This window comes from Hylobates moloch, unplaced genomic scaffold (genome assembly GCF_009828535.3).
Source record: "Hylobates moloch isolate HMO894 unplaced genomic scaffold, HMol_V3 SCAFFOLD_7, whole genome shotgun sequence".
Taxonomy (NCBI): Eukaryota; Metazoa; Chordata; class Mammalia; order Primates; family Hylobatidae; genus Hylobates; species Hylobates moloch.
This window is the reverse complement of record NW_026652282.1, coordinates 37950923-38020325: the sequence shown is the minus strand read 5'-3', so window position 1 is coordinate 38020325 and position 69403 is coordinate 37950923. Positions and strand designations below refer to the sequence as shown.

The 69403-nt window shown below is 39.4% G+C and overlaps 1 pseudogene; it reads right to left on the bottom strand.

Moving 5' to 3' along the window:
* Positions 1-30753: 30753 nt before the first annotated feature.
* Positions 30754-38559, bottom strand: LOC116811040 (ribosomal biogenesis factor-like; annotated as a pseudogene).
* Between the last annotated feature and the right edge of the window lie 30844 nt (positions 38560-69403).

The following is a 69403-nucleotide window of genomic DNA, read 5'->3' as shown; positions in this document are numbered from 1 at the left end:
AAAAAAAAAAAAAAAAAAAGGTCAGGAAACAACAGATGCTGGAGAGGATGTGGAGAAATAGGAATGCTTTTACACTGTTGGAGGGACTGTAAATTAGTTCAACCATTGTGGAAGACAGTGTGACGATTCCTCAAGGATCTAGAACCAGAAATACCATTTGACTCAGCAATCCCATTACTGGGTATATACCCAAAGGATTATAAATCATTCTACTATAAAGACACATGTGCACGTATATTTATTGCAGCAAAATTCACAATAGCAAAGACTTGGAACCAACCCAAATGCCCATCAATGTTAGACTGGATAAAGAAAATGTGGCACATATACTCCATGGAATACTATGCAGCCATAAAAAAGAATGAGTTCATGTCCTTTGCAGGGACATGGGTGAAGCTGGAAACCATCCTTCTCAGCAAACTAATGCAGGAACAAAAAACCAAACACCGCATGTTCTCACTCATAAGTGGGAGTTTAACAGTGCGAACACATGGGCACAGGGAGGGGAATATCACACACCAGGGCCTGTTGGGGGATGGGGGAGGGGAAGGATAGCTTTAGGAGAAATAGCTAATGTAGATGACGGGCTGATGGGTACAGCAAATCACCATGGCACGTGTATACTTATGCAACAAACCTATACGTTCTGCACATGTATCCCAGCATTTAAGTATAATTTTAAAAAAAGGTCTTAAAAGATTTTTTTTAAAAAGGTGCTAATGGATTATTTTTGAATTCCTGACCTCAGGTGATCCGTCCCCCTCAGCCTCCCAAAGTGCTGGGACTACAGGCATGAGCCACCGTGCCTGGTCTCAAATGGATTATTTTCAAACCCCATTGGTTTTAAGCAACATCTGTTACTCTCAAAATTTTGAATAAAGAGAAAAATCAGATTATGGCTATGTAAGACCACTGAGGTAGAATGGTTAAGAATATAGCCAGATCGTAGTTTGAATCCTGTTTTTATTGCTTACGAGTTATGAGGCCTTAGGCAAGATATTTAATCTCTGTTAGTCTCAGTTTCATCATATGTACTATGTGGTTGGTAATACTTAACTCACAGAGTTATTGAAAGAGTCAGTCAACACATATAAAGCATCTAGAGTAGTCCCTAGCACATAGTAAGTATTCAGTACGTGGTATTTATTATTGTCAGCATAGGCATGTTTTCCATCCATGACCACCTCAAGCTCTGCTTTACCTTACATGACAATCAGGTGCTTAGTTTGAGCATACCTATCATCTGACACAAGCATCTGCCTCCTCTTACCACCATTATGCTCACTCTTCCCCTACCTCTAAACTAAAGATGCAGTTTACTTCTCTTAGAAGTACAGGCCGGGCGCGGTGGCTCACGCTTGTAATCCCAGCACTTTGGGAGGCCGAGGCGGGCGGATCACGAGGTCAGGAGATCGAGACCACGGTGAAACCCTGTCTCTACTAAAAATATAAAAAAATCAGCCGGGTGTGGTGGCGGGCGCCTGTAGTCCCAGCTACTCGGAGAGGCTGAGGCAGGAGAATGGCGTGAACCCGGGAGGTGGAGCTTGCAGTGAGCTGAGATCGCGCCACTGCACTCCAGCCTGGGCGGCAGAGCGAGACTCCGCCTCAAAAAAAAAAAAAAAAAAAAAAAAAAAAGAAGTACAGAGTCAGACCTAGGCCTGAAATTGTACTGGGTCATGGAAGAAACATGATTGGAGCCACCCACAGAGAAACAGATGAGAAGATTGGGGGGTAGCATTATTGGCCCAAGTTGCATTTCTATATTTCCTCCTCTTTCTTTTGTCCTCTCTGTTCTACATACTTCTGCAAGAGGCCAGGAAACCCCTTAATTACACACAGAGAGATCCTTATTAGAATTATGGGTATAGATCACGGAGTCAGGGAATGTTAGATACAAAAAGACACTTCCTCCCACCCCCTCACACATACATATTCATAAATCAACCAGGACAACCCCTTCATCCCATAAGTGAATCAACTTTATAGTAAGTCTTGAAGAAATCAGGATTTAAACCCAAATATCAATCATCCAGCCAGGGGTGCTTCTCAGACATTCCAAGCACAGCAGACAGATCTCACTCATTTTTATACTTCCCAGAGCTATATTAACAGATTGTACCTTTCACTAGTTTTTTTTCTATTATCTTGGTACAGTAAAGAAACAGGAGTCAAGGCATAGAAATAAAAGGAAGTGGCAGATATTTTTTAGAAGAAAACATTGGTAACTCACTTTTCAAGACCAAAAGCTACTGTGGTATCCCCTCTGAATTAAGCTCCAGCTGCTGTGCCAGACAGACTTCAGCTTCAAAAACGAGATGCTTGAATTCAATCAGTTTATTTTTTCTGACTGTCCGTAATTTTCCCCTGCTCATTAAAACATTCTCTTTAGTATCTGAAGGTAAAGCAGGCTGGGCAGGAGAAGGTGAATGATTCAGTATGATGTGCCACAATTGCTGAGACATCAATTCAAAAATGTCTCCCCTGTTGTTGGAGGTAGTGGTGTGTTAGTAGAGTATGAAGAACAAGATTCACACACACACACACACAAGTTAAGTCAACACAGCAAGCTCTCTATAATATTTTTGAAGGAGGCAAAATCTTTAAAGTTTTCAGCAGTTAAAGTTCCAGCAGACCCTGGAGAGAGTCTAAATGCAGAGCTGAATTGACAGGAGAATTGACAACAGAATTTGAGGGGCTGACTCCTGAACCTCCGTCGATGCATGAAAATGGTTATAATCCCAATTCTGGTAAAATAAATATTTCCCAATCATCATCAGAGAGTACAGCAGGGGCCTTCCATCAGTGGAAAAACTTATTTTCTTAGCTTCCACATGCTCCAAGAGAGCAATATTTTTGTCAAACAGGCAGTCTTTTCAGCATCTAGGCATAGCAATTTTGTGACTCTGCTTTGTAGCCCTGTTTTGTAAATATATTTGGTAGGATAAGAAATTAGTATATCACAAGACAGTGTTTTAAAGATTGACTTCAACTTATTAAAACAACTCACTGATCATGGGCTGTGACCATTCTGTTTACAAATAACACAATGTAATTCACTTCAACCCAATTCATTTTCAGGACATAAAGGCCTAGTAAACCATGCTAAAGGGTGTTGAATTTATCCCATTAGTGATGGAGAGCCATCAAAGGTTTTTGAAAAATAGTCTCCAGATAACTTTGGAAGCTTTGTAAACATGGGATTAGAATGTTAATGCAAAAGTCTAGGCAAGAGATGATGACAAGGCAGTATACAATTTTAAAAAATAAGAAAAAAGGAGAGATTCAAGAGTCAGTTTTGAGGTAGAATTAATAGAACTTGATAACTGAATAAATGAGAGACTATTCAATTTATGGTTTTATCAAATGCAATGTTAATATATGAGGCCATTTAATGCAATAGGCACTGATTAGCATACAAAACCACTTTTTCTTTTAAGTAAGAAAAATCCAGGGCAAGAGTCAAAGATCACTGGGCTGGAGGAAACCTTGAGCGTTTCTCTCTCAGATAGAACCACTGTTTAAAAAAAAAAAAAGATTAAATTTGTTGCCCAGAGTTCTAATAGAAGGAAATTTCACAGATTTGAAAATATTTCATGATTGGAAAAATCAGGTTAACTGAGGAACTGAAAAAAATTCATCATGTGGCCTGCTATAGTTTGTATATTTGTCCCTTTCCAAATATCATTGAACTGTAATCCCTAGTATATTGGAGATGGGCCTTGGGGGAGGTTATTAGATCATGGGGGTGGATTTCTCATGAATAGTTTAGTGCCATCTTCTTGGTGCTGTCCTTGCAATAGTGAGTGAGTCCTCATGAGATCTGGTTGTTTAAACATGTGTGGCACATTCCACCCCCACCACCTTGCTCCATTCTCATCATGTGATGTGCTGCCAGCTCCCCTTTGCCTTCCTCCAAGATTGTAAGCTTCCTGAGGCCTCCCCAGAAGCAGATACCAGCACTATGCTTCCTGTACAGCCTACAGAACCATGAGACAATTAAACCTCTTTGCTTATAAGTTACCCAGTCTCAGGAATGTCTTTATAGCAATGCAATAACAGCCTAACACAGAAAATTGGTACTGGGGAATGGGGCATTATTATGAAGATACCTAAAAATGTGGAAGCAACTTTGGAACTGGGTAGCAAGCAGAGGTTGGAAGAGCTTGAAGGACTCAGAAGAAGACAGGAAGATGAGGGAATGTTTGCAACTTCCTTTTTTTTTTTTTTTTAATGAGACGGAGTCTCGCTTTGTCGCCCAGGCTGGAGTGCAGTGGCGGGATCTCGGCTCACTGCAAGCTCTGCCTCCCAAGTTCACACCATTCTCCTGACTCAGCCTCCCGAGTAGCTGGGACTACAGGAGCCCGCCACCACGCCCGCCACTATGCCCGGCTAATTTTTTCGTATTTTTAGTAGAGACAGGGTTTCACTGTGTTAGCCAGGATGGTCTCAATCTCCTGGCCTCATGATCCGCCTGCCTCAGCCTCCCAAAGTGTGCAACTTCTTATAGACAAGAATGGTTGTGACCAAATGCTTACAGTGACATGGACAGCAAAGTCCAGGCTGATGATGAAGTCTCAGATGAAAATGAGGAACTTATTGGAAACTGGGGCAAAGGTCACACATGTTATGCCTTAGCAAAGAGTTGGCTGCATTCTGTTCATGATCTAAGGATTTGTGGAAGTTTGAATTTGAGAGTGATGATTTAGGGTATCTGGTGGAAGAAACTTCTAAGCAGCAAAGCGTTCAATATGTTGCCTGGCTGCTTTTAACAGACTATGCTCAATGTAGGAGCAAAGAAATGATCTAAACTTGGTATTTATATTTAAACAGGCATCAGAGCATAAAGGTTTGGAAAATTGCAGCCTGGCCATGTGGCAGAGAAAGAAAAGGCTTTTTCAGGAGAGGAGTTCAATCAGGCTATCAAGAAACTACTTGCTAGAAATACTGGCGTAAATAAAATGGAGCCAAGTGCTAATAACTGAGACATTGGGAAAAAGGTCTCAAAGGCATTCCAGATATCTAAGAGACAGCCTTCCCATCACAAGCCCTGAGGCCTAGGAGGATTGAATGGCTTCGTGGGCCAGGCCCAGAGCCCTGCTGCCCTATGCAGCCTCAGGATACTGCTCTCCACATCCTGACCACTCTATCTCCAACACTGCTCAAACAGCCCCATGTACTGCTTGGGCCATCACTTTGGAGAGTGCAAGCTACTGTAGCCTTGGCAGCTTCCATGTAGTGTTAAGCCTGTGGGTGCACAGAGTGCAAGAGTAAATGAGGCTTGGCACCCTCTGCCTAGATTTCAGAGGAATTATAAAAAAAGCCTGTGTGCCCAGGCAGAAGGCTGCTGCAGGGGCGGAGCCTTCACAGAGAACCTCTACTAGAACAGTGCCAAGCAGAAATGTGGGGTTGGAGGCCCCACACAGAGTCTCCATTGGGACACTGTCTAGTGGAGCTGTGGGAAGGGGACCACCATCCTTCAGACTCCAAAATGGTAAATCCACCGGCATCTTGCACCCTGTGCCTGGAAAAGCTGTAGGCACTCAACAACCTGTGAGAGCAGCCTCAGGGGCTGCACCCTGCAAAGCCACAGGAGTAGAGCTGCCCAAGGCCTTGGGAGCCCACCACTTGCACCAGTGTGCCCTGGATGTGGGAAATGTAGTCAAAAGAGATTATTTTGGAGCTTTAAGATTTAATGACTGCCCTGCTAGGTTTCAAACTTGCATGGGGCCTGTAGCCCCTTTTTTAGACAATTTATCCCTTTAGGAGTGAGAATGCTTACCCAATACCTATACCCCCGTTGTATCTTGGAAGTAAATAATTTATTTTTTGTTTTACAGGCTCACAGGTGAATGGGACTTGACTTGTCTCAGATGAGACTTTGGAGTTTTGAGTTAATGCTGAAATGAGTTAAGACTTTGGGGGACTATTGAGAAGGCATGATTGTATTTTGAAATGTAAGAAGGACATGAGATTTGGAAGGGACCATGGGCAGAATAACATAGTTTGTATATTTGTCCCCACCCAAATCTCATGTTGAATTGCAATCTCCAGTATTGGAGGTGGGGCCTGGTAGGAAGTGATTGGATCATGGGGGAAGTTTTCTCATGAAGAGTTTAGTGTCATTCCTTTGGTGCTGTCCTTGAGACAGTGAGTGAGTTCCTCATGAGATCTGGCTGCTTAAATGTATGTGGCCCATCCTCCTTCTCTCTTGCTTCATTCTTGCCATGTTATAAGCCTGCTCCCCTTTTGTGTTCTGCCATGATTGTAAGCTTCTTAAGGTCCCATCAGAAGCAGGTGCTGCTATGCTTCCAGTACAGCCTGCAGAACCAGGAGCTAATCAAACCTCTTTACTTATAAATTAACCAGTCTCAGGTATTTATTTACGGCAATGCGTGAATGGCCTCACACATGCCTGAGGGCCATATTTGTTTCCAAGAAAGAGGACAAGCATTTCATAAGCCTCCTCAGAATCTCTGATCTGGCAGTTCAGTTTGGTTAAATAGACTAATGTGTTGAGCACTAGCCATGTATTAGGTGCTGGGGAATACAAAAATAAGTAAAACTAGTCCTCTTATTCTCATAGAACTTGTATCCCAAATGCATCATGATGTCCAGTTGGCCTTTGGGGCTATCTTCAGTAAGGATACTTCTCTGACATACTGTAGGCCAATGTAAATGGCTTTCTCTGTGTTCCAAAAGCCCTTCTGCACATCTTTCACTGCATTTGCCACATTGACTCATGACTACCTGTTTATGTGTTCATCTTCTCCAAAGGACCATGAAGCCCTGGGGTATGGGGGCCATGTTTTAGTCATCTTTGTATGTCCAGAACCTTGGATAGTGCTTGGTATACATTGGGAGCTCAGTAAATGAACAGAACTTGTCTTTAGGTGAGTCCATTTCTTTTTATTCTGGAGTTAGGAGGGACAAGAACAGATCTTAGTAACCCTGCAGAAATTTGATAATCACTATTACCCCCCTCAGACTTCTCTTATTGAAGTTTGGGGATACTGGAAACTTGACAATTTGTTCTGGCTTATCCTCCCAATGATTTAAACATATTGATAGCTCTTCTCTTCAGAGTGGTGTAGAGCAAACCATTATGGGACGTGGAATCTGAAGATATTAATGAATTACAAGCTTCACTATTTACTATTTGATAATGAGGGGAACACTCAGTTTTGCCATTTGGGAATAGCAGGGGAGGATAAAAATGCTTTTTTCATAGGATTATTCTGTGGATCAAATTAAGCAATGCATGTTGTAAACTACAAGAGGATACTGTTACAGAGCATAGTGATTTACTTGGAATATCCACCAAGAAAAATACATAGTTGTTTTCATTAACTTTTTAAAAATATTTTTAATTTGATACATATGTAGACTTGGAAAAACAGTTGGGGCTCACAATTCTGAAATAGGTAAAATAATATTTAATACTTCCAAATATTTTAAGAAAGATGCTACCACCGAATGACTAAAAGTGTCGTAAGTTTTCAGGATTTATATTAGAGACATTTAAGTGCTTAAATTTGGTTCCCTTTTGGGTGGAGAGAGTTTTCATAGCTCAGTTGACAAAGAATTACTTTGAGTGGGAATGAGAATCTTAATCTTGTTTTGAGAACATCAATTGTCTAATTATTATGTGGCTCTTTATATTCTTTTTCAATAACTGTGGCAAAGAGAATTTCATAGTCAACGCCTTCTGCAAATATGCTTTTGTGGTGAAGAGAACAAATACATTTTGCTAAGGAAAATAACCAGATTTAGAGAATTAGACTGACTTGTTGACTCACTGGCTGAATTAAATAATTCCCCCTCAGACACTTGGCAGGGTAAAGAATCAAGCCATTTAATTTTATGGCTGACTCTATTTGTTTTTACCCAGTTCATTTTCTCTTAGGTCCTGAAACACCAATTAAAAGTGTCTTGCTACCTGATGGCAGTAACAAATGATAAACTTCTAAACTTTTAACTTCATAAACATAGAAGTTAGGATTCCGTTTACAGCTTGTATTCTTTCTTTTTCTTTATTTCTTCTAAAACAAAAATGGGATACATGTGCAGAACGTGCAGGTTTGTTACATAGATACACGTGTGCCATGGTGGTTTGCTGCACCTATTGACTCATCCTCTAAGTTTCCTCCCCTCACCTCCCACCTCTCAACAGGCCCTGGTGTGTGTTGTTCCCCTGTCTGTGTCCATGTGTTTTCAATGTTCTTATGAGTGAGAACATGCGGTGTTTGGTTTTCTGTCACAGCTTGTATTCTAAATGAATACTTTCATTACTGTCTTCCCTAAGGTGATGAACGACCCAATTTTTAAAAACTACACATCTATAGTGGACTACACTCTACTGAAGGGAAAGTAATAGAAAAGACAGACAATACCATAAGTGTGCTCAAATTGTTACTTTATTTGCAGTGACATCTAGAAATGTCACAACATAATCAAATATTTAGTGATAATTAATTAATTTCTCAATAAAGTATTTGCCTTCACTTAGTAAACATTCATAGTGTACCAGTTATAGTCCAGGCAAGGTGCTAGGTGCTAGTTAGCAAAAGAAGACATTTCCCTTGCTCTTGTGGAACTTCCAGTTTAAATAAGAAAACAGAAACTAGTCAATTGACCACAATAATGAATACATCATTACAAATGGAGAAAAGTGTTGTAAAAGAAAGGGTTTGGGGCCTCTTAGGATTACTAAGAAATTACTAAGAAATCTGTGAGGTCTGGGAGAACAGGGAGGGTGGGCTTTCTTGGGGAGGCAGCATGTGGCCTAAGAGTTGAATGAAGGGTAGCTCATTAGTTGAAGGAGGACTACAACCCAGACCAAGGGGACAGTATGTGCAAAGGCCCTGTTGATATAAGAAGCAGGATTTGTTCTAGAAGCTTAAAGAATCCCAGTTTGGTTGAGGCACAGAAAGTAAGACCTTGGGAAGGACACTGATGAGAGATGATACTGAAGTGCTAGGCAGGGACAAATAATGCAGCATCCTATTGGCCATGTCAAGGATATTGCTCTTTAATGTCTTAAGGAAAGTCATTTATTTAAATAATCAGCATATACTTAGCATGCTTACTATTGCTAGGTGCTATTCTAGTGCTGGGGATAGAGAAATGAATGAAAATACACATGATATCACTTGTGTCCATTCTGACTGAAAGATGGATTGGAGGAGGGTCAGCATTGATCTCTGGAGACTAGTTTGTGAGCTTTTGCAGCAGTTCACTCAAAACATACTGATGATTTGGTGTAGGAAAATGGTGGTGCTGGGGAAATGAAAAGAAGTGGACAGGGTTGTGAAATGTTAAGAAGTAAAATCAACACGACTTGGTGATAGATAAGAAACTGGCATGTAAAAAGGGAGGCATCATCTATACCTCTGTTTTTTCTTGAGACACTGTTGATAAAGGTGACATTCACTAAAATATGGAATTCTAAAACAGGGATAAGTGGCATTTACTTTTCTTTTATTGGAAGATAGTGAGAAGTGACCATAAGTTTAATTTTATAAATTCAGTCTTGGACATGTTGACCTTGAGGTGATATTGAAGTGGAAATATTGAGTAAATAGTTAGACATACAACTATGAGACTCAAAGAAAAGGTCTTGACTAGAGAAATTTGTATGTTATCAGATTAGTGATGGGACATGAAATCACCAGATTATAAATTTTATGACAGGAAGGTCTATGTCTACTTTTTCTCACAATTAGAATCTTTAGAATACTGTACATGACACAAAGTGCTTGGTAAGTATTTGTTAAATGAGGAATACTCAATGGTTGAACCCAGAATCCCTTTTAATTTTCTTACATAAACTTATGAAATTGCTGTCATCTGGGTTGCTCTAGTAATATTATGATGTGTTTTGCCTCTCCTGTGCCATAAATGGTGATCAGATCATCAACATAATTCATTTAGGGTAGTACAAAAAATAAATGTGATGGGGCGTGAGTATGATTTGACCTTGACAAATATGGGTTTCTTCTTTTATAGGGTAGATTTCCAATCATGTATATTTTACTAGACAATAATATTGGGCACTGAAAGTCATAGGAAGAAAAACAATGAAGTATGAGAAGAATACGAAAAATAGGAGGAGGAGGGAAAGGAGAAGGAAATAATAATTCAAAGGCTTCACAGAACAGAGGCCTCTGAAAAACAACCCAAGAATTTTTGTTCCTAGTTTGCTATATTTGGCATAAATCCCTCATGTCTGACTCTAAGATCAGGTGGATGTGTGAAAGCCAAAAGACAGTAGTTTCTGTGTGATTCATTTTGTTTGAAGGACTTAAACTAAAAGCCTTGCCACGTTCCTCAACTCCAACCCTTCATTACAGTAATTTGCTTTCTGCCCCTCGGTGAACAACAAAGATGAAAAATCTGGAAGACATGGAGGCACCATTGAGGTTACTATAGTTAATGATGATATATTGTATTCTTGAAAAATAGTGAGTGAATGTTAAGTATTATCACCAAAAAAAAAAAAATAATAACTATGTAAGGTAATTATGGTAATTAGCTAGATTTCACCATTCCACAATGTATATATACTTCAAAACATCATGTTATACAGGATAAATACATATAATGTTATCTGTCATTTCAAAAAAAATAGATTTTTTAAAAAGACTAAATATGAAGTTTTAGGAATACATTAATCAACTTATTTCCTTCATGTTCCCCTTTATATGTATGCACGTGTGATACATGATTAAAATTTGTATTTATATAAGTCTAAAGAAGCTATTTCAAACAGTACCAATAGAAATTCCAGGCGATAAGAAAGATTTATGCCATAGTTTAAATGGCAGCATTTTATAATCACATAAAATTATGGCATATCTTACAATCAACTGCATCATAGATTCAATGAAATATGATATGATAACCTACCCAAAGCACCAAACCAGTGGCTATGACAACAAATAGACATTATGGCTCTTTACAATGCTACCGGCAAATCTGAAGATGAACCCGATTTAACAAAAATGAGATGCAACTCAGAACAGATACATTTGCCATTAATTCAAAGTTGATTCTTATAAAATGAAATAAAATTCTTCAAGAAAATTGGAGTCAATAAGGTTTAGCATGAGAGATGTTCATAGAACATTACACTATGATTATGATTATTATTATTGCTGGTATGTTCCTAGTAACAATAGAGCCTTGGAGAGATTTTTACCCAGCATTATATAAGAACACTTGTTACTTGTTGACCAAAAAAAAATATGCTTCTATCTTTTGAAATATTTAATTGATTCACATGAATTAGCTTTGAAACTAGTTTCTTTTCCCTTGCTGCTTTTAGGATCCCTTCTTTATCTTTGACCTTTGGGAGTTTATTACATGCCTTGAGGTAGTCATATTTGGGTTATACCTGCTTGGTGGACTATAAACTTCTTGTACTTGGATATTAATATCTTTATCTTGGTTTAGGAAGTTCTCTGTTATCTCTTTGAATAAATTTTCTACCCCTATCTCTTTCTCTGCCTCTTCTTTAAGGCCAATACATCTTAGATTTGCCCTTTTGAGACTACCTTCTAGATCCTGTAGGCATGCTTCATTGTTTTTTATTCTTTTTTTCTTTGTTATCCTCTGTATTTTCAAATAGCCTGTGTTTGAGTTCACTAATTCTTTCTTCTGCTTGATCAATTCTGTTATTAAGAGACTGACACATTCTTTGGTGTGTCAGTTTCAGTTTTCAACTCCAGAATGTCTGCTTAGTTCTTTTTCATTATTTCAATCTACACATTAAATTTATCTGATAGAATTCTGAATTCCTTCTCTTCGTTATCTTGAATTTCTTTGAGCTTCCTCAAAACTGCTATTTTGAATTCTCTGTCTGAAAAGTTACTATCTGTTTCTCCAGGATTTTTCCCTGGAGATTTATGTAGTTCATTTGGTGAGGTTATATTTTCCTGGATGGTCTGGATGCTTGTTGATGTTCATCAGTGCCTGGGCATTTATTTTGGATATTTATTGTTAGGTATTTATTGCAGTCTTTGCAGTATGGTCTTCTTTGTACCTGTCCTTCTTGGGAAGGTTTTCCAGGCATTCAAAAGGACTTGAGTGTTGTGATTTAAGCTGTATCTGCATTAGGGGGTAACTCAAGCTGAGTAATGCTGTGGTTCCTACAGATTCATAGAAGTATGTCTTGAATAAGATCCAGAAGAATTATCTAGCTTACCAGGCAGAGACTCTTGTTCTCTTCCCTAACTTTCTCCCAAACAGAGTCTTTCTCCCTATGCTGTGCTGCCTGGCTTGGGGGTGGAGTGACACAAGCACCCCTGTGGCCACCACCACTGGGACTGTCTGGGTCAGACCTGTAGCCAGCATAGCACTGGGTCTCACCCAGCAACCACTGTAACCACTACCTGGCTATTGTCTATGTTTGCTTAAGACCCTAGGGCTCCACAATCAAGAGGTGGCAAGGCTATCCAGGTTTGCATTCTTCTATTCAGGGTGGCAAACTCCCACAGGCCCTAAGCAGGTCCAGAGATACTACTTGGGAGCTAGGGACTGGAATAAAAAACCCTAGAAGTCTACCTGGTGTACTATTCTACTGTGGCTTAGCTGGCCCTCACATTACAAGGCATAGTCCTTCTAACTCTTCTCTCCCTCCCCTTTCCACAGGCAGAGGAGCCTCTCTCTGTGGCCATCATCACTACAGGCCCACAGACAGTACTTCTAGGCTACTACTGATGTTCACTGAATTCTCAAGGGCTCCTCAGTCAGCCTGTGGTGAATTTTGCCAGGCCTGGGACTCACCCTTCAGGGCACTAGGCTCTCCTCTGGCCCAGGACAGCTCCAGAAATGCTGTCCAAGAGCCAAAGCCTGAAGCTGGGGACCCCAAGAGCCTGCTTGGTGCTCTACCCCGCTATGGCCAAGCTGGTACCTAAGGTGCTAAACATAGTTCCCTTTGTTTTTCCCTCTGCTTTTCTCAAACAAGAGAAGTCCCTCTCCATAGCCGTCACAGCCAGGAATTGCTGGGTCTCACCTGAAGCCAGCATGTCTCAGAGTCTCACCCAAGGCCCATGGCATACTACCTGGGTATCACTGCTGGTTATTCAGGGCCCAAAGTTTCTTTAATCAGCAGGTGATGAATCCTGCCAGGATTTGTTTCTTCCCTTCAAGGCAGCAGGTCCCCTTACGGCCCAGAATGTGTCTAGTAATGTCATCCAGGAGCTAGGGCCTGAAATGGGGGCCTCACAACTCTGATCAGTACCCTATGCTGCTATGGCTGAGCTATTATCCAAGATGCAAGACAAAAGTCCTCTTTACTCTTTCCTCTTCTTTCCTCAACTAGAAAGAAGGGGTCTCTTTTGAAGCTGAGCTGTGCTGCCTAGGGTTTGGAAAGGTGTAGCACAAGCACTCTCTAAGCTGTCTTGCTGGTGTTCCAGTAAGTCACGTATCTGTCCCCCACCCAGTCCACCGGCTCTGAGCTCAGCTCAGCCCCAGGACTTGCAGTCCTTGTGGCCTAGATTGCCTTTCAGAGTACTTCAGGGCACAGTGGCAAGGGTTGCTAGAACTCAGGTTCCTACCACTGAGATGGGCTATTCCCCTCTGGCTAGGGCTCACCTAAATACTTCCTCCATAAACAGGCATCAGCTGAGTTCAGCCCAGTTTTTGCTTTCTTCTGTGACAGGGCAGCCCTGAATTCAGTATGAAGTCTCAATCACTGAACTCTCCCTCTCCCACGTGCAGAGATTTCTCCATGCCATGCAGCTGTTGTGGAGGAATGGAAGAGGGGTAGTGTTGGTAATACGACTGTCATTCCTATCCTCTTCAGTGCCTCCTTCAGTGATATGAAGTTAAAAACCGGTAATGTGAGTGCTCAACTGATTTTTGGTTCTTACGAAGGTGCTTTTTCGTGTAGCTGGTTGTTGAATGTGGTGTCCCTGTTGGGGGGAATAATCAATGGGGGCTTCTATTCTGCCATCTTGCTCTAACCCCTCCCAGCCTCTTTTGCCTCTTTTTCTTTACAAAAAAAAAATTTACGATTTTCTTGAAAGGAGCCACATTGTTTGAGTAGAAGCTGTGCCATTAGAAACACAAATCCTGCCATGGCAGCTTTAGGAAGCTGTACAGTACTGGCTGAACACACAATGGGTCTCATTCTGACTTTAGCCTCCAGATTATCTCAATTACCCCTGGCTGAAAATGCTCATGGAAGCCTGAATGTCTGTTCTTGGCATGGAGGCCCATGCTAACAAGGCATCACTGGTCAAGAGAGCTTCCTGGCAATGTCATATAAATGGTAGTACCAAGGTACTATCTCTAGAAAGGAAAACAAGTAAAAAACGCAGATCTTAAAATATTTGCAAAGCGGTCACCAACACCCAAATGCTCTCACTTGCTTCTTTTGTCTTTCTACAGCATAATACATTGGCTATTCTCCTTAGGAGCTGCACCTGCACAGTGCAAGCCTATGAAGCAACCCTCGCCATTAGCTGCTTCTATTGCTGCCCTCTTGGCATGTTACTGCTCTCATTGCTCATTTTTCCTTCCCTTTCACAATATCTAATTTGCCAATTATGAAGAGCACAGTGATATCCTTGAGAAAGGGAAAACAAACCCAAGAAATCTTCCTTGAAATAGTTCCGTAATATATTCAGCTTCAACCCATATTAGTTATTTCCATGAAGTGATAGTCAAAATAAGTCCCTTGAGGGTGGTTCTAGATGTTATGTGCATTTTTTAAGAGGTATTCAAGCACAAATAAAAATTAAGTGTCATCTGGTGTCACTGTTTGGGTCTAATTTGCATGCACTCCTCAGGAAGCCCTGGGGTAGTCAGGCAGGCCCTGGGGCTCAATAAGTAGAGAAATTCCTAGGCCCCATAGGAGGGACTGTGTATAGAATTTTGGAGCTTATGGTTTAACTACACACTGCAATCCTAGGAGTGGACAATGAATACATGCCACCTGCTTCAAATTGTGCAACAGATAGGTAGTAAAGTGAACTGAGCTTGAGTCTCCCTTAGCGCTGTCTCTGAAGACATACATAACTAAACCCCAAAGAGGCAACTTTATGAGAAAAGAGAGAAAAATACTATTTGAAAGGTAAGCATCTTTCCAGCAGAGATGACCCGTGAGGGAGATAATCAAGTGGCTCAGGTTAGTTAGTGTGTGGATATCTAGTAATCAAGAGATTTGAGTGCTGTAGGAACCAGATTATGATTGAGCAATGAAAATAGCACTAGCGATGCCCATGATCCCACTGACTGAGATCCGAGAGCTCAAGGTTGCTAGGTTCCATGCTTTAAAAACTGTAGTTTATCTATCGTTCCATAGACACACATGCATATTCCATCAACAGGTCTCCTGGCTAGAATATCCAACAGCTTGTAATCTTAATCTTTCTAGTCTTCCACTGGAGAAAGTGGAGCACACTTTCTCCAGACCATTCCAGTCCGCTATGATCACTTCTTCCTCTGAGCTTCAATAATCCTCATATTGTACTTAAGTACTATCTTGTATTGCCATCTGTTTTTATGTACATTTCTCATCTTCCAAAAAGTTATTCCTGAAGCTCCTTGAAGTCAAAAGAGTCAGGGGTGGGTAACCTCATATTATTCTCTTATTTATCCTCCTTAGTACTCAGCACAGTGCATTTGATGTAGTGGATGCTCGATAGATACAAGTTGAAGAGATGTGTAAATGAACAAGAAAAGTACTGTAAATAGTTCTACAATCTATACCCCACATTAGCACACCCAGGGCTGCCTTAAATGCTTTACTATGTATTACTATTTCTTATTTCTTGGCATGAAGAATAGTCATATCCACTTCATCAACATGGACCAAGATGGCTAATCCCTGTGGACTGTGCTATGGATAACTTGATTCCCAGGTGCCCTTCAGACAATAAAGTAGTCTTTCATTCTTCAATCCAATCCAGGTGACATTCTGAACACATATATGCAGAGCACTGCATGATATGCTACAAGGTATATAAGGGTGTATGAAAATATAATTCTTACTTTCAAGAAACAGGCAGTATAGAGAGATTGCCACACTGGTACTTAATTTCAAATGGCCTTTTTCAGTTTCTTGTGAACAAAAATGATGATTGGTATAAATACAGAGGTTTAAGAGGAACACTGATACGGAGGGGACCTGTTAAGGTAGGCTTGACAAAGCAGGGGTCATTGGACCCTGGACTTGGATGATGAGTCAGACTTGAGGTAAGACCAGGAAGGATCTTAAGACCTTCAGGCTGAATTGTTCGGTGAAGACCAAACAAGATTTGAACCCTGAGCTGAATGAACTGAATCAGCTGAAAGAGTTTAAGATAAGCAGTTCAGACTTGATACAACCATATGTCAATAACTATGCCCCATAAAAACTATGCTCCAAAATATGTGCTTAACTGAAATGACTTACCAGGTAGTGTTATAATCACTGTGTCAGCCTCTATGAATGCATTATTTGAGTCAATGCAAACATATGGCAAGCAGTTTGCCTGGGCACCAGACAACTTTCCTGACTGAAATAGAAAAAGATAGAAGGTCTAAAAAAATCCATCTCACAATACACCTCCACTCCTATCATGGAGAAGAAATAGCTGTCCATTTGAATTGATAATCTTTTACCAGATAGTAATTCTGTATCATTGTAATTCCTGTGTTGAACACAGCTGTGAGGCATTCTAAGATCTCGGCTATAAGAAGTTTGTAAATGGAGAAAGTGATTAATGGGTAGAAATAGACTGGAGTATAGACATCTAACTCTACTCTAAAGGAGGGCCTGGGTCACTTGTAAGTGGCCCAACTCCCTGGAGAACTTGGAGCTCATCCAAAAACTAAGACACTATTCCTCAAAATAACTTTCCCAGACTTCTTGAGTAGAATATTTTTTAATAAAAATCTTTGAATCTCACTCTATAAATCAGTCTGTCTGTGGGTAGAATGCTGTAATCTACATTTATAAACAAGTTCCTCAGCTGATTCCTATACACACTAAAATCTGAGAACTTCACATTTAAGAGCCATTGTGGGATAGTCAGAGTATCTAGGCCAGTGGTCCTCTAACATCAACATGCATCAGAACCTCCTGGAGGTTAAAAGCAGATTGCTGGGCCCCAGCTCCAGAGATTCGGATTCAGTAAGTCTGAGTGAGAATGAAGATTTGCATTTCTTACAAGTTTCCAAGTGATAATAATACTGCTGGGCTAGCGACCACACTTTGAGAACCACTCAATAACAAAAAGACTCAAGAGTTTGCAGCAAGTGGTTCCATGTGGTCTCCTTGATTTAGAGCAAGACAGAAAGAACTTGGATGTACAGGAAGCAAAGTGAATATCCCTTTGGTGAGAAAACATTAGTAAGAGTTAGACAAGACAGGCAGGTCCCAACCATGCAAGTTGGGTCCAGGGCAAGACTGCACAAATGAAGAAACCTTCATGCATTAGGAAACCAAGGCAGGAGCTTCTCTAGACATGGTCTTTTTAGGTCAGAGTCAGAGTGCAGGGAAGAAATGGGGCCATGCCAGGCAGGGCTGTCAGATAAGGCAGGGCATAGCAGTGGCTCCTTCATCTAGCCAAAGGGGAAGGCTAATAGAAGTGCAACCAAAAAAAAAAATGCCAGAATGAAACAACAATAATAATTTACAATGGTAAGCTAGCATACTCAAACATTGTGGATGCCAAATGGGAGGACTTGAGCAATCAGAAAGTAGGAAAGAGATGAAGCAACAGGACAATGTGCAATAGAGAAGGTGTGAGACTCAGACAGGAAGTTCAAAGATTCCAGCTACACATGATCTACAGGATCTACAGGCATGGGTCACTGTGCATTTCCTACATTTTGCTTAAGTCTTAGTACAACATGGTTGAGTTTAGGAACTAATCCAGCAAGATCGAAAAGTGAAAGAAAACAGCTCAGGAAGCACATCCTATGCCCAACAGGCTGAAGGAGAATTAAACATGAAGCCTAATTCCCTAGGTTTGCCAAGCACTGTCTTGTCAAGTGGCAGGACTGAGACTGAACATCAAAGACCATCAATGCCCACAAAACAGACTAGAGGCAGAGTGACAAGGAAGGAAAGGAATTGAGGAGGGGATTCATTTCTGCCCATCAGGAGTTAATCATTTTACCTACCCCAAGTTTTACAGTTGCACTTTCTTATTTCTTAGATTTATCTAATTACACAAGTAATATACAAATATGTTCTTATAAGCACTTCAAACAATAAAAATGCATCTAGGAAAAATACTAAAAGTTCCTTTTTACCTGCTCACCCCCAATCAGGTTTGAGTATAAGTATTTAAATGCACATGTCATTGTTTATGATTTTTTTGTTGTTGTTTCCCTAACAAAAATAGGATCACACTCTAGATACTGATCTGCCACGTGTGTTTTGTGTTTCTTTCTTGTTTACTGCTTTTGCATCTTCTGACATGACTCTACATCTTAGACACATTTCCATATTAGCACATAGAGAGTCTATCTTGTTCTTCCTAATAGCTGCATGGTATTCTATAATATGGATGTGTCTTTATCTAATGTTTTTCCTTTTTTCCTATTTATTTATTTAGAGACTGGGTCTCACTCTGTCACCCAGGCTGGAATGCAGGATCATAGGTCACTGCAGCCTTGAATTTCTAGGCTCAAGCAGTCCTCCTGCCTCCCAAGTAGCTAGGACTACAGCCAAATGTCACCGTGCCTGGCTAATTTTTTAAAATTATTTTTCTTAGAGACAGGGTCTCGCTATGTTTTTCAGACTAGTCTCAGACTCCTGGACTCAAGGCATCCTCCCGCCTGGGCCTCCCAAAGCAGTGGGATTACAGGCATGAGCCACTACCCTCAGCCTAACCTTTTTTTCTTTATTACTGGAAATTTAGGTTCTTTCCAGTTTTTCTCTATTACGAATACATTCTATACGGATGATCTTTGAAAGCCTGAAGGAACATGTCTACAGGATGGACTGTAAAAATAGGATTGCAGAATCAAAAGGTATATGCATATGCCAGATAGTTTCTGCCTGTCACTGCAGACCCACTCCGTACCCTTTAGCACCCTCTTTCTTGCCCAAGAAGACTGACCCATGTGGACTATAACTATAGGCTCCCTTGCCTCTGGCTTCTGTTTGGATTTTGCTAGTGGGAGGTACAGGGAAGAGATTGGAAGAAAGGAAGAGAGTGACTCTGGGTTATTTGTTTCTCTCAATACCCTCCCTGCTATCAGAGTAGATTGGCTGTATCATTTTGTCAAAGGCCACAGCTCCTGGCAAGCTGCCCCTTCCATATAGTTCCAAGTTCTGCTAACCACTCCCTACTCTCGCCCCCTCAGACCTAGGGTGGTAATGGTTTCCTGCTCTGGCCAACCATCCCTTGTTGGCTTCCCTAAGCCCTTTATTGCATGCCCTCAATTACCAAGTTTGAAAGTGCCATCTGTTTCATGCCAGGACCTTGACTGATACCATGCATTTTGAATTCTGATGCATGTTCCTAAATTGTCTGCTAAAAGGCTGTAGCCATTTGTCCTCCTACCAACAGTGTGTGCGTGCCCAGTTAACCCACTTTGTGCAGACTGCTAGGGGGAGTATTGTAAGCAAGAGCTTAAATGCTTTGAAATTCAATGATGTACACAATGATGGCCAATTCTTCATGATGGATAAAAGGTCAGAGCTGCTTAAGATTCCCCTCTCCCTATGCCATTAAAGAATAATTCTTGAGCTGACCAAAGACCTTCAGAAAAGTTCTCTGTGACTTTTGCTCTCAATCAAACGTCCCTTTTTTAAACCTCAGTGCACCATTTCCATGACTATTGGCAGGCTCAGCCCACATGCATTGAAGCAGAACTATTACTGAGCCAAAAGGAATATTTCTCTTGGTATCAGATGCCAGTTTCATGGGTTGGCTTAATTACAAATTCCACAGGAATCTCAAGAAAGGCTCTGAATAAGCAACATAACTAGCCATGCCTGTTTTAGGGAGTATTCCTCAGAGAATCCTGGAAATAGGACAAACTGTAATGGACTCACAAAGCGTTGAGTGTCAAAACTGTTTCTGGGGGCTGGGTGTGGTGGCTCACGCCTGTAATCATAGCACTTTGAGAGGCCAAGGTGGACAGATCACCTGAGCTCAGGAGTTCGAGACCAGCCTGGGCAACATGGGGAAACCCCGTCTCTACTAAAAAAATACAAAAAATTAGCCAGGCATGGTGGTGCACGCCTGCAATCCCAGCTACTTGGGAGGCTGAGGCAGGAGAATCACTTGAATCTGGGAGGCGAAAGTTGCAGTAAGCCAAGATCCCGACACTGCACTCCAGCCTGGGCGACACAGCAAGACTCTGTCTCAAAAAAAAAAAAAAAAAATCAACAAGTCTTTGCAGCTGATGATTAGACTATAGATGCTAAAACAAAATTCAGGAGAAAACATTCTCCAAGAATTTATTGGGGCTGCTGAAGGTGTTTTTCTCAAGTCATCTTAGAGGAAGAAATGGCACTGAGAAAGCTTTAAGGGTCTCTGTGCATGAAGCCATTTCATCTGGCAGCTTTACAGTTGAGATTCTTCCCTTATATTCCTCATTAAGGCAGAATTCTCTCTTGTTGCTACTTAACTGGAGTCCGATGTCCAGAATCCCCTCATCTTCCACTGCCTGTTCAGCTTGCAGAATTCTGATTTTTCTTCATTATATCCTCATTGTCAGAACATGATCATCTTTTCTCCAGTCTATTACAATTGTCCAGTATCTATTCACATGCATATGTTAATATTACATGAAGATTTTTTTTAAACCAGCCTTACTAGAATAAAAGAATCTCTTTTATAAAGATTCTTAATTGGGGCATTGCCTTATACACTGTTTCCTGAATGTAAAAAGCTATGGGAGGATGGCACTGTCTGGTCTGCGGTTTCCAGCAGAAAAATATTGTCACTTAGCTGTTGAAATAACTGCTTCAGCTTTACACCTCCTTTGTGGTAGGAACAGTGATGGATCAGGCAGCAAGGTTTGTTTACTTAAGGTAAAATGGCAGATTTTATCACAATAATGCAATGGTTTGAGTTTCATTTATAAAGATGACACTATTGACCTACCACAAGGAGAAGAAACACATGTGCCTTGAATTATTTTTATGTTTTGTGTTTTTTTTGTTTTCTTTTTTACCAAATTGGGCTGAGGCATCCACAGCCTCCTGTTCATACTTCCTTATGGTCAAAAGCCAGCATGGTGGATAACAGGGGCCACAGAGGCTAGAAGAAAAATTCCACTTGGTTTAGATCTTAAGGCTAACAACTGCCACCCTGTGCTACTACCCTCATACTGATTACTAACATTTATTGAGCTCCAGCAATGTGCTTGCCACAATGCTATGAACTTTATGAGCATTGCCCCTTTAATCTTCATACAACTCTAAGAGGTCAGTACTATCATTATTCACATTTTACTGAAGCACAATAGACAGATTAGTGATTTGCCCAAGGTCACACAGCTTAGAGATGCCAGAGTTCAGATTTGAATCCAAATGTCCTAAGTCAAACTCACCAGTAGCAGAGCCTGAGATAAAATTCAGGTGCAAGTTATTCATTAAGCATATGGTACCAGAAGAAACCAACAAAGGAAGTGGGGGAAGGAATATTTATCACTTTTCTCATTGCTACACTAAAAAGTACCTCAAAACCTAGTGACTTAAAATAACAACAAATAGTTATCATCTCATATTTTTCTGTGGGTCAGAAATCTGGAGTAGCTTAGCTGGGTGGTTCTGGCTTAGGGTCTCTTATGAGGTTGTAGTCACATTGTCAGCTGGGGCTGCAGTCATCTGAAGGATTGACTGAGGCTGGAGGATCCACTTCCAAGATGGCTCCCTCATGTAAATGGCAAACTTGTGCTGGCTGTTGGTGAGAGGGCTCAGTTCCTTGCCACATGGACCTCTTCATAGGACTACTTGAGTGTCTGCTTCACAAGGCAAATGGCTTCCCCCAAGGAGGACAGAACAAGACAGAGCAAGGTAGAAGCCACAATGAATTTTATGATCTAGCCTTGGAAGTCACACATATCATTTTCACAATATCCTATTGGTCACCCAGGTAAGCCCTATTCATTGTGGAAGGGGACTCTACAAAGGCATGAAAACCAGAAAACAAGGGTCGTCGGAGGTCATTTTGGAGGCTGGCTACCACATATGCCAAGAAGGGGTAAAAGTCAAGCAAGAGTAAGATTTCATGCAAAGTCCCTGCCTCACCCTGATCCTACTGTGAACTCTGAAGTGTTAGTTGCATCTCAAAGTTTGTCCCACTCCAAGAAAAAAAGATCCAGGCTTTTATGGTCCTACAACAGTAAGACATAGGCATGGCCTGTGAACTTCCAGGCATTTCTGGCTGTCTATGCAAAGGAAACAGCTCCAATAATCGAAAAGATAGTACCAGAAAGGTCACAGATGTTATTAATAGTTACTGATAGCACACAGAAGCTGGGAGCTGGGCTCAGAGATTCGGTAAATGGAACAGAGGAAATCTAGGTGAGGCCCTAACAACTTCCTTCTACTTTTGGTTATATCCTACTCTAGAATCTCCACTCTTAAACACTATCTTGCAACATTTGGCTTTTGATTTTGTTAAGATCTTCCGCTTTAAAACTGTGACCAAGAAATGCACACACTTCTCTAGAGAGAAATGTGACTTTCTTGAAGCCCTTTTTGATAGACATTATGCTCTCCATCTTGCTTATCTAGGGTTTTAAATAATATATTTAAATATATATTATATGTTATTATATATTACATATTTATATATACATAGTATATATTTAATATTTAATACACATGTATTATACCTTAATAAATATTTGTATATTAATAATATATTATATACTAATTATATATTTACATATAAATATTATATATACATTATATATAATTTTACAGTCTCAATGAAATAGTTCAATAGACAAAATTCACTTTTGTCAAGATTTGTTGGTGTTTTTCTGTCCTTTGGACTCCTCATCCTGACTTCTCACCAATTATTTATTGTATTCACTTCTAACTCTGTGCCAACTTCTAACTACTAAACCCAACCTATTACTTTCCAGGGCAAATAATGTTCTACTGTATAACTCCTTCCAAGGACTTTCAAAATAGAAACTCTTGAATGTGTGTGTGTGTGTATATATATGTATGTATATATATGTGTGTGTATGTATATATATATGTGTATGTGTATATACTGCATATGTATATATATGTGTGTGTATATATACATATAAATATATACTGAAACTATTCTAAAAATTAGTCAGATTCTCATATCTGTTGGTGTTGGAGAGAAATTCGGTCCTAACCAGTCGAAGCTTGAGTGCACCAAAATTGATAAAAGCTTCCTAAGATTTTAGTGTATACACACACACACACACACACACACACACAACCCAAGGAAGCTAGGAAATGAGGCTAAGCAATCCAATGGCTAATAGGATAAATAATTTAAGGAATCCAGCATTCTCATCCTCAAACCTCATAGAGCCAAACATAGAGTACTCCAAAATTAGACTTTTTAAAAATTTACTTCTTTTTGCATTTTCTTCCTCGATGTTGGAGGTAGGGACATCAAGAGCAATCCTATAATGATATGGCTTTTTTGAAGGGAATATAGATTCATTAAAAGCAAGTCAGTCTTTCATCTACACAGTTCAAAAAGTGAGTTTTTTGGCCAATGAACTATGAAAAACGTCCAACATCACTAATCATCAGAGAGGTGCAAATCAAAACCACAATGAGATACCTCATACCAGTCAGAATGGGTGATTATTAAAAAGTCAGAAAATAACAGATGCTGGGGAAGTTGCAGAGAAAAGGGAACACTTATACACTGTTGGTAGGAATGCAAATTAGTTCATCCACTGTGGAAAGCAGTTTGAAGATTCCTCAAAGAACTAAAAATAGAATTACCATTGGATCCAGCAATCCCATCCCATTAATCTACCAAAAAGACATGCCCTTGTATGTTTATCAAAACACCATTCACAATAACAAAGACATGGAATCAACCCAGGTGCCCATCAATGGTGAAGTGCATAAAGAAAGTGTGGTACATATACACCATGAAATACTACATAGTCATAAAAAAGAATGAAAGCATGTCCTTTGCAGTGACATAGATATAGCTGGAGGTCATTATCCTAAGCAAATTAACACAGAAACAGAAAACCAAATACCACGTATTCTCACTTATAAGTAGGAGCTAAATATTGGGTACACATGGACACAAAGATGAAAATAATAAACACTGGGGGTTCCAATAAACACTGGGGCTTCCAAAAGCAAGGAGGAAGGGAGGGTAACAATGGTTGGAAAACTACCTATCAGGTACTCTCTTCACTACATTGGCAGCGGGATCATTAGAAGCCCAAACCTCTGCATCACACAATATACCCATGTAGCAAACCTGCACATGTACCCTCTGAATCTCAAAAAAAAAAAAAAAAATGAATAAAAAACTACTGACTTTTGAAACTTTGGTGTATACTTTTCTTGTGCTTACTTCAACAGTTGAGCTCTAATTCTCTTACAAGCCACAACACCTTGTTATATTTGTTAAACTATTTTAATATAGTGTGGGGCATGCCTACAGCACTCTCACAATAATACTGCCAAGTTGTCTCTAGATTTACTCTGAAATCAATTGAATTCAAATTGAAACAGTAATTAATGCTAAAGTTCTTTCCTCTGTTTTCAGCAAGCTGGTGTCTGTTTCCATGGAAAAAGGCTGTCACTGCACCCTGCAGTAGAAACGTCAGAGATAGCTTATCAATTTTGGTGAGCTCAAGCTGGTATCTGCTGCGACTAAATTTCTCTAACACCAACAGATATGAAAGTCCAACTAATTTCTGCCATTAGAGGTGTTTTTTCACAACCAAAACCAAGGACTAGTTATCTGAGGAAAAGAGTATTACCTAATGATTGCTGACCCAAACTTTAAGCTGTAGCATCTATCTATAGGTAATTGCCTAGTGCCTCTTTTCATAATTTTGTTTCAAGTTGATTTGTGTTTTAGAAGTTACCTATTTGAATTTCCATCAGTCAGGGGGATAGAATGCTTCCAGAATTCTTTTATAATTTAAAAAGTGTTATCAAATCTGTAGTAATTTAATGTTTGTAATATGCTTTATTTCTTATATTTGTCATTTAAGTAAGTAGGCCCATTTAATTCAATAAATGTCTTTTGAGGGATCTAAGTTTTAGGCCGGGAATTTTCAAACCATGTAAGAATTCCCTGGTGATTTTATTTAAGAAGTAGAATTATAGGCCTTATCCCTTAGAGATTCTGCTTCAGTGTATCTGGGGTGGGGCCCAGCACACTAAATTCCCCATCTCCCCATCTGCAGATGATTTGAAAACCACTTCCCTAGGCTCTTTTTCTAGGAGCTTTGGATGCAAAAATAAAGAAGTTAATCTGTGCCCTTCAAGTCTAGCGCATGGGGAAAACATACCAAAAATATATTACAGCACATAGTCTTAAAATGCCCAGTAATCCAGGGACACCCCGAACCCCTATATTAAAAGGGGACCCCATGGTTCCTTCTATCTTTCAGCTCAAAATTGCATCACAAGTTTGTTAGTATATGAGGCTTCCAATTAATATGAACAAGGGGAATAGTTGAGATGTATGTTCCTGGGGACTAGGAATAATCATTAGCCTCAGGCAAAGTGAGAAGAGGAAGGAAATTTTAAAAGAAAGGGAGGAAAAGACAAATAGACCCTCCACTCAAAGGAGGGACAGAGCAATTACCAGGTAAGAGAGATAGATAAAGAACAAAGAAGAAAAACCACAGATACATACAAGAGGAAATGCTCTGGGGTGAAGACATCTGGCTGCATCAGTGGTGAGAGAATCTACTCTCTACCTCTAGATCTTGGGCTTTCTTAACTGTTGGTGTATTAGTCAAGATTCTTAAAAGTGGGCCATGAAATCAGAAGTCATATACAAGCAATTTATTAAGGATATTTTTCCCAGGAAAAAACACTAAGGGAGTGAAAGAAATAGGTCGGAAAAAGGGAAGAAACCAAGCAAGGGTACAATTACAAGCAAAATCCTATAGAGGGTAGCTTCTGCCTTATCCTGCAAGGAAACTCTATAATCTGAGTTATGCCTCAGAGTCACTGCTGCCAAAAGTAAGTGAGCTGAGCTTTTACACTCCCATACTCATTAGTCATTGATTGAGGGCAGCCATGGGCTAACATGTACATGCAAGCACTCCCAGCTCCCAGACATACAGGCAGAGCCTCCAGTAGCTCAAGGGCAAGCCTCCAAAGAAGAAGTCAGGTGTTAGGTTTTCAAGGCTAAAGCATACCAAGGCCAAAAGAGGGGGATCTAAAAAGGATAAAAGGGATCTGAGAAGATTTTAGCACCAACAATGTCTGCCACAGTCATCTAAATGCTGAAAGCATACTGTAATCAACACAGCAAATTCTAATGAGCTGGATTCTGAAACTTGAGGATTACTCAACAGGACTCCATCATTTGTGGGGAGGGGAGATTCACTACAAGTGGAAGAAAATACCAAATACAGCCTATCTTACAGTGTTATGGGTATAGCGATGAACCATATGCAGAGAAACCAAAAAGGAGAAAATTATCAACTTTGGTTGGGGATAGAATAGGCTGTGGGTGACCAAGGGTGGCATTCTGCAAGAGGCATTGTCAAAGTTGGGATTTTAAGAATGAACAGTGAACCTCTGGACACAATGTGGAAGCAAGCCCATATTGTAAGGCACTGCATCTGCTCCAATATATTGCATGATTGACAAACTATAACAACCAAAAATAGTCATAAGCAGGCTTGCAAACCAAATACATATTAGATCAGAAATGGAACAGAAACAAACAATGGTGAAGTGCTGAGGCCATGGGCCTGGTAGGCTTGCTGGGCTCTGAGACTAGAGCAGCCTTCGGTGACTGGCAGTTTACCTTCTATAGAGTAAAGGGACTAAAAACACCTCATATAAAATGAGGAAACAGAGCCTGGCCTATCAACTGAAGTAACAGGCTGGGATATACCTCCCCAACTCCTAGAAAGAGGCTGAAAAACACAGCTGTGCCTGTAGTTAATGACAGACAGCTTCAGGCTAGCAAAGAGAGAAGAGGCAGATGTAGGAACTAGGCCAAGCTGACAGTTAGCATAGAGAATGTATTTACCACATCACCAACATCACCAGGGCAGAAAGCACTGAGCTAATTCTGCACCGGGGGTCTGGGACCCAAGTGGAAGGGAGGAGTGAGCAGATAGGAAAATATACAGAGACAAAGTGCTTAATTACAAAGCAGAATGAACCAAGATTAAGTAGATATAGAAAAGAGAAATACAGAGAAGAATCTGTGGATATAATGGACATTACTGATGATAGGCTATGAGCTCCAAGACCTATTGGAAGGGATTTGGTGATTGGGAAGCAGTGAGATCTTTGGTGAGTTTGAGGCTGTACTGAGACCTATAGAGAGAACAGAATAACTTTAAAGTTAAAGTTGAAGGAAGAGAAGAAGCCTAAAATCAAAAGTGTTTTCCAAGAAACATGTTGAATAAATAAATATGAATCCTTACTCAAGTACATAATAAAGGTGGTGAATAAAAATATGGAAGAAAAAATGCTATGAAAGAGTTATCATACAAAAAGAGAAGATTGCCTACTAAAGAATAGTAATTAGACTGTCAGCAGAATTCATATCAGCAATAAATGCTAGAAATCAATGGAAGATCATATCTTCATGGTGCTAAAAATAAACTATCAACCTATAATTTTATACCCAGATTAAGTATAATTTATTAGTTAAGGTAGATGGAGAGAATAACAAAATTTTCAGATATACAAATATTAAGAAGGTTTATCACTCATAGATCCTTACTAAAAGAGATATTATAAGATGTTCTTTAGGAAGAAAAAATAAATACTGGAGGAAAGAGTAGGTTAAAAAATAACAAGAAAACATAAAGTATAGTTCATTATTTTTTGTAAAAAATATTTTTCTTACAAATGGTAAAACTAAATCTCTAGCCATCAATAATAAGATGGGTGTTATTTTACGGATAGTAAAAGCATGATAAAGTCTTTAGTATGTTAGGGAAAAGATCAAAATTAGGAAATGATTCTGTACAGTATTAAAAAAAGACATAAATATATGTGTCAAAGTGTTAAGGATAACCAGTGAAAAAAATTAAAAGCATCTACTGTCAAAATAAGCAAAGATTAGAAATATAGAGAAAAATGTATCAATCCACGTACTAACTTCCTTTTTACGCAAAAAGATAGTGAATACTAAAAAAACCCTCCATCTATATACTTCATATAAAAAAGACTTCTCAAACAAAACCATAGAGAAAGTTTTAAAATAAAAAGATGGGAAAACTATACCAGGAAGACATTAAACAAAAGAAAACTGGTATAGTCACATTAACATTAAACAAAACAGATTTAAGTGAAAAGCATTATTAAGGATAAGTAGGAATGTTGCATTAAAACAAAGAGTCAGTGTAAAAAAATATAACCATCAGTATTATAAATCATAAATTTAAGTGCACCAAATAATATAGCCTCAAAACACATAAAGCAAGATGTGTTAAAAGGAAAAATTGTTAAGCCCAGTATTAGATGAATATTAAACATAATTCTATCATAAATTGATAATCAAGCAACTAAAGTAAGAGCATAGGTTTGAGACTTGAAAAACAGTTTGTAAGTATATATACATGTATATATACGTATATATATTTATATACAGAAAGAGAGAGAATGGCATGAACCCAACAGAGACCATAGTTTAAGTACACTTGGAACAATTACAAAAATTGACCAAACACTATGTCACAAAAATAATCTCAAAAAGTAGGAGGAATTGATATCTTATATATCATAATATCTTATATATAATATTTTATGACCACAATGCAATTAAATTCAAACAAAACTTAAAAATCAAAAGTAGTTCTATTTCTTTGCATAGCTTCACAGTTCCTCCTAAAATACTCGGTTGGCTCTACCTCGAGTCTTTTGGAGATTATTCTCCTCAAAGTTAGATGCAATTCCCACCAAAGCTTAAAATGTTTTAGGATGCTAACACAGATAATTACCTTGTAAAGTTATGGGCAGTATATTATTGTTTTTGCACACTGTCAGTCTGATTGCCAGAAAGATTTGATCGTTTGAGGTTATTGCTAGAAAAAAAGGTTATATTTTATTATTGTCCCAGTTAAACCAGTAGGAAGACTGAAGCAAATAGAAGTATTCTGCCTGCAGCCACTAAGAATTCTAATAAACAAAACCTAATTCACTTAATTTCCAATTATATTCTATTAGCTGGACCTGTGGATCATGTGTAATAAAATGATGGGATTTTTTTCAGGGTTAAAAATAAAATATAATTGAAGAATCTTTTAAGTGTGTACACTTTTGAAACTCAAGCGCTAAGAATTTCAGGTTAAAGAGAAATCATAAGAGAAATTTTTAAATGTTTAGAAAGTAAACTTTAACAAAAGAATTACATCAAAATTTGGGAGCTACAGCTAAAACGGCAGTTAGAGAAAATCAGTAGCTTAAATTCATTGTTTAAAATATTAAATGGATTCAAACTAAAGGTAAGCATTCAATGGAGAAGTTAGAAAAAATATAATTAAACCTACAGTATAAAGAGAAAAAAATAATAAATATGAGAGAAATGTAGTGAAATAGAAAACAAAAAAAATAGAGCAGATCAACACAATGAAAAGAAGGTTGTTTCAAGAAACAATAAAGCCCCTATCTCCAAATAAAGCCATATTCTGAGATAATTACAAGGGGAAAATGTACATAAATGCAATATTAAGTATGCAAAATCCTACATAACAGTACAGATTTTTTTAAATAAAATAATTTTGTGTTGAATTCTATTCAGGTCAGAACAGGAATAGGATTCCTGAATGGGTGGACTAGGAAGTAGGAATAGGAATTCCTAGGAAAGGAAGAATTAATAAGAAACCCAAATGACCAACAAACAAATGAAGAGATGTTCATCTTCATCAATAAGCAAGAAAATGCAAGTTATAACACAAAGTAACACCATTTCATATTTTAGCATATCTATTCTCATTTCTATCTATTGCTGTTTACAGAGAAAATAAAAGAGAAGTTTGAATAAAATAATTGGATTTAAGATTTGGCAAGCTTGTTCAATATATCATCAACATACAAACATCAACAGCATTCCTATATATTATTAACTAATTTCTAAATGCTATTGAAAAAACACTCTATTTACAAGGAACAATAGTCATTAGGTATCTGGAAATAAGCTTAGCAAATATGTACAAGACATCTCTAGAGAATAATTTCACCACAATTTCGATTAAAATCCAAAGAGGATTTTACATAAGCCTTGACAAACTAATCCCAAGAGTCATATGACAATAGTAAAAAAATTATGAATAACTGGATACAGAGGCAGCATTGTTTGCCATATCAAATATCATAACCATTGTAAAATTATAGTAGTTAATACTGCATGGTACTAGCATATGGCTAGATAAATATGGTCTTTCCATATATGCATAAGTTTATTTCTGGACAATTTGCTCCACTTGCTTATGACAGATGTGATCTTACAAATCAGTGGGGGAAAATGTGGATTATACAACAAATGGTATAATAAAACAACCTTGGATTTCTAACCCTCATAATATGTGAATGCATTCTAGGTTGAAGAAAGGCTTTTTTTATATAAAACATTTATTTATTTGTCTTTTGGGGGAATTAGATGCATCACTACTGTATTACAAGTGAGCCATTAATTCTGTAGCTTCATCAGTATTAGCTGGTTTTCTTTCATGACCTGCTGAGGAATCAGTTCATTCTGCAGAGATTCAGAAGAAAGGCCCTTTGAGAAGCATGCAAGTTCCTTTTGCATACTTACAAAAGCTTTATTCACTTTGTTAACTTTTTCATCATTCATAATATTTATCCTCTTAATATTAGTAGTAACTGGTTTTGCTTTGTTTTTAGCCTTAAAGGTTTTTTTTTTTTTTTTTTTTTTTCTTGGCTGGCTACGTAAAATACATTTCTGGACTTCCGCCCTCTTTTTTTTTTTTTTTCCTGAGACAAAGCCTCCTTCTGTCACAAAGGCTGGAGTGCAGTGGCAACATCAAGGCTCATTTCAGCCTCAACCTCCCACCTCCTGGCTCAAGTGATCCTCCCACCTCAGCCTCTCAAGTACTGGAACCACAGGCCCGTGCCACCACACTTGGCTAATTTAAAAATTAAAAAAAATTTTTTTTTGCAGAGATGGGGGTCTCACTTTTTTGCAGAGACGGCTGTTCTCAAACTCCTGGGCTCAAGTGATCTTCCTGCCTTGGCCTCCCAAAGTGCTGGGATTACAGGTGTGAGCCACTGCACTCAGCCAGCCCTGTTCTCTTGATTTGTTCTTGGCCACTGCCTGTGATACCTGGATGCAGCTCATTAAGCTCCAGGTGACTCCTCTGCACCTGAATAATGACTTCAATGCAAAATGTAAAACTTTAGAACTTTTAGAAAAAGTTACAAGGATTTTCTTTATAACAGTATAGGCATTTCAAATTTCCATTTCTAACAAGGTACACTGAGTCTGAAAACAACAATTTGTTATTTCTCATGATTCTGTGGGTCAAGAATTCAGGCAGGGATCAGCTGGAACGTTTTCTGTTTTATGTGGTGGCTAGGATAATACACTCAGCTGCATTTAATTGGTGATTGAGCTGGCTGGAATGTCCAAGAAATATTAACTCAATTATGTGGTGCCTTGATGCTCCTTTATGTGAACTCTCTATCTCCACATGGATAACTTGGGCTTGCTCACTGTATGGTGATCTCATATTTCTTATATCACTTCCATGGCATTCTGTTGATCAAAGAAAGTCACAGAGGCAACCCAGACTCAAGAGGAGTCTGATAGGTGGAACAACAAGGTAAATTGTAGGCCAGCTAGTTTTCCAGAGAAATAGGGAAAGAGAAAGTTGAAGAGCCCTTCTGAAGTAATAACTAATTTCAAATAGTATCTTTGGGAACTATCCTTTCAAAGGAGCCCAGATTTCATTGGATTTATGGGGAAGCAATTTTTATCCTAAGTCATTGAAACATACAGCAATCAGGCAGCAATTAGTGAAGCTCAACTGCTGGATGGGGTCAGGGAAAGAGACAGTAAGAGAGCCCTGCCAAAACCATTGTCATCCCAGCATGACTGTGGGTACATCTAAGGCTGCACTCCATGAAAAGCAACATCAGGGGATTCACAATGCAGAGGTAAATAGATTTCACTAAAATAATTTTGCTGGTAATTAAACAAGTAAACAAGCAAATAATAAGCCCTGAAAAGGAGTAACTATTTCCCAGAGTTGCTACAATATATTATCTAAATTTTTTGTTTTCAACAAAAAAGTTACAAGACATGCAAAAACACAAGAAGGTAAAACCCATATACTGCAAACCAACCAACTGACCAAATAAACAAAAATCAAGCAGCAGAAATTGTGAGTGACCAAATGTCAGATTTGACAGATTAAAGACTACAAAGTAGTCATTATAATTATGTTCAGAAACCTAGATCAAACCAGTTCTTCTCTGCTTGCCTGTTGCAGCATGGAACTCATGTGCCTTGAGCTGGGTTAAAGATGAATGGGGCCCTAGTATTCTCAGTGGCAACACACCCAAGGTAGAGAGACTCCATTCCACACGTGAGGGCTGGGCAGAAGAAGCCTCTCACCTGTACTTGCCCAGAGCTTAGACTCAGCAACAGACAGCTGAGGGCAGGATGAGAAATGGTGATTTTGTGCCTCTTCCAGTAAGTTAGCCCTCAATTGGGAGCTGGGAGAAAAAGGAGCCCTGTATTCTTGGCTATACCAGTATTGAGTGGAGTTTCTGACTTACTGAACTGAGAGAAGGGAGGGAGGATACAAATACTACAGACTCTTACAGTTCTTCTTGAGTTTTAATAACTGATTTACTAAATCATCTTGAATAAATGTTTCTTCATTTTCATTATGCCCTTAGGGCTGTTCCCAGAGACTTTAAACGCTTGTTTGTTTTTTATAATTTCTAGCCGTTTCACTGGGGAGCGGGTCCACAGAGCTCCTCACATATCATGAACAAACAGGGTTTATTCCAAGAATGTAAGAAAGTTGCAATATTTTAAAAAATCTATTAATGTAATGCTTTATATTAATATATCTTTAAAATTACATATCCATACATGTTAAAAAGAAGGCATCTGGTAATAGTCAAAGTCCATTCTTTTAAAACACTTAATAAAATAGGCATTGGTCCTTCTTTGTCATGATAAAACAAGATTGAATAAAGCCAGCATTTTACTTAATAGGGAATCAGTGCAGGCACTCACATTATAGTTAGAAACAGTGCAAGGATCTCACTATGTCCACTACTCTTAATATTGTATTGGAGGTATTAGCCAATGCAATTAGACAAAAGGAAACTTGGAGGCAAAAGGCTTTAGAAGGAAAAGTGCAACAGTGTAAATAATATGAGTATAATGGGAATAAACAAGTGCATCAATAACAACAAACTACTGATGAGGGTATGAATGTCAGAGAATCTACTCTAAAGTTGCAGCTTTATAAATGCATACACACACACACACACACACACACACACACACAAGATAATCCATTACAACTTTATTTAAGAAAGCAAAAATTTGGAAGCAACCCAAATGTCATTCAACAGCAGTGGTATGAGCTGTGTTACTGCCACAAAATGGAGTGCTATGCAACTTTAAAAGGTGATGAGGAAGATCTCTATGAATGGAAGTAAACTCAATTCCAGGATATACTGTTAAAAGGAAAAGGCAAAGCACATAACAGTATATATGCTAGTTTACCATCTTGGTAAGAAAGTACGGGAAATACAAATACATATGCAAAAACAAGCACAGAAAAGGCAAACCAGGAAACTAAAAAAGGCAGATTTTTCTGAGTATTTTCTTATATGTTTTGATATATGCACTGTGTAAATGTTTTACTATATTCAAAAATAAAAGAAACCTCTAAAATGACAAGAAATGATCATAACTGTATCAAAATGTTTAAAAAGAAAGCACAAAAGAAAGAGAGAGAAAATTATTTCAGGTAATTGCAGAGCACAGTACTCTATATATACTTATTAGGATATAGTAAGAACAAAAAGAATTACAAAGAAATTATAATAATATTTACTCAGTAGTAATATTGGTATATTAATTTTTACATAATAGTGTTACTAGAAACCGTATATTCAGTGTAAAAGTTAAAAATAAAGAATTCTGTATAAATTTGAATTAAAAATTTCAATGTGAACTTGTGAAACTAGGCCACACAAAGGGCCAAGAAGCAATCCCACACTCATTAACAGTGAGTATTTTTCTCTCTCAGATCCTGGTTTCCTTCATAATATGAATCAGAACTTCTTGGAGAAATGGTTAATTCCAGGTCTGGGACAGAGGAAGTATGAAGTGAGTCTGGTTCATCATGTGTCAGAAAGTTAGAAAGTGCCCAAAGCTAATGAAAGTGTACCAAAAGAATCCAAGGCCAGTAGGCTTGAAAAGGTTCCCACTGGCCAAATTTGGGAGATTTTAATAAGTGATGGTAACACACTTAATGAATAAAAACTCATGAATCAGTGTAGCTGACCTTAACTGTTGGTGCCTTACTCATACCCCTTAATCAGTAGACATCTGAGTGCCAGTACCTGCCAGCATCTGTGTTTCTTTGCTGGAGGGCTTTCTCTGGATATCGGAGCCCTTTTGCCTGCCCACATGGCCAGTTGATAATACCAACTAATTAATGCTCCTAGGAGCAGTCTTCAAAGAATGACTGACAGAAATTGGTGAATAAATACCTCTCAAATGAGACAGCTCTGTGGCACATGTGTTACGTGGCTCTTTTCTGCATCAGGATTAAGCTCTAGTTAATCGCAGTGGTGAGCCACTAAGTAACACTCCCTGATTATCTTCCACCTCTTCCCTGTCTCATTTCCCTACTCCTCTACCAGTGTCTTTGGAATCACTTTCTAAATAACTACCTTCACTTGAGTTCTGTCTCAAGGTCTGTTTCTGGGGAAACCCATACTAAGATAGCCCATAATAATACTCAAAAGGAAGAAAAGAAGGAAAACCCCACTCATCTGTCATTAATTGAGATGACTTACTTTAAAAATTGCTAATTAAAGGAAAAGAATGAAGTAATTACCCTAGAGGAAAAACTGGAGTTCACTCCCAGTTGATCAGTGATAAATGCTCTTCTTTTTAGCAGAATGGCAACTAATAAATGTAGAATAATTGAAAGAATTAGAAAATTACCATCTTAGAATCACTAATTATATAATTGATTCAGGCGTCAAGGTATGCTAAAATGATTAGGTAAAAGAGTCATGGGAAAGAAGAAAATGTTCAGTTATCAGGAGACATACGTTCTAAAGTAAATATTAAATGAAAATATGAGGAGAGATTCTGAGAAGTCCAGATTATGCATTATGCCACTTAGTCAATTGTCCTGAAGTCAGCATCATAAGAAAAAATTGTAGGGATAACCATTCTAGAATGAAATAGTTTAAAGAAACAAAACCAAATGTAATGAGTGAAATTTGAATGGTTGTTGCATAGAAAAAAATAGTTATAAAAAGATACTTCAGGGAAACATTTATATTGACAGAGTATTACATGAAGTAAGGGAATGCTTGTTAATTTTCGTAGGTGCAGCAATGATGTGAACGTTATGTAAGAGAACACCTTACTCTTAGGAGAGGTATGTGGAAATATTTTGGGGTGAAGTGTCGTGATGATGCCTGCAATGTCTTAACTTAGGTTTAAATGTTCCACGTGTATGTGGTGTTGGAGGAGGTAGAAATAAATAAAATAAATGAAATGAGAGAAGGAGAATAAATAAGCAAAATATTAACAATTGTCGAAACTCAGTACAAGGTATATGAGTGTTGATTGTACCATTCTTTCAACTTTCTGTATGTTAGAAAATGTTTACTATAGAAATTGGAAAAATATACATCTGAGGTAAATATGGCAAGATACCAATATTTTTAAAAACAGATGGTAGGTATATGCTTGTTTATTATGTTACTCTATTTTGTTTATGTTTGAAATGTCTCATAATATAAGTTAATAATTACATAAAACAAAGCACTAAAGGAATGAGTTGGAGTTTACAAGTTGAAGAAAGGGAAGAAGGTATTTCAGGTAGAAGGAACAATGTGCGAAGACCTATGGCATATAAGAGCATGTGTTTCTCCTTCACTCTGATAGGAAGAGCCTGAAGGAACTGGCCTGTAGGGGGACCATGTGGGGCCTTGGAGAACAGTCAAAAGGACTCAGAATTTAAGGTGAGGGGAATGAAGCACTACACAAAGTATGTAAGCTGAGGAGAAACACAAATCAGAGAGACATAGACTAGAATAAGAGAAGTCTAGAGTCTTTGGCAACAGTCCAGGTAAGTGGTGACTCAGGCCTGAAACCTGCTTGGGCCAATGAGGATGGACAAGATTTCGAAGAAGAAGAAAATTATTTTCAAGTATTTCTCACTCAACACACTATTGCTCATCATACCTTCTAGTTAGAGGAACCCAGAGAAACTAGATCAACACTAATGAGCAACCCCTACTTTCTAAATTCACTAAGATGAACACACAACTTTATAACAAATGCGTATTTATAGAACCTGTTTGGGAGATAATTTGTCTGATAAAAAAGAAGAATTTGAGCCAATAGGAGATATTTTAAGTTGTGGTGGTTTATTTATTAAGATTTCTGTTTTCCAAAACCAGTCACATTCTAATAAATGTTATCAAAATGGAAAGAACGCCTGTAAAACTACACCATGATTACACCCTCTCCAATTTTATCACTTTCCGTCAGCTAATAACTACATGTCTGTCCCTTGATTTATCATTTTAGCACTACTTTTGTCAGAAAAAAATAAAGAGTGTTGGGGTGGACAAAAAGCTGCTACTAACCAATGTGATACTTTCGTGTGAATTAGGAAAAGGTTCTCATTCTTTAATAATTTATTTTCAGCTTTATTGAGGTACAATTGACAAATAAAAATTGTATATATTGGAGGTGTACAATTTGATGTTTTGATATACATACACATTGTGAAATAATCACAATCAAGCTAATTAACATGTTCATCATCTTACATAGTTACTGTTTACTTTCTTGTGTGTGTGTGTGTGTGTGTGTGTGTGTGTGTGTGTGTGTGTGTGGTGAGAACAGTCAAGATCTACCCTCTTAGCAACTTCTACGTATACAATACAGTATTGTTAATTATAGTCACCAGACTGTAATATTACCTCTCCAGAACTTATTTATCCTGCAAAAATCTTTGTACCCTTTGACCAACATCTTTCCATATAATTTCTTAAATGAATGTATTGTAGTAGACAGGCTTTAGGTGACCTTACGATCCCCAACCCCTGGAGTTCATACCTTTGTATGGTTCCCTCTGTTTGAGTGTGGTGGGGCCTGTGACTTCCTTGTAACCAACAGAATATGGCAAATGCGATGGGATGTCACTCCTGTAATCACATTACACTATATAACTCCATCTTACTAGCTAACTTGCTATCTTTCTTCCTTGCTGGCTTTGGAGAGGTAAGCCGCCATGTTGAGTGGACCTATGGAAAGGGCTATGTGGCAAGGAGCTATGGAAGCCTCTAGGAGCTGAGGGCGGCCTCCAGCCAATAACCAGGAAGAAGCCAGAGTCCTCAGTCTTACCAACACAAGGAAATAAATTCTGCCAATGACCACAAGAGCTTGGTAGCAGATCCATTGCCAGTTGAGCCTCTAGATGAGAACTCAGCTCTGGCTGACGCCTGGATTGCAGCCTGGCAGAGGACCCAACTAAACCATGGCCAGAGTCCTGACACACAAAAACTGTGAGACAATAAATATTTGTTGTGAGTTACTAAGTTTGTGGCAATTTGTTACACAGCAATAGAAAGCTAATAAATATATTAATGTGTAATCCCAACAATCATACACAGCAACCAGCTGTTGACCTCTCTGGCCGCATTAGGTGACTGTATTTGTCTCTAAACTCCCTCTGCCTCTCTCTTACAAGGACACATGTGATTGCACTTAGGCCCCACCAAGAAAATTCAAGATAAGCACTGCGTGTCAATATCTTTAACTTAATCACATACTTTGCCATATAAGGTAATATTCACTCTTTACTATGTAAGAAAATATTTACAGGTTCTGGGGCTTAGGAAGTGGCTATATCTCGGGAGAGATGTCATTTTTTTCAGCCTAGCACAGTGACCATAGAGGTAGCCAGTGTGTAAAAAAATAGAGAAGGGCAGGAGAGAGAGAAAAGGAATCAGGGGAACACTACCTGTAGGGATTGGATAAAGCCTATTCGAATGTACTCCACTTGAGTACTAAGATCGTCCCAGGGCCTGAGGGTGGCAGCTGCTTGTGTACACACACACACACACACACACACACACACACGCACACAACACCGTATATTCCTGTGAACTTACCTCCTGCCTAGCACATAAAACATAAGGAGTGCGTATACTCCAACCCCAGATAAGGTGACCATGACAAGTTCAGTGTAAGAGGAAATGTTGGAATCCAGATACTCAGAGTACGGCCAGAAGAAAGCATAGCCATGTGCACATGTTCATCTCCAAGTAAATGTTAGAGTGCAGGCCCTGCTGAGGTGTGCATGACCAGTTGAGAAAGTTTATGGAGTAGAGGGCGCTCTCTTGCTGCTTCAGGACTCAGCCAAGAGGCCTGGAATGTCTACACTCACCTGCAGCGCTCCCAGGTAAGTTAGTTCTGTATATGTCCCCAATGTGAACGGTGTCTCCTCAAATGTGTTGACCCTGTACAGTGCATACTCTCAACAACCTCACATGGAGACTGAGGAAAGGAAAGTGTAGGAGAAACAGCACCCAATCTAGAATCCTGAAATCACAATGGAAAACCAAATTTTGGCTGGGTACGGTGCCTCACACCTGTAATCCCAGCACTTTGGGAGGCCGAGGTGGGAGGATTGCTTGAGACCAGGAGTTCAAGACCAGCCTGATCAACATGCCAAAACCCTGTCTCTACCAAAAAAAAAAAAAAGGCCAGGTGTAGTGGCACTTGCCTGTGGTCCCAGCTACTCAGGAGGCTAATGTGGGGAGGATTGCTTGAGCCTGGCAGATCAAGGCTGTAGTGAGCTGAGATTGTGCCACTGCACTCCAGCCTGGGACAGAGCAAAACCCTGTCTCAAAAACAAAGAAAAAAGAAAAATCAAATCTCAAGATTTGGTTCAGACGGCTGCATCAAAGAAGATAAATATCTGAAACTTATAGCTTCAATATGTGAATACCTATCCATTTTAAAGCATTCCATAATTGCTAGGGATGCTCAACATATGGCTACACTCACATCTTTTCAGTGGTGTGCTGCTGATCCTTCATTGCCTACCCAGGAGCAACAAGCTTTATCACACTGTATGTGTTTGTGAGAAGTTAGATGAACTTAAACATCAGCTCTTCGGTATATGGAAGACCCTTAAACATTTATTTGTAACTGGTTATGTGAGTCAATCACCCACGTTGGCAACGTTTCAAAAGTGTTCTGTTGTTTTGACATTGCATATATGCAGCCCAATAGCAGCCAAATCAGTGGAAAACACTCAGCGTGTTTAGTTGTATCCACTTGAGTCAGACTAAAAAGGAAACAAGGTTAAAGCCATCTATGGAAACATCCTAAATTCACTTAAGAACCTATGACCCCACTCCCAAGTATATTCATGCTGAGTATACTTTTCACCTACCCAGTGACTCCCTCAATTACCTTTTCCTTCCTATCACCCTCCCAGTAGATATCTAGGAATAGTAGAGAAATCTTCATCTCTTTTGGAGGAGAACATCATTTTAATATAATCAAAGCTCCATTGATGTCTATGTAGGTTACATCTATTGCTTCCTTCATATCTGCATGGCCTGTCAGTTTATCATGCAAAGATCTTTATTAATTCTATCATGATCATCCTTGTTGTTTGAACTTGTCTAGTAATAGCAAGTCTTAAAATAAATTGTTTTATTTTCATTCCAATTGTTGAAGCTAAGCTTACTCATCCATTAGCATCAGGCTTAGACATTTTTGTGCATGTGCAATAGCCAGATGTATGTCATTTTCTTTAAGAGTAGGTGAATCACAGTATGCATCAGTCAGTGCTCCAGTATCCAAACATATATCAGTACCCTGTTGATTTTGTTCTAAAAAAATAGTCCCAGAGAAAATATCTTCCAAAATAATACTCTTTCTGTACTCTGCCTTTTGTCAGCCATAGTAAAATCAAAATAAGATATGCCAGCAACATTAGCCTGAATAGGGCACAAGTACGAATTTTCACTAAGCCTCAGAAAGCCCCATTGACTAGAGCAAGGCTGATTCAAAATGTCTCCTCCCTTCAGAAGTCAATTCAAATGGCCACTAACCATCGTTTTATATTTTTTCCCAGATATGCCATTTCACTTGCATAGAACCAAATATAAGAAATGTTAAAAAAAAAAAAAAAAAGATACACAGAACTTCGAACAAAACAGTCCTAGCCACACCCTTCCCAAAATAAAGCAGGGTCAAGCAAATTTGTAGAGTTCAGTTATTTTCATTCTCCTCTGTATCAGTTCCAAGTTTCTATCTTACCTTATTTCTCTGTTAAGGTCCTCCAGTACAACAATGAATAGAAGAGGTGATAACAGGCAAACTTGTCTTGTTCTCAGTCATAAAGGAAAAGCTTCTAGCAATTCATAATTTAGTATGATTTTTGTTGTAGCTTTTTTTTCTGTGGATAATTTTATCAGTTTAAGGAAGTTCTCTTTTATTACTAGTTTGTTTAGAGGAGCTTTTTACCCCTATAAATGGAAATGGAATTTTATCAATTTTTTTCAGCATCTATAGAGATGAACACATCATTTTTGTCCTTAATCATGTTGTGATGAATTACATTGCTCAACTTTGTATTGTTAAACCAACCTTGCCTTTCTGGAGTAAACTCAACTTGGTTCAGACATATCATATTTTTAATATATTGCTATATTTGAATAGCTATTACATTATTTGGGATTTTTCATGTATGTTCTTGAGTAATATTGACCTGAAATGTCTCTTGTTATATCCTACTTATATTTTTAGTATCCGTGATTATGCTGGCCTATAAAATGAGTTGGGGAATGTTCTCCTTTTCTTCATATGTCACATCATTTTTAACAGATTGCCATTCTATTTTCATTAAATGTTTGGTAAAATGTACTAGTGAAGTCATTTGGGAATTTTCTGTGTATAAAGAAAACCAAAATATTGCTGTCTAAAATACTGGGGATTATTGAGCTGAAGAATATTAAAAAGCAGGAGGACACTCTGCTCCTCCTTCTGCTTGCCTGATGGCAGGACAACAATTTCCATAGACAAGGTTTTTCTTCCCTCCTGTCTGCCTTTTCCCACCTAAAGATAGGCCCCTTTACAATGCTTGCTTATCAGCTCAGAGACAGTGGTGCCTGAGGATCTGGAGGCAGATTTTACTCTTCCCATAAACTTAACGTCTCACATTTCCCCACCTTTTGGAAGCCTGAAGATGCTCTCCTTTTTGCCTTTTCACTGTAGAATTTATGGCTCTTGGTTAAAATACTATTTAAGTAAAACCCCTAGGCCACTGTCTTGACAGAAAAGTACTTTTGAACTGAGGCCTCTCCTGTGTGATGTCTATAGCATTTGTCAATAAACTTCTGCTGGTTTTTCTCTTGTTAATCTGACTTTTATTTTCAGGAGAGTGTCTCAACTAAGAACCTATGAGGTAAAAATACAGATTTCCTCCCTTACATGTAGAAAAGCTTATAAATTTCATTTGCAAATGTTTTTCTATTCTTCAGGTTTTCTATTTCTTCTTGTGTCAGGCTTATAAACTTGTATCTTTCTATAAATTTCTCTAGTTCATCTAAATTTTTCAAGTTTGTTGGCATAAAGTTGTATATGATAGCTTCTTAATATATTTTTATGTCTAGGATGCACAGTGATATTTTATGACTTTTATAAATTTTATCCATTGATTTAAAGTAATAAAAAGTGTCAATAAGTATCCTTATTGATGCTTTTTTATTTTCTTCTTTCTACTTCCTCTGATTTTAATTTAGCTTCCTTTTCCTAACTTATTTATATGAATGCTTAGCTTATTGATTTTTAGCCTTCCTCTTATCATACATGGGTTTAAAACCTCCAGCCTCCAGCTGAAAGCCAGCAAGAAGCTGAGGCCCTCAGTCTGACAGCCTGAAAAGATATGAGTGTTGCAAACAACCACGTGAGTTTGGAAACAAAGTCTTCCCTGGTAGAACCTCAAATGAAAACCAAGTTCTGGACAACACCTTGATTGCAGCCTTGCAGGGGGCTCAGCTAACCTATGCCCAGTCTCTCCACCCACATAAACTGTGAAATAATAAATATGCATTATTTTAAGCTGCTATGTTTGTGTAATATCATTATACAACAACAAATAACTAAAACAACGTGTTTGTATCACCTTTACTACTGAAGAAAATTATCACTTAGTATAGAATTCTAGGGTGGTGCATGTTTTCTTTCAACATTTTAAAGATGTCATTCCAAGGTATTGGGTTTGTGATGTTTCTGTTGAGAAGTCAGTGGTCATTGCATTTGTTGCTTCTTCGAAAGTAATTGATATTTTTATTCTAGCTGCTTTTAACATTTTTCAAGATTGTTATTTTGAGTGTTCAGTAGTTTTACCGTGATGTGCCTAGGTAACAATTCCATTTTATATATCTTGCTTGGAATCAATAGGGCTTCTTGATATCTTTTATCTATTTTTGAAATAGTCTCAGCCATTTTATTCAGATGCTGTTCTGTTCCAATCTCTCTTTTGTTCTATTTCTGAGATTCCAATTACATATGTGCTAGATCATCTTACCATATATTTTACTGTATCTTCTGTATGTTTGATCTTTCTAACTTACCCAGCTTAATTCTAGATATTTTCTTCTGAACTGTCTTCCCATTCATTAATTACCTTAACTCTGTCTAATTTGCTGTAAACCATAAGTTCTTAATTTTTTTTATTTTTATGTTTTATTTATTTTTAACTTTTTTATTATACTTTAAGTTCTAGGATACATGTGCAAAACGTGCAGGTTTGTAACATAGGCATACACATGCCATGGTGGTTTGCTGCACCCATCAACCAGTCATCTACATTAGGTATTTCTCATAATGCTATTCCTCCCCTACCCCCCCACCCCGACAGGCCCCGGTGTGTGATGTTCCCCTCCCTGTGTCCATGTGTTCTCATTGTTCCGCTCCCACTTATGAGTGAGAACACACAGTGTTTGGTTTTCTGTTCCTGCATTAGTTAACTGAGAATGATGGTTTCCAGCTTCATCCATGTCCCTGCAAAGGACATGAACTCATCCTTTTTTATGGCTGCATAATATTCCATGGTGTATATGTGCCACATTTTCTTCATCCAGTCTAACATTGATGGGCATTTGGGTTGGTTCCAAGTCTTTGCTATTGTGAACAGTGGTGCAGTAAACATATGTGTGCATGTGTCTTTATAGTAGAATGATTTGTAAAACTTTGGGTATATACACAGTAATGGGATTGCTAGCTCAAATGGTATTTCTGGTTCTACATCCTTGAGAAATCGCCATGCTGTCTTCTACAATGGTTGAACTAATTTACACTCCCACCAACAGTGTAAAAGCATTCCTATTTCTCCACATCCTCTCCAGCATCTGTTGTTTCCTGACTTTTTAATGATCACCATTCTAACTGGTATGAGATGGTATCACATTGTGGTTTTGATTTGCATTTCTCTAATGATCAGTGATGATGAGCTTTTTTTCATATGTTTGTTGGCCATATAAATGCCTTCTTTTGAGAAGTGTCTGTTCATATCCTTCGCCCACTTTTTGATGGGGTTGTTTTTTTTCTTGTAAATTTAAGTTCTTTGTAGATTCTGGATATTACCTCTTTGTCAGATGGATAGATTGCAAAAATTTTCTCCCATTTTGTAGGTTGCCTATTCACTCTGATGATAGTTTCTTTTGCTGTGCAGAAACTCTTTAGTTTAATTAGATCCCATTTGTCCATTTTGGCTTTTGTTGCTATTGCTTTTGATGTTTTAGCCATGAAGTCTTTGTCCATGCCTATGTCCTGAATGGTATTGCCTAGGTTTTTTTCTAGGGTTTTTATGGTTTTAGGTCTTATGTTTAATTCTTTAATCCATCTTGAGTTAATTTTTGTATAAGATGTAAGAAAGGAGTCCAGTTTCAGTTTTCTGCATATGGCTAGTCAGTTTTCCCGACACCATTTATTAAATAGGGATCCCTTTCCCCATTGCTTGTTTTTGTCAGGTTTGTTAAAGATCAGATGGTTGTAGATGTGTGGTGTTATTTTTGAGGCCTCTGTTCTGTTCCATTGGTCTATATATCTGTTTTGGTACTAGTACCATGCTGTTTTGGTTACTGTATCCTTGTAGTATAGTTTGAAGTCAGGTAGTGTGATGCCTCCAGCTTTGTTCTTTTTGCTTAGGACTCTCTTGGCTATACAGGCTCTTTTTTGATTCCATATGAAATTTAAAGTAGTTCATTATAATTCTGTGAAGAAAGTCAATGGCAGCTTGATGGGGATAGCATTGAATCTATAAATTACTTTGAGCAGTATGGCCATTTTCACTATATAGATTCTTCCTATCCATGAGCATGGAGTGCTTTTTCCATTTGTTTGTGTCCTCTCTTACTTCCTTGAGCTATGGTTTGTAGTTCTCCTGGAAAAGGTCCTTAACATCCCTTGGAGGTTGCATTCCTAGGTATTTTATTCTCTTTGTAGCAATTGTGAATGGGAGTTCACTCATGATTTGGCTCTCTATTATTGGCGTGTAGGAATGCTTGTGATTTTTGCACATTGATTTTGTATCCTGAGACTGCTGAAGTTGCTTATCAGCTTAAGGAGACTTTGGGCTGAGATGATGGGGTTTCCTAAATATACAATCACGTCATCTGCAAACAAAGACGATTTGACATCCTCTCTTCCTGTTTGAATACTCTTTATTTCTTTCTCTTGGCTGATTTCCCTGGCCAGAACTTCCAATACTACGTTGAATAGGAGTGGTGAGAGAGGGCATGTTGTCTTGTGCCAGGTTTCTAAGGGAATGCTTCCAGCTTTTGCCCATTCAGTATGATATTGGTGGTGGGTTTGTCATAAATGGCTCTTATTATTTTGAGATACATTCCATCAATACCTAGTTTATTGAGAGTTTTTAGCATGAAGGGGTATTGAATTTGTCAAAGGCCTTTTCTGTATCTATTGTGATAATCATGGAGTTTTTGTTGTTGGTTCTGTTTATGTGATGGATTACGTTTATTTATTTGCATATGCTGAACCAGCCTTGCATCCCAGGGATGATTGTCGTGGATAAGCTATTTGATGTGCTGCTGGATTCGGTTTGCCAGTATTTTATTGAGGATTTTTACATCGATGTTATCAGGGATATTGGCCTAAAATTTTCAATTTTTTGTTATGTCTCCACCAGGTTTTGGTATCAGGATGATACTGGCCTCATAAAGTGAGTTAAGGAGGAGTTCCTCTTTTTCTATTGCTTGGAATAGTTTTAGAAAAAATGGTACCAGCTCCTCTTTGTACCTCTGGTAGAATTCGGCTATGAATCCGTCTGGTCTTGGGCTTTTTTTGGTTGGTAGGCTATTAATTACTGCCTCAATTTCAGAACTTGTTATTGTTCTATTCAGGGATTCGACTTCTTCCTGGTTTATTCTTGGGAGGGTGTATGTGTCCAGGAATTTATCCATTTCTTCTAGATTTTCTAGTTTATTTGTGTAGAGGTGTTTATAGTGTTCTCTGATGGTAGTACACATTACTTTGGGATCAGTAGTTATCTCCGCTTTATCATTTTTTATTGTGTCTATTTCCTTCTTCTCTCTTTTCTTCTTTATTAGTCTAGCTAGTGGTCTATCTATTTTGTTGATCTTTTCAAAAAAACCAACTCCTGGACTCATTGACTTTTTGAAGGGTTTTTCGTGTCTCTATCTCCTTCAGTTCTGCTCTGATCTTAGTTATTTCTTGTCTTCTGCTAGCTTTTGAATTTGTTTGCTCTTGCTTCTCTAGTTCTTTTAGTTGTGATGTTAGAATGTTGACGTTAAATATTTCCTGCTTTCTCCTGTGGGCATTTGGTGCTATAAATTTCCCTCTAAACACTGCTTTAGCTGTGTCCCAGAGATTCTGGTACATTTTGTCTTTGTTCTCATTGATTTTGAATAAATTGTTTATTTCTGCCTTAATTTCATTATTTACCCAGTAGTCACTTAGGAGCAGGTTGTTCAGTTTCCACGTAGTGTGTGGTTTTGAGTGAGTTTCTTAATCCTGAGTTCTAATTTGATTGCACTGTGGTCTGAGAGACTGTTTGTTATGATTTCTGTTTTTTGCATTTGCTGAGGAGTGTTTTACTCTCAATTTTGTGGTTGATTTCAGAATAAGTGCAATGTGGTGCTGAGAAGAATGTGTATTCTGTTGATTTGGGGTGGAGAGTTCTGTAGATGTCTATTAGGTCCACTTGGTCCAGAGATGAGTTCAAGTCCTGCATATCCTTGTTAATTTTCTGTCTTATTGATCTGTCTAATATTGACAGTGGGGTGTTAAAGTTTCCCACTATTATTGTGTGGGAGTCTAAGTCTCTCTGTAGGTCTCTAAGAACTTGCTTTGTGAAGCTGGGTGCTCCTGTATTGGGTGCATATATATTTAGGATAGTTAGCTCTTCTTGTTGCATGGATCCCTTTACCATTATGTAATGCCCTTCTTTGTCTTTTTTGATCTTTGTTGGTTTAAAGTCTGTTGTATCAGAGACTAGGATTGCAACCCCTGCTTTTTTTTTTTTTTTTGCTTTCCATTTTCTTGGTAAATATTCCTCCATCCCTTTATTCTGAGCCTATGTGTGTCTATGCATGTGAGATGGGTCTCCTGTATACAGCACACTGATGCACACTCTTTATCTAATTTGCCAGTCTGTGTCTTTTATTTGGGACTTTTGTCTCATTTATATTTAAGGTTAATATTGTTATATGTGAAATCGATCCTGTCATTATGTTGCTAGTTGGTTAGTTTGCCCATTAGTTGATGCAATTTCTTCATAGTGTTGATGGTCTTTACATTTTGGTTTGGTTTTGCAATGGCTGGTACTGATTTTTCCTTACCATATTTAGTGCTTCCTTCAGGAGCTCTTGTAAGGCAGGCCTGGTGGTGAGAAAATCTCTCAACATTTGCTTGTCTGTAAAGGATTTTTTTTTTTCTCCTTTGCTTATGAAGCTTAGTTTGGCTGGATATTAAATTCTGGGTTGAAAATTCTTTTCTTTAAGAATGTTCAATATTGGCCCCCACTCTCTTTCTGGCTTGTAGGGTTTCTGCAGAGAGATCTGCTGTTAGTCTGATGGGCTTCCCTTTGTGGATAACCTGACCTTTCTCTCTGGCTGCCCTTAACATTTTTTCCTTCATTTCAACTTTGGTGAATCTGACAATTATGTGTCTTGAAGTTGCTCTTCTCAAGGAGTATCTTTGTGGTGTTCTCTGTATTTCCTGAATTTGAATGTTGGCCTGTCTTGCTAGGTTGGGGACGTTCTCCCAGATAATATCTTGCAGAGTGTTTTCCAACATGGTTCCATTCTCCCCGTTACTTTCAGTACACCAGTCAAATGTAGGTTTGGTCTTTTCACATAGTCCCATATTTCTTGGAGGCTTTGTTCATTCCTTTTCATTCTTTATTCTCTATTCTTGTCTTCATGCTTTATTTCATTAAGTTGATCTTCAATCTCTGATATCCTTTTTTCTGCTTGATTAATTCGGCGATTGTTACTTGTGTCTGCTTCCCGAAGTTGTTGTGCTGTGTTTTTCAGCTCCATTAGGTCATTTATGTTCTTCTCTAAACTGGTTATTCTAGTTAGCAATTCCTCTAAGCATTTTTCAAGGTTCTTAGCTTCCTTGCATTGAGCTAGAACATGTTCCTTTAGCTCGGAGGAGTTTGTTATTACCCACCTTCTGAAGCCTACTTCTGTCAATTTGTCAAACTCATTCTCTGTCCAGTTTTGTTCTATTGCTGGTGAGGAGCTGTGATCCTTTGGAGGAGAAGAGGCTTTCTGGTTTTTGGAATTTTCAGGCTTTTTGTGCTGCTTTTTCCTCATCTTCGTGGATTTATCTACCTTTGGTCTTTGATGTTGGTGACCTTCAGTTGGGTTTTCTGTGTGGATGTCCTTTTTGTTGATGTTGATGCTATTTCTTTCTGGTTGTTAGTTTTCCTTCTAACAGTCAGGCCCCTCTGCTGCAGGTCTGCCGAAGCTTGCTGGAGGTCCACTCCAGACCCTGTTTGCCTGGGTATCACCATTGGAGGCTGCAGAACAGCAAAGATTGCTGACTGTTCCTTCCTCTGGAAGCTTCATTCCAGAGGGACACCTGCCAGGTGCCAGCCGGAGCTCTCCTGTATGAGGTGTGTGTTGACCCCTGCTGGGAGGTATCTCCCACTCAGGAGGCATGGGGGTCAGGTACCCACTTGAGGAGGCAGTCTGTCCCTTAGCAGAGCTTGAGCGCTGTGCTGGGAGATCCGCTGCTCTCTTCAGAGCCAGCAGGCGGGAATGTTTAAGTCTGCTGAAGTTGCACCCACAGCTGCCCCTTCCCCCAGGTGCTCTGTCCCAGGGAGATGGGAGTTTTATCTATAAGCCTCTGACTGTAGCTGCTGCCTTTCTTTCAGAGATGCCCTGCCCAGAGAGGGGGAATCTAGAGAGGCAGCCTGGCTACAGTGGCTTTGCTGAGCTGAGGTGGGCTCCGCCCAGTTGAAACATCCTGGTGGCTTTGTTTACACTGTGAGGGGAAAACTGCCTACTGAAGCCTTAGTCATGGCAGATGCCCCTCCCCCCACCAAGCTTGAGTGTCCCAGTTAAACTTCAGACTTCTGTGCTGGCAGCAAGAATTTCAAGCCAGTGGATCTTAGCTTTCTGGGCTCCGAGGGGTGGGATCTCCTGAACTAGAGCACTTGGCTCCCTGCCTTCAGCCTTCTTTCCAGAGGAGTGAATGGTTCTGTCTCGCTGGCATTCCAGGCACCACTGGGGTATGAAAAAAAAAAAAAACTTCTGCAGCTAGCCCAGTGTCTGCCCAAATGGCTGCCCAGTTTTGTGCTTGAAACTCAGGGCCCTGGTGGCATAGGCACCCGAGGGAATCTCCTGATCTGCGAGTTGCGAAGTCCGTGGGAAAAGGGTAGCATCTGGGCCAGAGTGCACTGTTCCCCACAGCACAGTCCCTCACGGCTTCCCTTGGCTAGGGGAAGGAGTTTTCTGACCCCTGTGCTTCCTGGATGAGGTGATACCCCACCCTGCTTTGGCTTGCCCTCCGTGGGCTGCACCCACTGTCTACGCAGTCCCAATGAGACGAGCTGGGTACCTCAGTTGGAAATGCAGAAATCACCCGCCTTCTGCATTGATCTCACTGGGAGCTGCAAGATGTTCCTATTCGGCCATCTTGCCAGCCACCAGTTCTTAATTTTTTGTTGTGTTTTTCATTTCTGAACTTTAGTTTTTATTCTTTTACATATATGCAATTATATGCCTATTTTCTCAATTTTAATTTCTGTCTCTGAGCACAGTAAAAAGTATTTTAAGCTGTGTATTTGATTATTCTTTATCTGTTGTTTCTGCTGGTTTTCTTTTAGGTGATCTTGTCTCTTATGCATCTGGTTAAATTTTGTTTGCCAGACATTGTATTTATAAAATATTCATAGAAATTATGTGAGGGCTAAGAAACTATTAGCCTCCTCCAAAGCAGATTTTCCTTTGCTTCTGCCTTTATCTGAGGATTAACATAATTCAGTATCACTGCAATCCACTCAGGGATTGAACATGAGTTGAGCTATAGTATTTGTGAAAGCTTGTTGTATCAGGTATACCCTTACTCCTAGGATACAGCCCTTCTATGGTCCCAAGGCCTCAGAGAGCCCTGAATGTCAAACCCTGTATCTCTACACTTATAATGCTATCAAAAGCAGCATTCAACCTTTCAGGTTCTTAGTCACCTGCTAAGGAAATGGCAGCTATCCCAAGTGAAAACTGGCCCAAACCCTGCCTCACTCCCTGAGAATCTATCTTCCTGTGGTTTCTGGCCCAGTAATTCTCTACTCTGTTTTTTTTTATATTTTAGCTATCTTATCTGGCACTTTTGAGAATATCATTTTAATATGAAGTGTGTGTGTGTGTGTGTGTGTATATTTGTGTTCATGTGTATGTGTCAGCTTTTCTTAGTTGTCTTCGGCAGGAGGGCTACTCTTAATTAACTAGTCCAACCTTACCAGAAGTGGGAGTTCTGTACCCAGACTCATCATAATCATTACTTTAATTCATCTGTGACCTCCATACCCCAAGTCCTCTGCTCTTTCCTCTTAACTTGCATCACAACCCAGATGGTATCCCTTCTACTCCATCCTCATTCTGCTTCCGAATCTTTCAGAGCCTCTGTAAAATACAGGAGAGCTGTGAGTTCATCCACAGCACAGCTCATGTATTTATTTACACTGAAGAATATCTCAATTCCAAACTCCAATGAAGAAAACCTTAATTTTCTCTTGACTGACTCCACATACAGATTTTATCAATTGTCCAATTTAGCCAGCACTCAGAGACGTTCTGCTTTTTTTTTCTGTGAAATGGCAGGCATATATCCAGCTCTCTGACACGTAGGGAGCTAGATGTGAAAATGTCTTTAAAACTGCAATGCTCTATACAGATATTGTTGTAGGAGTTATTAAGAAATTATTTTAGGCAGATAGAGAGGAAAAGTGGTCCTTGGAAACTTTTCCTTTTTAAAGCAGCTCTTAGAGCCGGCCAGCAACCTTTGATATGCAAATGCAAGCCATTAGAAATGGTCCACTCAATCATGGCGATTCCCCCAGGCCTTCTTGTCTTTGTCCCACATGTTCCTGGCAACATGGCAGCCCCCACATATCCCCACGTGTGTAGAACATCCTGGTGCCCTGTATTTGCATATTAAAAGGCTAGGGTGGGAGGGCCAGCTTTTTTGAGGGCTACGTGAATGACATGCCTGGTCAAACCAATCCCCAGAGCCCTATGCAAATCAGACACCACCTCCTCCAGCCTATTCACAAAACTGTCTGGTATCTGTGGCACCTGGGGTCTCATCTCTTGGCTTTGGAGCCCCCTTCCCTCTGTCTCTGTACAGGGGGAGAGGGGTTCTTCCTTCTTTCTTGCCTATTAAACTCTCCACTCCTTAAAACCACTCCATGTGTGTCCGTGTCATTTTATCTAAACTGGCATGAGGATCAAGAACCCTGGTGTTCCTCCATTCATGGGAGCTGTATCAATATGAAGTCATATAGGCAATTCTACACCTTTTACATTGACCACTTTTGCTTCTCTATCTCTTCTCCTACTACTCAAAAAGAAGTATAAAACATCTTTGCTTTTCATCTCTAATTTAAACATTTTTTAAAGTACCTAACTGTAAACAATTTAGCACATTTATTACTCCACCTTTTACTACCCCAAATCTACTTACTCCTTTAACTTTTAAAAAGTAGTAATTTTATTATTATACTATTATAATAATATTTTCTCAAGATTATTTCAGCTATGTTGAGGCAGAGAAAAGTGCGCCAAGCACAAGATAAGTGCTATCTACTAGCTAAATTCAAAGAACTATAATTTAATAATTTGCTTTTTATTATCAAACAGATGGATTCATATATGGTTCAAATAATAAACAAAAGAAGTTTTAAAGTCTCTCAGGTGTAATTTTGGAATATTTTTTAACATCATGGTTTTTTTTTCTTCATAGATATCTCTCAAGGTCACTAAGTATTGATCTAACTCATTCTTAATAGCTGCATAGTGTAAATATAATACAATTTATTCAATAATTTCTCTATTGATATACGCTCAGATTATTTACAGACTTTTTGTCATTAAAAGCAATGGTGCAACAAATAGTATTGAATATACCCATTTGTTCAAAGAGGATCAATTCCCAGATAGTATAGGAGTACTGTTTAGTCAGTGGTATCAAGTAATTACCAACCTCTAGCAGAACTTCAAACACACTCTTAACAAAAGTTTGAGTCCACTATTTAGTCCTGCATTACTCTGGCCAAAGGCAAAGTTGTGTCAGCAAACTTATCTAGTATGTAATCCTGTTGCCCTTGCCTTTCAGAGACGCTCATCTTTTAAAAAATAAAAACAACAGAACTTACATTGTTTTTCATCAAAAACTCTACAATGATTCCATAGGATACCAGCAGTGTAAACATCAACCTTTGTTTTCACTGTCACCTCATTTTCAACTCAGGTAGAAAATTCAGAATGGGTCATAGCAACTGTGATCATGGTCTCTGCCTGGACTACCAAGGTTTAATTTCTTCAGGCCTGCTGCTGGTTTTACTAGCCCTGTCAATTCCCTAGTCATGTGACATTTTCATTGGTTCATACCTGTTGGCTCTTCATAAGCAGTTTATCCAGCCACAAACCTGTTATTTCTTGGCTCTGAAATTTCCTGTCTGATACTATTCATACTTTCTCTTCCCTTTCCCCATTCCCTCAATTCCAATTCCTTTTCCTTGTTATGGTGATATTCTGATTAGAAAAGTTGTAACTTTTTTTCTTTCCAGTAACTTGTTTCCATGACCTATGCCATCAGCAAATGCCACTTATGGGCTCCTCTGGATTGTTTTCCACCACTATTACATTATTTCCAGTAAGTAAACACTGAACTGGCAAGGTAATACCAGTAGTATTAGTGAGCCTTACACACTACCTTTGTTCTGGGCCCTCAAATTGTGTGGCAAACCAATATTTCAGTATCCATGTCACTGAAGGGGTTCAGAGTATGTCTCTGTAGCATAAAAAATTATTTTGAGAAGACATTTGAATTTCTAAAGTCCCTTATCTGCCTAAAAGTAGAGCTTCCCAAAGAACTCAGAAGAACTCAACTGTCATAAATCCTCTTATTGGGAGAAACTAGGGAAGACTGACTCTTATCATCAGAGATTGAGAAGTCTCCACACCACAGCTAAACAGATATTGTCACAGAAACGCTCATATCTTCCATTTATTCTCCTAAGGGCTTATTTATCTTTCCAAGAAAAAGTCATTTGTTTTTCCATATATATCCTTTCTCTCTCTCCCCTTCCCCTATTAAAATGGTGTATAAGCTCCAAATTCGAACTGCCTCTTTGAGTCGTATTTCTTTGTGAACTTCCATATGCACATGCATGTTGGTGATTTAAAACTGTGTTTTCTCTTCCTTATCTGTCTCTTGTCAGTTTAGTTCATAGGCCCCATTCACTAAACCTAACAGGGTACAGGAAAAGAGTTCCCTCCCTGACATCACAAAATAAGAGGAAAATACAAAGGAAACATGGAAAACGCAAAGGTTTTGTAGAAGTAGAAATAAGAGGTAAATGTAGACTGGCTATATTCCTCCACTCTACCTCTACTATTATATTCCTGAGATCCCTCTAAAACAGAAAGTTTAAATAAATCTGATTAGTGCAATTAGGAATAGACACCAGAATGAATTATTGAAACTTCATAACTAAAGATGTCACTTAAAATCTACAGTTTTCTTTTTCAATTACATATAGAAAAGAAATTTAGAGTCTGTCTTCCTTCCAGGAATCAAACAGGACAAGTTGGCACCTGTGTTGCTCTTCTCTAAATGAAAATTGTTAATTTTTCATAATATCATAGTTTTTCAATTAAGTACCTCAATTGTTCTCTAGAAATACTCCATGCAGTATTTCTTATCTTAAAAAACTTCTATTCAATTTCACATTTAGAGAGGGTCTGTTATGAGGGCTTGGCCCAAACCAGCAACTAACTAATATGAACAAAGATAATTCTGACTGGGATGCTGCTTAACTTGGCACCTTTCGGTGGCCGTAGAGGTACAGCATTCAGATCTCCCTTCAAGAGCCCTGCTCAGAGGAGGAGCATAATTTGCTGACAGCCTACAGCTGCAACACCTTCAGATCCACTGTGCCACCCATGCCAAGCCTGTGCTTACCCCAGGCCAACGGCAAAGCACAGTGAGAGAACTAGAGCTGGGCTATTCCTGCCCGACGGGGAACCTCTCCTATGTGCAGTCTGTGCTCTGGGGCTCCCCATCAGCCTGGGTGAGACATTCTCAGAGCTGCACTGCCATCAGAGTCTCTCCCTACCCACCCTTCCTTCCTCTCTCTTTCCACAGGAGTCAGACCTGCCTCCCAGTCTGAAGGTTCTCTCTGCCTACTCTTGCTTACTGCCCCTTTATCCATCAAAATGAGCCTCTCCCAATAAGTCATTTTACATCTAATCCCATCTTCTAGGAGGACCTGAGCTGACTCAGCCCACAATTACCACAAATCCTGAGGCACAGTGGCTCGTTTTTGCATACCATCAGGTATGGCACAGACCAAACATATCTCCCTAGATACTATAAAAATTCCAGAGTAATAAGAGCTATCATTCATTCATTAATTTCCATGTGCCAGACACTGTGTTCAATTATTTTTGTAAGTAATTTCAGTTAAGCCTCATAGCAACTATATAAGATAGGTAATATTATCACAATTTTATGGTGATATACCCAAGGATGTGTTGCTACTTATGTTTTTAAAAAAGCAACTGGCATTTAAATTCAATTCTATCAAATTTAAAAACACATGTTCTTACCTGCATTATAGTGCCTACTAGCAGTAATACTCATCATGACTCTAAGTGTTAGCTAGTATTAAGTATCAGTCACTGGGCTACACATTTTTATGTGTTACTTCATGCAGTACTCAAAACAACCTCGTGAAGGGGGTATTATTACTATTACTATTACTATTATTATTTTCCATTTCACAGACCAGAAAACTGAAGACATTAAGAAATAACCAGTCTATCACAGACAGAGTATTGTTTCCTGGGGCAGTTAAACTAAAGGGGTTGTTCTACCATAGTAAATGGTAGGACAAACTTAGATTAACATTTTACTAAACTGTGATTTGTTTAATGGCAGTGTCATTTACATGTTTTCTTCAAGATTCTGGCCTTGGTACTTACAAGCTAAACATTCCAAGGCCCTCTCTTAGTTCTCTTGGGCCTTCTTTTTTGAGCCTTCGACATTGTAGGTCAAGAGAATTTCTGATCCATTGTATAACCAATGTTACTTTGTAGCTCCAGGGTACTTTATAAACAATAAGTTAATTCAGAAAAAATGTCCACCAGCAAATGAATCTGGTTTCCAAGATAACACAGCTCAGAGTTTGTTAATACAGGGTATGGTTTACACAGAGTTGATTTTGCTTTCTGCATGGTTTGGAAGCTATTCTCTTATGTTCTTTCCTGAACTGTATATTAACCCTAAATAATGTACCATCATATAATGGTTAATACATATTTTTTTCCACAGAAATATGCTTGGATTTCTTTTTCTTCCCTCTGAAGTGATCACCACCCACACCAACCCACTAGTAAGATTAAATATTCTTTAATAAGAAAATAACAAAAGCTGAATAAATGCCTTCCAGCATCAAAAAATTTCAGCAGAAGCAGTAGGAAAAAAATTCCCCGAGTTCAGCTTTTGTGATTACCTTTAAGATGCAGGAGGGTCATTCTTGTTCCCTCAAGGGTTTTCTGGATGTTTTCTGTAAATCCAGGTTCCTGCCCAAAGAGTGTCAGTGGATGGGTAAGTGTGGAAGGTCTGGGGAATAAAAACAAAGGATATTTCAAGACTGAGTGAGGGCGGCGGTCTAGTCAAGGGTTTCTGAGTCTCTGTTCATGAACTACAATACTCCTGGTGGCTATGGAGCACCTCACCTGCTGATGGCTCAACACGTCTCCAAACTATATACAGTATAGCAAAGTCTCAGATTAGAGTTTCAAAGACACCATGGGACTCAACCAATCCTCAGAATCATGAGCTATATAAATAGGGCAGGCACCTAACTGGGTAGGAGGACAATAAAGGCAATATATGATATGTGAAAATATGAATACCCATGGCTTTTTCCCCCACTCAAAAATAACTGCTTACATAATATAGTTGTCCCTTCATACTTGTGGAGGGATTGGTTCCAGGACCCTGAGGATACCAAAATCCAGTGATGCTCAAGTCCCTGGTATAAACTAGTATAGTATTTTCATATAACCTATGCACATCCTCCTGTATACTAAATCATCTCTAGATTACTTATAATACCTAATATGATGTAAATGCTATGTAAATAGTTGTTACACTCTATTGTTTAGGGAATAATGACAAGAAAAAATGTCTGCTTGTCAGTACAGATGCAACCATCCATTTTATTTTTTTCAAATATTTTCAGTTCATGGTTGGTTGAATCCACAGATGTGAAACCCACAGATACGGAGGGTAGGCAGTATTTTATTTTGGGTAGGGTGCAGTTGTTACTTAGCAACAGGTAACTGTTCAGGCAGATGAGGTAAGATGGGGGTGCTTCCAGGTTGAAGAAAGTTGAAAGCCATGGAATTGCAAAATAGTCTCATGTATAACGAGAATGCTAAGCGATCTCTCTTCAGTACACACTTCTACACGAATCTTTTTGGCAAATTATATTACATAGCTCCAAACCAACTAACCCAAGTGTGTTAATTTTTTAAAAATCATACTATTTAAGGAGATGACACCATTCTAAGGAAACCTTGTTTGGACATAATTTCTTTGTTAATTCTTTAAAACTCAAATAATGAATATCTAAACTTATTAATGCATTTTATCTTCAATCTGTATTTATTATATTTTGTATAAACAGTTTTTAGAAACCACAGTGAACATGAAGAGAGGGCAGGCACCCAACTGGGTAGGAGGACAATAAAGGCGATATATAATATGTGAAAATATGAATACCCAGGGCTTTTTCCCCCACTCAAAAATCACTGCTTACATCAGTCCCAAATTGTCATGCTACAATTTAAGCTGATTTCTTGTTATGCTGTCCTCACTGGAACTCAAGAAGGTTTAGTCTCCTTTGTTGCTTTTTTAAAGATATTTTTAAAATTTCCTCTTGATCTTTCCTTTGGTTGACGAGGAAGCTCAGCCTCCCCAGCATGTTATCATGTTTTATATATAAACTTTTAATCACCCTCTGGCTCTCTGGGTGCTTTATCCAAGTTCTTCTTGCCTCTCATCATGGTTGTCTATAGCTGCCTAAGAAACCACCCCAAACATGATGGCATTAAAACAGCAACAACCATTTATTAATATTATCTTTCATAGGCCTGGGGGTTGACTGGGCTCAGCTAGCTGGTTTTCTCTTGAGGGACTCTTAAATGGTTGCAGTCAGACAGAGACTGGAACTGGAGTTCTCATGAAGGTGTCCTTATTCATGTATCTGGTGGTTAATGCTGGCTGTTAACTAGGACCTCCACTGGGGTCATAGGCCAGAACACCCACCTGTGGCCTGTCCCTGGTGCCTGGGTTGGGTTTCAAGAGTGAGCCTCTCAAAAAAGACAGAGAGCCAGGCCAATGCTTTTTCATCTTTTAAGATGAAATAATTTAATATGTAGTTTAGGTCTAATCACAAAGAATAATTTTCTTTGCATTTTATTTGTTAGAAGCAAACCACTATGGCCAGGCCATGTTCAAGAGGAAGGGGATTAGACTTTAGCTCTTGATGGGAGGAGTGACAAAAATGTGCAGTCATGTGTTAAGCATGACACATCTCTTGAGTTGGGGAACCCCTTGTCCTTTTAGGGTATAGGAAACAAGTGGGGGCAGTCGTAAGGAGCGAGAATCAGAATGCAGAGACTCTATCAGGAATCTCAGGGATGCTTGTGGTCATGGCCAGAGAAAAGGTAAGAAGGAGCCATAAATAACAAGTCCACCGCAGGGGAGGTCATTACAAGTTGCTGTAGCAAAAAGGTGACTCCAAATGAATCCCGGGCCTGAGGATAGAGGTTGCTTAATATGAGGGTGAGCCCTGTATGGCAGGGAGAAAGAGCCCAGAGGAGCGATAGTCAAAATTGAAGAGTACTCAGAGACCCACCGTGATGAGTATGAGATAAGTGTCATTTTCAGGACTACAACTGTGGAATCACCCAGGCCTGGCTCAAGGCGCACAGGAAGCTCCCTGTCACAACACCCACCTCTGACCACCAGCATCTCAGTAATGAACATCGTTGCCTGAGAGAAAGTGCAAGCCCACCCAGAAGGGATAAGGCTACTCTTGGCTGGCTGAGTTTCTGAGAAGTTGTCATAGGCAGTTGTGGTTGTTGAGTACCCCAGACTCCTGCTTCTCAAGAGAAACAAATGAGTTCTACTGAGATTCTTCTATTCATATTTATTCAGATAAAGAGAAAAAGAGGTCAGGCAGGAGGTAGAGGCAGTGACTTCAAACTCCTGATGCAAGGAGGCTGACTGCACTCGGGGATGCTCGCTGTTGGGACCACAGTATCTGCAAGCAGATCTTTAAATTTCACACTCACCCTAATAACAGAAATGAGACTTCATTGTGAATTCGTATTTAGATTATAATCTCATGTCCAAACCTACACACACACACACACCCATTCCTCCCGTTCCTTTTTCTTTAACAGCAGCTTCTTCTGTGAAATATGTGCAGCTCCTGTAAGAACTGGTGCCATGGTTACCTCTATGTGTGAGTGAGTTGTCACGCTGATTGAATATAGTGACACCATTCCTTTATTGTTCATTCGGACAGTGTTTATGAACATTGGGCCAGACAGGGAACTTGGTATAGCTGAGCTGGCAGAGATGCATAAGGTAGAGTCCTGTCCTCCAGGAGTGACAATTGAGAAATAGAACTTGAAAAATCATTCACATCACAACCTGCAAGTGTAGAGGAAATTTAGCTTCTTTGATTGCATCTATAACTAATCGGATACCTTCCCGTGAGTGTGCAGGAAAGCCAATTAGTTAAAGGCGCAGTATGGTTCAAATATAACCTATAATACTTCCTCCTGCCACCCTCCCTAAGATGCTACAGCAGTCAGGGTCCCGGGAGTAGGATACTGTCCAAACCAGGAACTTCTGAGAGTAAAGCAGGATGCTGAAATAATTACACTGGAATAATTGGAATAGACTGGGACTGTCTGGGGGCAAACCAGTATAGAAAGTCATTCTATCCAGATGGAAACCACAGTCAAAAGGGGTTCATTTAATTAAGGGTCTATTTTTCAAAGGTGTAGATAGGGTTAAGAGAAGCCAACAAGAGATGGGAAAGCACCTAAGGCCCACAAGAGTGGGAGGATGCTGCCACCCGTAAGCCTAAAAGAGTAAAAGGAGATAAGAGTTCCAGAGCCTGGTGAGGCTTATAGCTATGGGAGAGGGCTGCTCATCAGAAGCTGTGACCTTCATCAGGGGAATGCAGTCCCCTTTAACCCACTGTCAGGTACGGAGGGAACAGGAAGAAAATAAGCCCAATCTTTCTACCCACACTCTTGCCTTCTTGCTGGTGACATCCATTAGCCAAAGGCAGCCAGAAGTCAAGGGAGCCGGTAGGTGCAGAAAAGGGTGAAAATGAATCCTGTGTGGGAATAGGGAAAATAATATCTAACACACTATTATTCAATGGGACAAGACTGGGGGGACTAATGCATCCTCATGATGGCAGGAAGAGATTGACTTCCTCAGGCACGGTGACCTCTGCCTCCAAAGCAATAAGGGGAACACCTTAGTCCCCTTTTGAATGGACTATTTACTGTGTCCCCACTATCCACAAGGGCTGTAGGTGGTAAATCCCTTGTTTGCTAACCCTCTCAGCTTATTTCCAACTCAGTGGTGACTTGGCTTCACTTCAACCCCCACGGGTTACTGACCAATCCCTGGGTCTCTGCCAAGTGTTCCATCATGCCTGCTGGCCCAGATATCTACCCCAAGACTCAGCGAAATTGTTCTTCATTCTGTCACAGGGGATCCCTGGGAAAAGTCCATGGATTCTCAACTCCAAGTCTATGGTAACTCCAAGTCTAGGAATTGAACACTGGCAGTACCACAAAGTTTAACCTAGGGGCTTCCTCTATCCAGCCATGCTGTGCCTCATTCACTCTTGGCATTACCCTAATTTCTCTAAATCCCCTCACCATCTCCTTACTGACACCTGGAGCAAAAACAATCAGGGATGCATAACAGCTTAGTTTGATCTCCATTTTCCTCTTAGCTCTTTCTCCTTCCCAATTTCTTCTGGGAGGGAAAGGGGTTCAGCTGTCTCTTAGTTCCCTGGGTCATATTCTCCTTCTAGTACTGAGCAGCAAGATTCATGGCTTTGCTGTGTGGACTCAGTGTGTTTTAGTTCTACTCTGGGTCCTTGAGGCTGGATATGCTATGTTGTAAAAAGGGAATGAGCTTTAAAAACTGAGCAAGTCCTTTTTTAAGACTATAGCCTGACTTACAAGGCTGTTGCCCTGCTGCACAATCATATTCTGCAAATATGGTCATGCTCTTTCTATATTCCTTAACATTTCTTAACCCTAACGCATACCCAGACACACATACACACACATAGCTTCAAAAATATTTCTAGGTACTTGGGTATCATGAGCCAACTAGAGTACAATCACATGCTTAGGAAGGCAGAATAGAAAATTGCATCAATATTTGTAAAATATTAATCCCCCTTACAATTTTAATTTTTTGTTTCCAGCTATATTCTGGAAGCTTGGGCTTTAAAGTGAAGAGCATTATACTTGGGCCAGGGCAGCAGTACATGAAGCAGTGTATGAACCTGGATTTGAGCCTTGTCTCTGCCCCTTATTAGCCGTATAACCTTAAGCAAGTCGTTTCACCTGTCTGAGCTTCACTTTCCTCCTGTGTAAAATGAGGACCTAACACCTGCCCTCAATGTTGCGGTGAAGGTGACATGAGCTGGCAGAGAGCCTGGCTCATTGGAGGTGTTTAAGTGGCATTCACTTCCTGCCCTCAGAGCTAGCCCTAAGTGAGAACAGACATACAGGCCCCAGAGCCATTTGAAAATACTGGGGCTAGAATTTCTGGACCTAAGATTTTTGGTGTCATGCAATTGAGCAAGATGGGATGGGAGCTAGACTTGACTGAGTATTCCCCGTAGGAAAGATGCAGTTGCAGAGCCCTGTTAGCCTTTAGAAATGATCTCATCTCCAATGTATAGGAGAAAAGGAGGGTGAGAGAGATTCAATAATTTGCCTGAGTCGTATACCCCTTGTGAGTAGACTTCAAAGCTCTTTTCACTAGAAATATATCTTTCTTGAAACAAATTGTCTGCATCAGTGGACGCTGTGGTGCTCTGTCCAGATCCTCTTCTCAGGGTCAATGCACCCATCCCCAGCTGCTGGAACTATCAGCTGCAGATGATTCACAGCTGCACCCCTTCACAGGAAGTGCCCTTGCCTATGAGAAACAGCCTGCCCAAGTTTATGCCTCCTCCAGGTAGTTCAGCTTCAGTGTCTGAATTGGAAATTCAAAAGCCTGGCCCCATACACCTCAATTTGGCACAACTTGAAGAGCCTTCCCTGCTCTAGCACTCCCCATAGGATCAGCTGAGGCTTCTGTAGCAACCCCATCATGAGTCTTCTGCCTTTGTCCAGTCCTGCCTTCCTCACTTCCTTCTGAGTGTATTTCCCCAGAGCACAAGCCGGTAAACCTTCTACACACAACTCTATCTCAGAATCCATTTCCAGGGAATGCAATCTGAGGTGTAGACTTAAACCTGAGTGTTCGGGGAAAAAAAAACTCCCAAAATATATGAGGCCTCAAACCCCAAATCTTCTCTCAAATATGTTATTCAAAAGATGGTATAAAAAGGGACTAGTAGAAGTGGAATGGGAGTGGGCAGTTCCTAGGAGGAGGAACAACTAAGAGGAGAGTGCTGTGGCGGACAAAGTCCCAGGAATAAGAGAGGAAAAGAGGATGCCCAAAGTGTTCCCTGTTCCAATGGCATGCTTTGCACTTTTGCAATTAATAAAAGGCCTTCTGAATGTGGCAGCTCTGCTTGGTGTCCATACATAAAGGATCTGATTATAGGCAAGGTAATCAGCTGTAAAGTAAGAAGAAAATAAAAATAAAATTAACTAATGACAATATTAACAGTAATAGTAATAGCTAACACTTACATAGTGCTTTCTACATTGCAGGCTGTGTTAGTCCATTTGCACTGCTATAAAGAAATACCTGAGGCTGGGAAATGTATGAAGAAAAGAGGGTTATTTGGCTCATGGTTCCACAGGCTGTACAGGAAGCATGGTGTCAGCATCTGCATCTAGTGAAGGCCTCAGAAAGCTTCCAATCATGGCAGGAGGTGAAGGGGTAGCAGGCATATCACACAGCAAGAGAGAGAGGGAGGAGGTGCCAGGCTTTTTTAAACAACCAGATCTTGTGTGAACTCATAGAGTCAGAACTCACTCATCACCAAGAGGACAGCACCAAGCTATTCATGAAGGATCTGCCTCCATGACTCAAACACCTCCCATTGGGCCCACCTCCAACATCGGAGGTCACATTTCAACATGAATTTGGAGGGGATGAACATCCAAACAATATTATAGGCATTGTTCTAAATGCTTTATACGTATTAATTTGTTTAACCTTAGAAAAACAACCATATTAAATGGTCACTAGTATTATCACCATGATGAGAAAATGGAGGCATAGAAAGGCCTAGTAACTTGTACAAAGTCATGCAGCTAGTGAGCTGGGCTTTTACCCAGATTATCTGGCTCCAGGGCTGTTGCTCACAACCATTGTGCTCTAAGGGGGAAAAGCCACTCCCTCCCGTAGAAGAGTAATCATCACAGAAGTTCAGTCCTGGTACCTAGTCCAGAAGCCACCAGTCCCAGAAACCACAATGGTAGCACAAAGATGTCACCATCAATCCTTATTTCCCAAGCCTGTTGAAGATTGACGTCTTAGCTAGTGAAAAAGAAGAGCTTCTCTTCATTATGCACCCTAGACTGTTTTACCTAGAGATTTATTTATTGGAGCATGTAAACATCTTATTTTATATGTAGCATAATGCCCTTTGAAAGAAATGGTCTTGGCTCCAAGCCCCAGGCCACTGAGGGGGGCAGTGGTAAATGGATACCTCAGTGCTATTGTTGAGAACATTACTTTGCACAAAATAAATGAAGGGAAAGCCTCCCATGTGGTTTGGGGATCCACCTGTAATTGACAGTCATCTCCAGAAAGTCCTTCAAAGAGTCATCATCAATCATAGAACTTACATACCAATGGAGAGTGGTTGGCCCATTTGTCACCTACATCAGTTAATTTAACCAAGGTTTTCTCCATTAACCTCTGCTGTGAAACCCAGGAGAGGCACTACTCAACCAGCATTTGATCGTTTAATGGCATCTTATCCTTACTGCTGTTGTTCCTGTAATAAATTTGGAGTAAGCATTGATTTGTCAAAGGTCTGGAGTTAATTTTATACATACCAGAATATTGTAGTGGATGAAAGGTCTGAGACACTGTGAAGTAGCAAAAGGTGTATATCAATTATCTATTTCTGTGTAACAAGCCACTCCAAAACCTAGTGGTTTAAAGCAACAACAATCATTTACTTTACTCTTACATCTGCAATTTGAGAAGGGCTGGGCAGGATCAGCTCCTCCGTGCTTTACACAGCATCAGCTAGGGCAGCTCAATGGAAGGCTGCAGGATTCACTTTCAAAATGGCTCACTCACATGGCTGGCAACTTAGAGCCGGCTGTTATCTGAGAGCTCAGTTGGGACGGAGGACCAGGGAACTCAGTTCCTTTCCATGGCAGGCCTCTCTTTGGAATGCTTGGGCTTCCTTGTGGCATGGTGGCTGGGTTTCAAATGTGTGCATCCCAAGATGCAGGAAGTAGAAGCTGTCAGTCTCTTAGTCTGGGCCTAGAAACTGGCACAGCATCATTTCTACTATATTCTATTGGACAATCAGTCACAGAGCCCAGATTCAAGAGGAGGGAACATATACCCCACCACTCAATGGGAGGAGAGTTAAAAAATGTTTGGGTCATGTTTCAAAATCACCACATAGTTGCCGCCACAGAATGTCAAACATGTGGCATCTCTTATTTCACATTCTTTTTTGACAAATAGGGGAAAAAGTTTGAAGACGTAAAGTTATTTCCCAAGACCACACCACAAGATAGTCACAGAGACAAACCTGGCTTTGTTTAGCTCACTGAAACACAAAGCATGCTACACATAGAAGATAGCGCTTCAAAAATTACAGCTAGTTGCAAATGGCTAAATCCCTGAAAAGTACATAGACACTTAACACTATTATAGGGCATTGACATGGTAATACATTGTAATAATATAATAATATAATAGCCATAAAAAGATAATGACACATTAATCAACTTTCATCAGGCATCACAATGGTGCAGGAGATACAGAAGTGAGCAAGAAAGAGGCCTTGCCTTCTAAGAGTGTATAGTCCAATGGAAACTACAGACAATTTAAACAAGAAAATACAATTGTGCTTTTTTGTGTGTGAGGAAGTTTATATTGTTATAAAAGCACATTGAAGGGGAAACTAAAACCTTTGTCTGGAGGTCTAGAAATTCTTCCTAATTGATGTGATGTCTAAAGCAAAACCAGAAGGGTATGTAGGGGACAGAGATCAGAATATTTCAGGTAGAGGGAAAAACATTTACAAAGGCATTGAGAATAAGACTCTGTGTCATTTAAAAGACTGGGTAGACTCAAGCTATCACTTTCTGGCACATAGTAGATTCTCAATACCTAATAATTGAATTAAAAATATACAGGTGATTTATTGGTATCTCCAGTAACTGAGGATGAATTGATTTTTCTTGGTTCTTTCTCAGACCTGAGTAAGCACTAGAGATTATTAGTAAAGAAAATGAACATAGAGACATTGTTCATCCACCCACATGGTAACCATGTTGTTGCCTAGTGTTCATGGATCAGTGACAGCCTAAGAAAGCCTGTTTTCTTGCTGTTTCCACCAATGCTAAGGCTATTTGTTTCTGTTTGTAAATGCTTAACACATCTTGGAAAGGGTGTGGGCAAACACTCTTGGTGCAATTATGCAATCTTTGTTGTCAGAATGGGATAAATGTTTCTCCTTCCTGCAGTAATTGTTAATTATAAACTAGCTGATATAGTTGTCTGATGACTTTAATTTTCTCTAACAGCCTCTGTCCTTTCTGAACCCTGCACAAGTAGTTCTCAGGAGTCTCAGCTGACATCCAGTTTCCCCAGGGAGTTTCCCATGATTACTACCAAGGTCTTTCCAGAAAATATATTTGCCTTCAAGAGGAGACACTTCTCTGTTGTGTAACACCCACTTTCCTCCACCTTGCCCACCAATATTATCACTTCTCACCTCAGATCTTCAGTCTGTCTCTATAAATATTTGAATCAATTATGTGCAAGACACTGAACTAGGTATTTTCCTAAAGATGAATAAGATACAGATTGTAAACTCCATGAAGATAATTACTCTCAAGAAAAAGTATCTATACAAATAATACATTATAATACATGAAAGTGTGTGGTGCATGCTCTAGGAAGAAAAGTGTCATACCACAGTGGAAAGAGTTTATTTTTCAGCAAGGAGAATCCCAAAAGACTATGGTGGAAGCAGCGTCTGAGTTGACTTAAAGGATAAGTAGGTAGGATTATTCACAAAGTTCTCACATGAGTGAATAATCATATGATCAGATACTCACTCCACATGTTTGTCTGGAGAGTTCAGAGAAATTAAGCTGGAAAATAAACATTCAGCTGAACCAACCCTGTGGTAAACTACTATTCTTCACCAATATTTGCTGCTTGTCCATGTGGAAGGAGTATATTTCTCCATTCTGTTGAACCTATGTATGGCCAAGTCACTTGCCTTGACCAATGAATGTGGGCAGAAGTGATGTGTGTCAGTTCTGGATGGAGGTTTTAAGGGCCAAACTCTTCCTCGCCATGTTCTCTTTTTCTTTGCCACAACTACTGGCAATGTTCCAGCACGAGGCCACTCTGCTACCTAGGGTCCCAGAAAGAAGGAAGCTAGCCTTTGTTGTTATAAGACACTGATACTTTAGGATTATTTTTCATGACAGTATAACATAGCCCATCCTTACTAAGACAAACATCAAACTTGTTCCAGTCAGCTCAATTCCTAACAAGTAATACAGGGCTCAAAAATGGAGTAGCAAGGTACTATTTGACTGTTCCCAAATGTTCCAGGCACTGCATGCGGTACTTGACATGCATAATCTCATTTAATTCTCACAACTTCCTCATGTATAAATCCTTACTCCCTCTATACAGATGTAGAAACTCAGAGAGATTAAGAAACTTGCCCAAAGTCACACGGTGGGCAAGAATCATTGCTGGGATTCTAATTTCATATTGTACAACAAGGAATCTGCTCCCTTTGTGGTGACACGATGCCTACCAAGTCACAAAGATACCATACCCTTAAATTCCCTAGCAAACTATGTCCATTATTCTGAATTTAATGACCTTGTTACCTAAGCCTGGACTTTGGAAACAAGTGGATAAGAACCTTGATTCCAGCTCTATCACTGTGTGGGAAACATGGGCCTCTGACCAATAATAAACAATTTCAAAGTCAAGGAAAAAAGATTAACCTCAGAAACAATTTAAATCCATTGTGTCCCATCAAACTTAAATGCCAGTTACTCATCTTGGATTCTAGATGCTTTTCTCTCTGGTCCCTGATAAAGTCACAAGGTTAGATTTCCTTTGGATAACATAGGAGCACAAAAGAGGATTACATAGTTCAAAAGAAACAGTGTTCCTCAGGAATTGTTCTGATCTCTGTGGATCACTTGGAAACAGGATTGCAATTTTCTCAATCACACTGCTGTTACAGGCTACAGATTTTGTTATGAAAAGCGAGAAGTTCACAATCAATGGAACCGAGTGCAGCCAAGATACTTATTAAATAAATGTGCAGTAGACCCAGAAGACTTGGTTACCAGGAAATGAGGTGAGTACCCTGAGGGAGGCATGGGCTGAGACAGTGGTAGAAGGAGAGAGAAGTTTCAACAGAGACTCTCCTAGAATTCAGCTTGGTAACCTGATGGCTTATTTTTCTTATTATCCATCTGTTTTTCCCTCTGGTCTACCTCTTCCTCTTGACTCTTTCCTGCCATGGATGCGACTACCTATGGTTGGTGGTCATTGGTAGAGAAATTGATATCTTTCTTTTTCAAGCATCCAGTACATGTTTAGTGTTGAACTGAGATTTTTCTTTTACATTTTACATAGTATCATTTCCTAGACATAGTTATCAGAGCCATGGCATTAGGTTTTTAGGTGGTATTTGGAAGTATTTATTTTTTATGTAGTTTAGCTGGCTGTTTTTAAGTTCTGTATCACAACACAAATCAGACACAGACCATGGAGACTTGGGCCTGGCAGCTGAGTAGTGGATGAAGGGCCAAATGAAGGAAAAGATGGCTGGCAAAATAACCCATTGATCAAGCAATCAAGATAAGCTGAGCAAATGATGATGAAGAAATAAGAGCCTAGGTGGGCCAGTGTGCTGATGAGCATCCTTCATGGTTTTGCTGAAAGTTTCCTTTCAATAATTTCAATTAAATGCCTTCTTAGGATCTTCCAGAATTTGACACTGAGATAATTTGCTGTCAACAAGATATTACATGAAGCTGGCCAATTAGAAGGAAGGAAGGGAGAGAGAGTGAGAGGAAGGGAGGAAAGGAGGGAAGGAGGAAAGGAGGGAGGGAGGGAGGGAGGATGTGGAAGTGGAGAGGGAAGGGGGAGGAAGGAAGGACCTTGATTTTTAAATGTCTGCACTCTGCATCTGATTTTTTGTTTTGATTAAAGTTCTCATCATAATTGAATGCCCTCACTATCCTGCATCTCAAATGTGAAAGAAATCTATGGCCAAGAGCAGACAAGGATCAGCTGATTGTGAGGCTGAGTGTAAATATTGGTGGAGATGGAGCTATGCCAGGGTTTTTATTAGAATTGTTATGGTTTTGTTAGTAGTCTAGTTAGAAATTTCCATATATTTTGAGTGGTCTGCCCCAACTCTATTTTTCCCATAAGCCAGTTATTTATAGTGTGTGATTTTGCAAAATGAGAGGTTTTTCAGAAATGCATACTTGGTGTTATAGCAGAAGCCTGAATATATACATACATATGAAAGTTTAGTCCTATATAATGATCAAAACTCAAACTGATTTAAAGTTATATTTTTGTACCCAGCTGGGCCTTCTGCAGACATGAAGACTGTGTTGTAGAACAGTACATGATCCTGCCCCTTTGTCTCTCTGCCTAAAGCCTCCAATTCCCTGTCCCTACCTTGCTCCCCAGCTTTCTGATTCTAAAGGCGCTAAGGAGAGAAGAGGGACTAAAAGATGACTTTATACTCTCTGGGCCTGGCAGACACCACAGTTGACTTTCTCTCTTTGAACAAACGTTTCCCCTGAGGCATTGAGGTGGATGTCCTGTGAGCCAGGCAAATGCCTCTCCCCTTGCTGACTGCTTTTCTCGGCTCTTGCTTTTCAGGTGCCCACTCCATATAGATCACTCTCTTTGGAATCTCTTTGCCCCTACTGGTGGTTCTCCAGGACAGGGTTGTGTAAAGCTCCAGTCTGGCTCTCTCTTCTGCATGTGGCCCCATCTCATCCACAGGAACCACTCTGACACCCTTAGCACCAGCAAAGTTCAAGAGTGGAAGCCAGTCTCAGCACAGGGGCACTTTCTCCACTGCCAACACAGGTCCCTGCTCCTCACACAGCCTCTAAACTTCCTGGAAGGGGCCCAGCACCAGTCCATTAGGACCTCCATACCAACTTCTCACAGTCCTTTCCTCTCCTTGGACTTGAGGCAAAGGGAGAGCAATCCGAACTGTCCTGCCCTGGCAGGAGTTTGCAGTGAGACAGCAACTACCAAAGAAATTTTCTTCAGAAACCCCCCTCCAAGTTTCCACTGTTTTCCGCATCCTCCATGAAAGAAAAGGGCTCAAAGGCAAAATAAACAATTGTCATATTTTGACTTTGAAATGTTTGTATGGTGGTGTCTTTGGAGTATAGGATTTATTGTCTTCATGCTTCAATGAGAACTGAGACTAGAATACTTCTATTTTAAAATAGGATGCACATTCACACACTTCAATACATAAGCACACTCACACAGAAATGCTTACAGTTTTCTATGATAAATGGTCTACTTTTCAGTCTCTGTAGCAACACTATACTGTTTAAATTAATGTAATATTGCTATATATATCTACATATATAAATATCCATATACATATGTATCTACATATATATCTACATATCTACATATATATATATATATATGTTAGGTCATGTTCTTGTACCTTGCTTTTATTTATTTATTTTTCAAATTGTCTTGGTGGTCTTGGCTTTTTACCATCCTGTTTGTATTTTAAGATCATC